Source organism: Vulpes vulpes, chromosome 10 (assembly GCF_048418805.1).
Source record: "Vulpes vulpes isolate BD-2025 chromosome 10, VulVul3, whole genome shotgun sequence".
In the NCBI taxonomy this organism is placed as follows: Eukaryota; Metazoa; Chordata; class Mammalia; order Carnivora; family Canidae; genus Vulpes; species Vulpes vulpes.
Genome location: NC_132789.1, coordinates 37,772,284 through 37,844,372, shown reverse-complemented (window position 1 = coordinate 37,844,372; position 72,089 = coordinate 37,772,284). Strand labels below are relative to the sequence as shown.

The following is a 72,089-nucleotide window of genomic DNA, read 5'->3' as shown; positions in this document are numbered from 1 at the left end:
GGTTCCTCTCAATAGATGCAGAAAAAGTACATGACCAAGTACAGCACCCTTTCTTGATGAAAACTCCACAGGGTAGGGATAGAGGGAAAGTGAAAAGAAAACACCGAAGGTTCAACCAGTAGTGGACTCAGGTAGGGGATCCCAGGCAGTGAGGTCACTTCTTTGACAACAGAGCCCAACAGAACTTGGAACCCCTGCAACCAGGCACCCACATTCTAGGGCTCACTTGGCTGGTGACATCCACTAGTGAAAGATGTTCTCTTGCTGCCTGCTGACTTCCCGGGGGCAGTGGCTTCCAGAAAGCCCAGGGATGCGGCTCTTTTACATGCTGTAGACTTTGGTTCCACTGTCACACTCCACGCCTCAGGGTGTTTGCCAGGAGGCGCCCTAAGGTAATACAGAGCAGCCCAGGCCAGGCTTTAGAAAAAAATGTAAGTCTATAGTCTCAATCATCTGGTAATGAACACTACTGTTACCGATTTTATCAGTTACTAACCTGTCCTAACTTACTAAAAGGCCTTAAAATGTAAGCTTTTCATTTGTACAAGATTCACATTAGTTTTACCTTTTCAAGATTTTGGCACACCTGATTTAATTAAGGTAGTCACCGTGAAAACATGTGAAGTTTTATCTGAAACCATCAGAACAATTAATCACTCTGTAAACTAATGGTGAAGATATCTGCTGGGGCACCCAACCACCTGTTTGCCCAGCAGTGTCTCAGTTTTAGAAAGCAAAGTCCCACATCCCAGCAAAGCCCACAGCCTGTGCAAGCAAAAACAAGTGGTCACCTACCAGCTGCCCTCAAAGTTCCTACTGAGCAACTCCGTTCACCTTAGGGAAACAAATGGGCCTAGACACCTGTAATCTCTAAACCAAAGCCATGAGTGACAAGGCCAGAGAGGCCAGAGGAAAGGTGTGACAACAGGGAGTAGTGGGGTGGTGATAAACTAGAAAGCACATGATCCTCCTCAAGGCCTTACAATCAGAAAGGATTTTAAACATGTTGCCTAATCAAAAACTCCCAGGGTCTCTGCCTGCTTGCTGCCCCTCCGGGCCTGTGCCTCATACTTTAGGAGACTGGCAGCAATGGACATTTCACACAACCCAGGAGAGACGGTCTCCTGGAGCCCAAACAAGAGAGATGTCCCCCATTCTTATTAGTCCACCAGGGGTAATCAGAACCAACTGCCCTTGTGGAAAGTCTGACAGTTCAAAACTAATATCTTGAGAGACAACATTAAACAATCAATGTGAGGGATCCCTGGGTGGCGCAGCGGTTTGGCGCCTGCCTTTGGCCCAGGGCGCAATCCTGGAGACCCGGGATCGAATCCCACGTCAGGCTCCCGGTGCATGGAGCCTGCTTCTCCCTCTGCCTGTATCTCTGCCTCTCTCTCTCTCTCTCTGTGTGTGACTATCATAAATAAATAAAAATTAAAAAAAAACACAATCAATGTGATTCATCATATCAGCAAGAGAAAAACCAAGAACCATATGATCCTCTCATTAGATGCAGAGAAAGCATTTGACAAAATACAGCATCCATTCCTGATCAAAACTCTTCAGAGTGTAGGGATAGAGGGAACATTCCTCGACATCTTAAAAGCCATCTCCGAAAAGCCCACAGCAAATATCATTCTCAATGGGGAAGCACTGGGAGCCTTTCCCCTAAGATCAGGAAGAAGACAGGGATTTCCACTCTCACCACTGCCATTCAACATAGTTCTGGAAGTCCTAGCCTCAGCAATCAGACAACAAAAAGACATTAGAGGCATTCAAATTGGCAAAGAAGAAGTCAAACTCTCCCTCTTCGCCGATGACATGATACTCTACATAGAAAACCCAAAAGCCTCCACCCCAAGATTGCTAGAACTCATACAGCAATTTGGTAGCATGGCAGGATAAAGAATCAATTCCCAGAAGTCAGTGGCATTTCTATACACTAACAATGAGACTGAAGAAAGAGAAATGAAGGAGTCAATCCCATTTCCAATTGCACCCAAAAGCATAACATACCTGGGAATAAACCTAACCAAAGAGGTAAAGGATCTATACCCTAAAAACCACAGAACACTTCTGAAATAAATTGAGGAAGACACCAAGAGATGTTAAAATATTCCATGCTCATGGATTGGCAGAATGAATATTGTGAAAATGTCAATGTTACCCAGGGCAATTTACACGTTTAATGCAATCCCTATCAAAATACCATGGACTTTCTTCAGAGTTGGAACTAATTATGTTAAGATTTGTGTGGAATCAGAAAAGACCCCGAATAGCCAGGGGAATTTAAAAAAAGAAAACCATAGCTGGGGGCATCAAAATGCCAGATTTCAGGTTGTACTACAAAGCTGTGGTCATCAAGACAGTGTGGTACTGGCACAAAAACAGACACATAGGTCAAAGGAACAGAATAGAGAATCCACGAGTGGACCCTCAACTTTATGTTCAACTAATATTCGATAAAGGAGGAAAGACTATCCACTGGAAGAAAGACAGTCTCTTTAAAAAAGCAAAGGTAGGGATCCCTGGGTGGCGCAGCGGTTTGGCGCCTGCCTTTGGCCCAGGGCGTGATCCTGGAGACCCGGGATCGAATCCCACGTCGGGCTCCTTGCATGGAGACTGCTTCTCCCTCTGCCTGTGTCTCTGCCTCTGCGTGTGTGTGTGTGTGTGTGTGTGTGTGTGTGTGACTATCATAAATAATAAAAATAAAAAAATAAATAAATAAAAAAGCAAAGGTACATATATGTATATTATGCTTCAACAAGGAGTTTTTAGAAGTTATCCAAAGACATAAAAGGGTATAGGACACTACAAAGTCTCCCCCTCACCCCTGACCCTATGTCCCACATCTCCAAAAGCAACCAATATATAAAGAACCCCTGAAATCTCCAATTGAATGAATCTATTTGGTTTTAAGCTCAGTAGCTAGGAATTCCTGCAATCCATTTCTTTTTTCTTACAATAGCTTTCCACCAAATGTATTTATAAATATAAGTGTGTCCTCCCCACTTTCACCTTTTTACACAAATGTCAGAATATTTTACATGTTTTTCTATGTCTTAGAATTTAAATAATTTTTGTGATTATTCCATATTAGTACCTAAAGAGCCTCTTTCCCTTTTACTAATGACCACAGTATGTTTCTTGTACTTTAATTAGTCCTCTATTTCATACTTCCAAATTGCTTCTGACTTATATTATTAAAAACAATGTACAAGTAATAACCTTGCACATATATCACACACCATTTCTGCAAGCGTATCTGAAAAATAAATTCCCAGCAGAACCCCCTGGTTACAGGTATGTACATCTGTAATTTTGTTAAATGCTATAATACTGCTCTACCTAGACCCTCTTCTATAAACGACTATACACTTGCTTCCTTCATTACCAAACTATAAGATCACTGCAAGTGAAATAATGAAAAATACTATTATGGAGTGGTTTCTTTCCATGAGTAAGTTCCATGAACTTTTCTTAAACATTTAGCAACCATTTTCATTTCCTTTTCTCCAAACTGTTTATATCTTTTGCCCAATTATACACTCAGCTGGTCTTTTTCTCATTGTTTATTAGAATTACTTACACATTAGGAAAATAAGCACTTAACCTGTAATATAAATTGCAATTTTTTCTCAGTTTGATCACTAATTTTAAAAAAATTGTTAACCAAAGCATAGTATACATATAAAAAGTATATATAAGTGTACCACTCAATGAGCACATTTGTATGCCCAGATCAACCCCTTAAATCAAGAAAGAGAACTTTGCTAGCATCCCCAAAAGGCCGATCAAGTTTCCTTCCCATCATTACATGCGCATCAGAGGACAACCACTATCCGACTTGTTACTCCATACAGCAGGGCACATATGAAACATACAAAGAGATATGGCACAGTATTCTTAGTCTGCCTTATTTCATTCAACATACTTGTGAAATCCATCCCTGCTTCTACGAGAAGCTACACATCATTCATTCCCTTTGCTACACAGCATTCCAATGTATGAAATAAACACAAAGCACTCTATTATTAATGAGAATTTGGGAGTTTCTCATTTGCAGTTCATCATACAGCTCTGCTACAAATATTTTAGTCTATTGGTGAAGAGTACATCTATACAGTGGCTATATATTCTGAGGCAGAACTGCTGGGTCTGAAAGTATGAAGATCATAAAGTTTACCTCCCAAAGCTCCTGCTAGAGAAGTTTCCAAGGTGGTTCTATCACTTTACGCTCCCACTCAAGTCCACGAGAATTCCATGGCCTTGTAGACTGAAGGAAGGAGGTGAAGGGCATAAGGAATACAGGAGGGGGGTCTCTTCATAGTCAAAATGCATGAGCGCTTCATATACGCCTATGCATATGTACACATAAGGTCAATCTGGGTTGACGCATACATTTTCCATCAATCCAGCACTATTTCTGGTGAACATAGGCACTTGTAAAAAACCTATAAATAAATTACAAAGAGCAGTGTAGAAAGGTAACTATGTAATCAATATTAATATCTAACGCTGTGGAAGGAGCCTCGGTGTCCATCGAAAGATGAATGGATAAAGAAGATGTGGTTTATGTATACAATGGAATATTACTCAGCAATTAGAAACGACAAATACCCACTATTTGCTTCAACGTGGATGGAACTGGAGGGTATTATGCTGAGTGAAATAAGTCAGTCGGAGAAGGACAAACAGTGTATGTTCTCATTCATTTGGGGAATATGAATAATAGTGAAAGGGAATATAAAGGAAGGGAGAAGAAATGTTGGGAAATATCAGGAAGGGAGACAGAACATAAAGACTCCTAACTCGGGGAAACGAACTAGGGGTGGTGGAGGGGGAGGAGGGCAGGTGTTGGAGGGGAATGGGTGACGGGCACTGAGGTGGACACTTGACGGGATGAGCACTGGGTGTTTTTCTGTATGTTGGTAAATTGAACACCAATAAAAATTAATTTAAAAAAATATCTAACACAATTTTTAAAAGAAAAAAAGAGGAGAAAAATAAAGACCTGAATAAAATATGCAGGAACTTTCTGCTATTACCAGTTACTAATACTGATGTTTGAACAGAGGTAGCTGTTGAGATTTTTTTTTTTCCTGAGTATTGTCTATTGCAGATTTAAGAACATGTGTAGTCACCTTTTTAGGACTGAGCTAAATTTGAAACATATATTGAAAAAGCTGAGAAGAGGGATCCCTGGGTGGCGCAGCGGTTTGGCGTCTGCCTTTGGCCCAGGGCGCGATCCTGGAGACCCGGGATCGAATCCCATGTCAGGCTCCCGGTGCATGGAGCCTGCTTCTCCCTCTGCCTGTGTCTCTGCCTCTCTCTCTCTCTCTGTATGACTATCATAAATAAATAATAATAATAAAAATTTTAAAAAAAAAAGAAAAAGCTGAGAAGAAACTCTTCTTAGGGAGAAAAAAATGATAGGGAAAAATAATTTATAGAGAAATATGGCTTTCAAGGAAATGTTTATATCAAATAGAAGTGAAATCAGGTCACTCTTCTCAGATCTGCCTGACTCTGGGGCGGGTGGGGGGGAGCAGCAGCTATTCCTGCATATTCAACATGCCATAAATACACAAGCCTTGCTTTTGGGCAAGTCACGGTGCCTGCATTAACTGTCTTACCTATTTATGGCTGTGATCCTATTATCAGACATTATTCTTTGTATTCTATACATTCACTGTGACCTATAGGACTAGCATACCAGGCACTCTATATTTATTTGAAAGCTTTGCTAGGAATGTATGGAATTACATCTGTCCCCCTGGAATGGAGCTTTGTCATCTTTGATCAAAAGTCAGACTCTTAAGTAAAAAACAAGGGAAATCATGAAATTTAAATAGTGAAATAATTTAATTTAAAAAGTTAAGCTACTTCTTTAAAATAACGTGTATCAGGTAATAATCTTGACAGAAGTGCTGAGGCATTAATGACAGGGACAGGGTGGGAGAGAATGTGATAAGACCAGAATTCATGACATAGTTTAAAGAGACATGTGGTCATTGATCATTGAGTGGCAGCTATGTAGACAGCACTACCAGTTAATTAATATACACATCTTTAAAAGCTACAAGGTGTGACTATTCATCCAGGGCAAGTAAGCTCAATTTTGGAATATATTATAGGGACAATGCATTTATGATGTTTACATATGAGGAAGATGCCAGTTGACACCATCAGAGTTTATAACTCAAGCCATCCCTGAGTCTGAACACCTTGTACTTAGGGCAAAAAGGTTGAGTTGACAAGATCAGTATGAGGAGTTACATATTTCAATCTCTAATGTGAAATCTGATTCAGCTCACTGGATAATACCAACACCAAATACAGGTTATTTCATATTTTGCTCAGCAGTTTATAAAACGGGTCCCAAATAATAACAAATACATCTTGAATAGTGGTTAATTAGTACATCTATCTAAACCTGCACTCTACCAGAATTCTCTGAAGTAGGCAAAAACTTATTTAAAAAAGGGGGAGGGAGAATGAATTAAACTCTGGATCTTAAATAAATTCTGCCAAATAGAGTATAGAAAGTATCAGACAATAGAAAGAGGACTCTGGTCCATGATTCCAAGTATGATGAAAAAGTCTGTTTGGGATACAAGTAGAGCAGACCTCAGAGGTTGAGTAACCACACGTTCTAGCTTGAGAGGTCATGGGCGGTGGGTTCTTTGCAGCTGTTCTTTGGGTAGAGGCTTCAGAGGGCTTCCCCCTGGTTTGTGCTCCGAAAGACCACCATGCCAGCAGAAAGAGGGGCTAATGTGGGCAAACAGGCTTACAAAATGAGGGTGGACTGCCCCTCCCCACTACTAAACATATGAAACTCATAAGCTATCCCAACACACCACTTGGTAGTGTGAGTTCCAGCTACTTACTAACTGTGTAACCTAGGTTAATAAGTTAACGTGACGTCCTTACCAACATCAATTCCTGCATCTGAAAAACAGGAATGATAATAATAACATTAACTTGTGGATACTGCCTGGATTGGTGGAGACACAGAATGTAAAGCAGTAAAATATATGAGACACACAGGAAGAGCTCAATAAATATTGTTTAAGATCATTATTAATGTCCATAACATCTATAATGAAGCTTTTATTGTCCTTTGTATGGCTTCACTGTGTCATATGACAGGCAAGTGGACACAGGATCTGGCAAAGTAAATGACAAACTATTTGAATATCTCTTCACCAGATTATGGAGAACTATACTAAATCCAAACAAAATTCTCTAGAGTTTACATCAACTTCCAAAAACTGTGCCTAAAAGAATGAGAAAACAGAAAGATCACCATGTTTTGATAAAAAGAAAAGCTTCTTAAAAATTAAAAAAAAAATTACTTAGTCTGATACAGGGGGTTTACCCTGGAGAACCACTGTCTTACTGTGAAAGCAACATCCTACAAGAAATATGAAACAATGTTAGAAAATATCTAATTTATCTTCCCAACCGGATTCAAAAGGTTCTGCAGCCTTCACAGTACAGCACTCACGATACACTAGGAAAGCTTAGAGATTTTTTTAAGGTTGCTTTAAAAGTGTAAATATATATGGTATATAAATACATGTAACCTATTTGTTGTATGTTTTGTCTTTACTCTTCTTTTTCAACTAACAAACTGGATACACTCTGTGCCCTACACACTATGACACAGCAGTCTGTCAAAATTTCATTGATTGTATAACCGCCTGTATGGTCTACTGTGCTTTTGGTTAGAATTGCATTAATTTTTGAGATCACTTTGAACAAAAGTTTTCCCTTCTTAATATTCACTCTTCTTGTCCAGGACAACAGCATCCAAATTTCGTATAATAAAGAGTCAATACGCATTTATGAAATGAATGAATAAATGCCACCCGATTATTTTTTACAATGATCTTAAGAAAGATCCTAACATTTCTTTTCAAGGTTATTTCGAAGCATTTTGTGTGTTTGTCAATTAAATCTTTTTCTTCCTGCCGAATTCTCTATTTAAGTGTCACTATTTACTAGTTTAAAGGATGCTGAGCAGAACTTTTTCCTTTGCCCAACGACTGGCAGCCTAGGAACAACTTTTTATGAAAACCCAAAGGAAGCTGGAAGTACTTTTCATTTTAATTTTTTTAATTTGTTTTAATTTATTTATTAATGAGAGATACAGAGAGAGAGAGAGGCAGAGACACAGGGAGAGGGAGAAGCAGGCTCCCTGTGGGGAGCGTGATGCAGGACTAGATCCCAGGACTCCAGGATCAGGCCATGGGCTGAAGGCTAACACTCAACCACTGAGCTATCCGGGTGTCCCTGCCATGTCTCTTTTATGTGATTCTGTTTAAACTCATTTTAACCATCACATTTTTCAAAGTCCCATTTTCTAAATTGTTAACCACTTTAAATTTTACCATTTTCCTTAATTTGTGAATGATAAACATTTTCAAAACAAATTCTAACATGCCCGTGTTTCATGCCTTAACTATCATTTCAATATAACAAGCATTTATTTTTTATAAGGAGCATTTAAAAGGAGGTTGGTTAGATATCATTTAAAAACTAATTTAAATCTAGTTATACCCCTTTAATCAAAAAATTCCAGAAATCTAGATTCCAAAATTTTAAAATGTAAAAATATAACCTTTTAGTTACACCTTGTTCCAATTTGGAATTCATAGAATGTTCCCACTTTGAAACTATCCCTGTACTATCATCTACTACTTAACTAGGAAAAGAAAAAAACAAATTTACAATCACTTCAAAGTGTTATGAAAATGTTTTCTGAAACAGAAAATAAAATACATGGATATTTTATTTATGAGCACAAAATAAGCCAACTTCCCAAAAGGTCTACTTCATCTTAAGGCTACTCTACTCAAGTTTTTGCTCCTCGCCAGCCACTTATACCATTTCATCAACTGAGCTACCCCAGACCTACAGCAGGAAACACAAGAAGGATATCCTCCCCAAAATTCCCATCACTTCCTTTTAGCCTCTACTTAGTCTGTTATGTCAGGGATTTTACCAAATACTGCACATCTACACCTATTTTTAAAACCATTCTCGGGAACCCTGGGTGGCTCAGAGGTTTGGCGCCTGCCTTTGGCCCAGGGCGCGATCCTGGAGACCCGGGATCGAATCCCACGTCGGGCTCCTGGTGCATGGAGCCTGCTTCTCCCTCTGCCTGTGTCTCTGCCTCTCTCTCTCTCTCTCTCTCTCTCTCTCTGTGTGTGTGTGTGTGACTATCGTAAATTAAAAAACAAAACAAAAAAAAAAAAAAAACAAAAAAACCATTCTCTGCCAGTTAAGTCTACCTCGTATGTACACACACCTACAGATTATGATGTTTCCCCTACACATCTATTCCAATTGCTGAATGGACTTCTCAATAAAATTGTGTGTTCTTCTCAGAATTCCATTTGTTTTTCAAAGTACTCAGAAGGCCCCTTTTGGGACTGTACCTATATACTTCTCTGTCCCTTCTGATTATACTAGCTTTTCAGCAACTTTAAAGCAATTTTAAATCTTATTTCTTATCCTTATCTTTAAAAACTGATTTGGAAATGAACTGTTGGGACATAATCCGTGTGTACCTTGGGGGCTCTCTAGAATTTTATATTAAAATATAGAAAATCGCAAATGATATACTAATGGAAAATTGATAATATGTAAATATTTAATATTATAGACTATTATGTCAAATGTTTAAAAAGGTTAGGACCATGTCAAACATTGGCAAACATTTCTCCAGGTGAGAATATGCCTCTGAGTTAAACTGACCCAGATTTTAACATCAGTGCCATTACTTTTAGTATGTGAACATGAATAAGTGCTTTAACTCTCTCTGTTTTGGGTTATTCATCAAAAAGGGCATAACACCTATTTTACAGGGCTGTATGCTATATCAATGCACTTTGAGTGATACCTGTCACAGAGGGTGATGTAAATCTAAGCTATTATTATCTGAGGACAAGTTTAGCAGAAAATCTATCATGAGAGTATGGTAGTATATGAATATCATTTTTACTCATTGACCCCTTCTTCATATGAATAATGTGAAATATTTGCTAGACAATTGGGAACGAGAGTTTTTGCAAATATGATCAATAAAGGAAAATTAAGAAGGATGTGTGACTAAAAAGCAAAGCAAGTGACAATATGAGACATAGCTCTACAGTAAATTCCCTTATTTAGCTGTTTAGATAAAACTGGCATTTTCCAGTTAAGTTGACACTATAACTTTATAACTATTTCCTTAGGGATATCTCATAAGCAGGTACCCCTGGATTCAATGTCTACCAATATTTTGTGCCACACACTGTGCTGGTCTACTTTTCATGTATTATCTTTCATAGGTCTGAAAAACTACCCTTTGGAATAGATATCATTTTAATATTTTTTTAGGATTTATTATTTTAGAAAGAGAGAGCATGTGAATGAGTTCAGGGGAGTGGAGGGCCTGAGAGAAAGGGAGAATTAGAATCTCAAGCAAATTCCATGGTGAGTGGGGAGCCAGAGGCAGGGCTTGCTCTCAGAACCTGAAGATCATGACCTGGGGTGGAATGATGAAACTGAACTTCCAAGCATCCTTACTTTTACTCTTTTATAACTAAAACCAATGCACAAAATGTAAAATGTCTTGAGAAAAATCATAGCTAATAAAATTCTAGGACTGCAAATTTTGCAAAAGCCCCTAAGAACCCTGAAATCTTTCATAGAAATATAAAAAGATTTTTTAAAAAGCTTAAATAGCTTAATATAGAATGAATTTTAATGATAATTAGATACTAACACAACTCTTAGATTTTGAAAATTTTCTTGTGCTTTTTAATTGTTTTCCTTCTGTTCAAAAACAGCACTTAAGTAGCACAATTTTCTTTAGCAAGAACACCATTATTATTCATGTACAATGTAATCAACATTATTTACTCATTTTTATTACATCCCAGGTCAAATTCAGTATTAATCTTGGCTACATTTCATTTCCATGCCACAAGATATCTTCACTGTAATAGATAGCTTGTTGATGAGATGCTCTAATTAACTTTTCATTCTGATTTCAAATCCGTGACAGAGAAAACAATGTCCGCATACCCCCATATCTACATATGTATTTTAATAGCCAGGATCTAAATCCTAGGTTTCTGGAGATATGATTAGAGATTTATAATTGAATTCAAAACTAAAGGATACAATCATAATAAAGGACAGGCAATCTAGATTGTCCTAGTCCTTCTCTGAAGCAATTTGCTCAAAACCACCATGGAAATATGCAAAAACTGTCAATATTAACTGTAAGTATATGTGAGATGACACAACCAAGTCACAGCAGGGGCCGGATCAGACAACCAGCACTCTGTTTCAGGTCCCTCACACAAGCAATATTGAAACATCAGGACTCCTCTCTCGTTCCCACCAGCACATTCTATCCTGACCCACAGACCATCAGCCCCAAATCTGAGGGGAATGAGAACAAAGGTGTATCATCCTATTTAAACATCAATACCATTTGAATTTGGGAACACCGTAGTAACCAGAGTAGTAAACTGACTACAAGAATAAGTCAATGAATAAATGAGATGCCTTAATCAGCACCCCCTATCATAACCCTTTGAAAGACTGTTTGCTCTTGTAAAACTTTTCTTTGCATCACTGTGTAGCTTGTCCCTTCCTTTATACACATTATGGACAACTGTACAGTAACCAATCTTTTCTAAAAGCAAAGCTCATATACTACTCGTGTCTTTTAAATGCCCAGCAAAAATATACCCCATTAACACTTAAAATTCCTCCGCTACCAGCATGAGAATTTCCATTCAAGTAGTGAGTACTGTATTTGATCAACGTAACCGCAATGCAGTAAGAGCAGCCCTCATTCCTGACTGAGGACATCCCAGTATAAAAGGTACATGAAACCTACCTCTTTCCCTGTGGAATATATACTGTGTGTGACCAGCACACCTCAGGAGCAAGCAGTCTTCAAAATAACACATAATCTTGAGAAATAAAAGGCATCATTTGAACCAGTACAAGAAGTACACTATGCTTTCACACCAGAGGGCAAGAACAATTTTTAAAAAGCCCCATAATGAGCAATGAGCTTCCCAGCACTAAACATAAAAAGGAAAACTCATAGAGGGTATGTGCTGGTACTTAAGACCAAAATGACAGGTCGTTTCAGAAAAGCACAACCCTTCCTGGAATTAAGACCATAGAGAAACTGGCCCCTGAAACTCACTGGAAGATCTGACCTATTTTCATGAGTGGTAATCTGAGCACTATCTTAATAATAAAGATATGCATTTTATAAAGTTACTTCTTTAAACATCTTTAAGTGTCATTCATTACCACAAAAACCAACAAGTCCATTCCACCTTAGAAAACAAAAGCAAGGCAGGGAGGGCAAGGGGCTCTCTTGCGACAGTGTTAACCGAAGGGTGAGTGGAAGCACATGAGGAAAGGAACTAAGGAATATGCACTCAGGACAGCACGGTCAACAACTGCACAGAGGTCCAGAGGCCAGGGCCTCCCTGCAGCTCCTGAACACTCTGCTGAAGGAGGAGCAGGGCCGCCACTGCTCCATGGAAGCTGCAGAGCCAGAGGCAGGCAGAAGCCTGAAAGAGGGATTTCCATCTTCTTGGGGATGAGCCCTGAGAATTAAATCTAACTAGGTCCAAATCCCTTGCCAAAAAAGTAAGTTGGAAACTTCAATCAATAAATGAGGATCTGAGAACCTGAACTTCTAGACCACTGACACCTCTGTCCACTTCCACAAGGAAAATTCATCAAGATACAGTTAGAAAGTACTCATTTCAGTAAGAAAACACTTGTCAGGAAGCAACCATAGAACATCTAAATTACCCATTTAATTGAGAAATATTTCCCAGACACTGACAAAAAAACTTTCATGGAAAATATATACTTATCTCTATAGGCACCTTAGTGATTTGTCAGTTCAAATCAGTAATGTAGAAAAAGAAATTTTCTAAAACTAATAAATAACCTTGGTTTTAGATAAATTGATGTGACTTCTATCTATCCGCATAGAAGTGATAACTTAGCAGGGCTATATGTCTGCTCAATCCTACTTGTTCACAATAAAACCGTGGCAAATGATGAGAAGATACTCATTCTGTTCTACCCTGGATACTGTCTGCAGATGGAGAAATGGGAAAAGACAGAAGAAAAAAGTCCTGAGCTCATGCAACACTGAGGCAATAAAATATGACAACCTCTCACTCCTTAAAATAAGCAAGCCGAGGTGTAAAGAAGATATGCTTTCCTCCATTTTGGCTCGAGAGTTATTTCTGGTATAAATATATTTTTACAATACAAAGGAGCCTATAAGCACTCTATTTTTCTTAAAATGGGCTATCATTACAAAAAAAGACAAGAAAAAATAAGTCAGCCTGCCCTTCCCCTCATAGGGAGAGTCGTCCCAGCCCCCGGGCACCTGAGAAAGAGGCAAAGACCACTGCACTGGGAGCTGCATCCACAGCTGTGGACCCAGGACCCAGGGTAGGTCCCACGGCCTCTGGCCTACCACCCCAGAGCTCATCCTCATGCAAACCCAGCTCTGTCTCTACCTCCCATTTCTGTCTCTCCCCCATCTCGGACTCTCCCTCCCTGTCTCATTCCCTGTCTCTGTCTCTCCCTTCCTGTTTCTCTGTCTCTCCCCCATCTCCATCTCTCCCTCCCAGTATTGGTCTCCCTCCCTGCCTCTTGGTCTCTCCTTCCCTGTCTTGGTCTCTCCCTCCCTGTCTCTGACTCTCCCTCCATTTCTCTTGTCTCTTCCCTTGTCTCTATCTCTCCCTCCCTGTCTGCATCTCCCTCTCTGTCTGTCTCTCCCTCCCAGTCTCTTCGTCTCCCTCCCTGTCTTGGTCTCTCCCTCCCTCTCTGTCCCTCCCACTCTGTCTAGATCTCACCCTCCTTGTCCCTGTGTCTCCATCTGTCTCCCTGGCTCTCCCTCCCTGTCTCTCCATCTCTGTCTCATGGTCTCTGTCTTTCCCTCCCTGTCTGACTCTCCTTCCTTGTCTGTCTCTCTCCCTCCCTCTCTCAATCTCCCTCCTTGTCTCCATCCTCCCTCCCTGTCTTGCTGTCTCTCCCTGTCTTGCCATTCTCTCCCTCTGTGTCTCTGTGTCTCCCCCATCTCTCTCTCCCTGTCTGTCTGTGTGTCCCTCCCTGTCTCTGACTGCCTCTGTCTCCCTCCCTGTCTTGGTCACTCCCTCCCAGTCTCTGTCTCTCCCTCCAGTCTCTCTGTGTCCCCTTCCCTATCTCTTGGTCTCTCCCTCCCTGTCTCCATCTCTCCCTTCCTGTCTCTCCATCTCTCCCTCCCTGTCTCTCCATCTCTACCTCCCTGTCTTGGTCTCCCTGACTCTGTCTCAGTCTCCTTCCCTGCCTCTATCTCTCCCTCACTATCTCTGTCTCTCCCTACATTTCTCGGTCTCCATCCCTGTCTCCCTCCCTGTCTCTGTCACTCCCTCCCTGTCTCTCTGTCTCTCCCTTGCAATCTCTCTGTTCCCCCCATCTCTATCTCTCCCTCGCTGTCTCCCTCCCTCTCCTTCCCTGTGTCTGTCCCTCCATTTCTCTGTCTCACCTTCCCTCTCGGTCTCTCCCTCCCTATCTCTCAGTCTCTCTGTCCCTCTCTCCGTCTCTCCCTCCCTAACTCTCAGTCTCTCCCTCCCTGTATTTGTGTGTCCCTCCCTGTCTGTTTCCTTCCCTGTATCTCTTTCTCTCCCACCCCCGTCTCTATCTCCCCTCCCTGTCTCGGTCTCTCCCTACCTGTCTTGGTCTGTCCACCCCTGATTCGGTTTATCTACCCTGTCTCTGTCTCTCCCTGCCTGTCTCTCTTTCCCTCACTTTCTCTGTCTCTCCCTCCCTGTCTCTCTAACTCTCCTTCCCTGTCTGTCCCTCCCTCCCTGTCTCGGTCTCCCTTCCTGTCTCCTGGTCTCCCTCCCTGTCTATGTCTCTCACTCCCTGTCTCTACCTCTCCCTCCCTGTCTGTCCCTAGCTGTCTCCGTCTCTCCCCGGTATCTATCTCTCCCTCCCTGTCTGTGGCTCCCGCCTGTGTCTGCCTATCCCTCCGTTTCTCTGTCTCTCCCTCCCTGACTGGGTCTGCCTTCCTGCCTCTTGGTCTCCCTTGGGGGGGACCTTGGCCATTTCCCAAGCAAAAGTCCACTTTCACTACCTTTGGTTCACATGGCGCTCAGCTTAGCACTCCCCTCTTCCTGGCCTGTGTGACCTCGGAGGGTCACCAAAGTGCCCGGGCCCTCTGGACAGATCCCCTGCCGCGAAGACACTGCCCTTGCGCTCTAGCCCTGGCTGCACGCGGGGCACCTAACAAGTAACCCACTGCCTGGCGAAGGCTGACACTAGGAGACCTTGGCAACGCGACATGCCCAGATCCTGAGAAGCGGGGTGCATGAGCTCTGGCTGAGACTGCAGGGACGCAGATGGATGGGGTACCCATCTCCAGGGAGCATGCAGTGGCAGCGTCCCTCAGGAGCCTCCAATCCCAGCCTGGGGGCCGCCGGCCGGCCGAGGGACACCGCACACCGGACCCATCTCTCAGGCCAAAACCTACCTCACCAGGACACCCGTGATGGCTGCGAGGGGCACGCGGCCCTGAGGAGGGCCAATCAGGGCCTCGGGGGGGGTGGTCCTGACTTGGAAGAGAGCACTGGGAAGGCCGAGGGCCGGGGGCGCAGGGGCGGCCACCCTCCCAGCAGTGCATGGGGCACCAAGCACCACCCGCCCGCCGCCCCCCCAAGGCCAAGCATGCACCAGCGGGCCTTGCAGCACCTCCCAGAGCCTCCCGGGACAGGGACCCGGGGCAGTGACCTGCTGGACACGCACATGTGCAGCCCCACCTCGCGGAGGCCGGCCCAGAAGCTTGGCAGCATTAACTCTTCCCCACAACCAGGGTGGCACTGGGCAGAAGGCGGCTCCCCTGGGCGAGGCCGTGTCCAGTGGCGCGGGTGCTTGAAGCCCCTCCGGGAAGGGCGCCAGTGGGCTCTGGCCTGAGCGCCCTGTAGGATGGGTCCCTGGGGGCGACGTGGGCCTGGTGGCCGGTGCTGAGGCAGGGCCTGCACCAGTATTAAGCTATCACTAATATTATGATTTAGAATTCACTAGATTATTTTTAGCAAACTTTATTTTACATCAGGATTTTGTTTTAAACAGAAATATGTCTCCTTCCATTTCTTCAACTTTTTCTTATATCCTTCTGTAAAGTTTCATATTTTTTGTGTACCTTACACATTCCTGCTTAGATTTATATGAATTTTGTAGTTTGTGTTATAGTTTATGTCATTATTATGAATGGATTTGATTTTTCCCATCCCATTTCCTAACTGGTTATTGATGTAGAAAAGGAAAATGATTTTTCTTGTGTTACTTTTTAATGGCAATTGCACACGTTAAAAAAAATTATCACTATGAGTACAACAAAATGTTCTCTCTGTACTCAGTAATATCTTCTGTTGGCATGCAAGATAACATCAAGCCACGTCTTTTTTAGAGATCTAGCATGGTTTATTTCTTCTTGTCACAAAGAGATGACAGGAAATTCTTAGTCATGCATCGTATTCTGGAAAGGCAGGTGGTAGAGGAAAGGACCCTCAGTGATCTCTAGGGTTTTACTAAAGTCCCAGGGAGCCATATTTTGCCTAAAAAACATGAAGAACATTGGGATTAGTGAGAATTGGTTGCTGAAGTGATGTTCTCTGACCATGTTCATGCAGTTCATTTGAAGATGAACTCTTTTCCTGCCTCAGGCACTAGAATCTTTAACTTTATTTCCCAAAGCCATGAGCCTTGGTATTCAGCTCCCAGGAGCTACAAATCACATCATCAAACATCTGGCCTTCCTCTGGGGCTCTGTAGAGTTCTGGGCTCAAAGTTTTGTCATTTCTATGACCTACAGCTGTAAAGCCCATTTCTCTTGAGAAAGTATTCCATGTTGGGCTACTTGTCCTTTTGAAATTACAGCAATAACTTCTAACCACTCTGAAACAGGAATGAAATTGTAAATCCTTTTCCTTGTAGGAGGGCAGATGAGGAGCAGTATAAAGAAAGCTCAGACTTTTAGAAATATTAATGTTCTGCCCTACCCTCACTTTCCAGAACAGAAGCAGAATCAGCTAAGATTCATTCTTGTTTAATGGTCCACAGGGGAAAAAATTACTGTGTACTAATCTTCTTAAAGACACACCTTGTTATGTAAGTTTTTTTGAAAAAATAAGCAAAGGAAAAAGTGAAGTAGAATACTAATTAAATTTCCTTAATTTCCCTCCCCAAGAATTCTTTAGTCTTATCTCTCACAGCTCTCCTATTTTTCAATTAATTCTATAAGAACTAGAGAATATTACCCTAATCGCACTGATAAATGAGTAAAAGCAGTAAATGTTAATAGTGCAAAGACATATATTTCATGACAAGTATAATAATGACTTCTCAAAAGAGACAGTATTTTCAGTTCACTTATTACTTAATAGACTAGAGTACAACTCTAAAGCAGTACCAGTGAAAGTAGCAATGAAAAACTACAAGTTTCATACATAGCACTTATCATACAAAAAATAAGGTTCTATTATTGCTCATTTAGATAAAAACTTGTCCATAAAAATCATGGTGTAATTACTTAAGAAATTTATTTCACAATGATTTCCCAAGAAGTTATAGCAACAAAACAACCAAGGAAAGAGTTTGCAGCTTATTAATTTCCTATATTGCTTCAGAAGCCTTAATGAATATTCTTGTGTCCACTAAGATCATATTCAAAATAAGTTTCAGAAAAATATATGTGTGTGTATATATATATATACACTTATATACATATGGGTGTGTGTGTATGTATATCCTTACCACCAGTAACGATAAAGGAAGTAATGTTAGTACATGCCTTTATCATTTTAGTATATGTTTGTCTAAGAATCAAAATTTTCTTTATCAAATTTTTATGAATGGATAAAGAAGATGTGGTTTATGTATACAATGGAATATTACTCAGCCATTAGAAATGACAAATACCCACCGTTTGCTTCGATGTGGATGGAACTGGAGGGTATTATGCTGAGTGAAATAAGTCAATCGGAGAAGGACAAACATTATACGGTCTCATTCATTTGGGGAATATAAAAAATAGTGAAAGGGAATAAAGGGGAAAGGAGAAAAAATGAGTGGGAAATATCAGAAGGGAGAACATGAGAAACTCCTAACTCTGGGAAAGGAGCTAGGGGTGGTGGAAGGGGAGTTGGGTGGGGAGTGGGGGTGACTGGGTGATGGGCACTGAGGGGGGCACTTGACGGGATGAGCACGTGGGGGTTATTCTATATGTTGGCAAACTGAACACCAATAAAAAATAAATTAAAAAAAAGAATGCAAAAATAAAAATAAAAAATTTCATGAATTTCCCTGAGAGGCAACCAGCAAGCAGATTAGACCAAATACATTTACAAATAAAAAAAGTTCAGACTAGATATACTTATCCCCGCTCCTCTGGTTGAACATAACTCGAAATCCTAAACACAGTATATAAAGAAAACAAAAAATCCCTGAAAGCTGGAGAAACTGAAAAAGTCAAAGTGGCAGTGGATCCCAGGGACCAAAGTAAGACATGGCAACTAATTCAGTGTTGGTTCTTTTATTTTCTTTTTAAAGATATTATTTATTTACTTATTTATTTGAGAGCTAGGGAGCAAGAGAGAGAACAAGTGGGGGCAGAAGGAAAGGGAGAAAAAGAATCCCTGCTGAGCAGGGAGCCCAGACTCGGGCTCCATCCCAGGACCCTGAGATCATGACCCAAGCCAGGGGCAGACACTTAACCAACTGGGCCACCCAGGTGCCCCAATTCAGTGAGCTTTCTCCTTGCTTCGTATATTCTGGACTTGAAGCAAAGAACTGGCAACTGAGAAACTCCAATGAGCACAGATATAAACACCCCAAAAGAAGACTGCTTTCTCTAGCCAAAGGACAAGGACAATGGCAGTCCACCAAGACAGAGTCAAACACCACCGAAAGACTTTTGTCCTGCCCCACTCTGCAAATATTAAGTGAGGAACCTAGATTTCCATCCTTATTGGATGCTAACAAATTATACCCAACCGCCTGCTAGAGAGGTCTCACAGAAAACTGAGTAGATGCCTCCCACCTTCACCCTTGCTGTCAGGGGAGACCACATGTGGAACCTGGACTTCTACCCCCAGTTGGTAGTAACAAGGTGCCCTCCTCCTTCCTTCTTTTGTGATGGCGGTGAGAGTCTCACAGTGTAGTGTCATAATGTCAGGGAGGCCTACTCAAAAGAAAGAATTTTCATCAGTAACCATGACAACCCCTTCAGCTCATAGAGTCAGTAGAAGCCACCTGGGGAGCAAGAAAGTGGCATTCCTATACTTCCCAGCCATGGATGTATTAGCGGAGGCCTAGTAGGGAGACAGAATTGCAATCCCCGCCTAGCAATAAGGAGGGCACTCCACTGTCACAATAGGGTGAGTGAGAACCCTAGTCTCATAAAATATCCATTAGTCATACCAAGAACCAGGAAGGTCTCAAACTGAATGATAAAAGACAACCAACAGATCCCAAAACAAAATGACAAAAAAAAAAAAAAAAAAAACCACAGGCATATTAGAATTCTAAGAATCTAAAGCAGATATCCTAAAAATGCTTGAATGACCAGTTGATAAAATGCTTGAAAAAACGGAGGGGGGGGGGACGTCCCAGCAGATATACAGCAACTATAAACATAAAATGAAATTTTGGAAGTGAAAACACAATCATTGAAATAAAAATTACCAGGGACAAAGAACAATATCAAATAATGGTAAAAGAGCGAATCCACCAAGAAGACATAACAACTCTTCATGTATATGTAACAAACATAGTGAAAACTACATTAAAAAAGAGAAGAAAGAAAACTATGTGAAACAAAATTTGATAGGAATAAAAGGAGAAATACACAAATTAACAACTATAGTTGGAGATTCCAAAACCCCTCTTTCCACAACTCTTAAAATAACTACATGGAAGTGTAAGAAGGATACAGAACAACTAAAAACATCATTAATCAATAGGATCTAATCAACATTTACAAAAGATTCTACTAATCAACATCAACATATGCATTCCTTTACAGGACCCACAGAACCTATACCAAGATAGAGTATACACTCATCAACTTGGAGAAATTTGACATCATGCATCATGCATCATGTGTGCACCAACCACCACCAGAAATCCGCAATGTAAAAAGAGAAGGAGGGGTTTCAGGGTGGCTTAGTTGGGGAAGCATCAGCCTTAAGGTCCTGTCATCATCTCAGGGTCCTGGGACCAAGCCCTACACTGGGCTTCCTACTCAGTGGGGAGTCTGCTTCTCCCTCTTTCTCTGATGCTCCCCCTGCTTGTGCTCTCTCACTCACAAGGACCTAGAAAAAGAAAAACAAAAAACAAAATAAAAAAACAAAGTAACCAAAAGAAAATAATAAAGACCACATGTCAATGAATTGAAGACAGAAAAACAACTCAAAAAAATAAGTTACAAATAGCTGTTTGTTTAAAATGATCAAAGTGACAAACCTTTATCAAGATCGAACAAAAAATGAAGATACCAATGGCCAACATCAGTAACGAAACAAGGGACACCGTTATAGACCCTGTAGACATTAGAAGGCTAATAACGTAATACTACAAATATTTTATACACATAAGTTTGACAACTTTGATAAAATGGACTAATTCCTTAAAAAGAATTAACTAACGGGATGTCTGGGTGGCTCAGTGGTTGAGTATCTGCCTTCGGCTCACAGTGTGGTTCTGCGGTCCAGGAATCAAGTCCTACGCCAGGCTCCAAACAGGGAACCTGCTTCTCCCTCTTCCTACATCTCTGCCTCTCTCTCTGTGTCTCTCATGAATAAATAAATAAAATCCTAAAAAAACAATAATAGTAAAATAAACTAATACAAAAGAAAATAGAAAACTTGAGTATTTTAGCTGTAAAGAAATTGAATTTCTAGTTAAAAACTCCTAAAATAGATATCTTCAGGCTGGCTGCACTAAGAATTCTACAAAATATTTTTAAAAGAATTGATTCTGGGCAGCCTGGGTGGCTCAGCGGTTCAGCGCCACCTTCAGCCCAGGGCCTGATCCTCGAGACCTGTTCCCAGGTCGGGCTCCCTGCATAGAGCCTGTTTCTCCCTCTGCCTGTGTCTCTGCCTCTCCCTGTCTCTCAGGAATAAATAAATTCTTTAAAAAAAGAATATCAAAAAAAAAAGAATATCAATTTCCAAATAATTCCTTCCCATAATACAGAAGGAAAAAATTCATTTTATGAAGTTAGTATTACCCTAATACCAAAACAAAAACAGTAAAATCCAAATAAATCTACAGATCAATATCCCTCATGATACAAATGCCAAAATCTCTAACAAATATATGCAAATAGAATGCAATTACATATAAAGAGAATTATAAACCATGACCAGTGAGGTTTATTCCAGGAATGCAAGGGTAGCTCAATATTTTAAAATCAATCAATATAATCCTATATTAGCCTACTGAAAATATTAATTTTTCATATCGATTGATACCGAAAAAATATTTGATAAATACCCATTCATCATAAAAACACTCAGAAAAATAAGAATAGAGGGGAGATTTTGTCACCTGTATAAAGAACGTCTACAAAAACTACATGTAATGCTATACTTAATGTTCAAACAACTAAATGCTGCTAAGAAAGGAGAATAAAGCAAAAATGTCCACACCCGGGGCTCCTGGGTGGCTCAGTAGATTGAGCGTCTAACTCTTGATTTCAGGTCAGGTCATGATCTCAAGGTTGTGAGATCTAGCCCCAAATCTGGTGCCTCTCAGCGGGGAGTCTACTTGAGATTCTCTCTCTCTCTCTCTGCCCCTCCCCTCACTGCTCATATGCATTCTCTCAAAAAAAAATGTCCACACCAATAAATTGTAATTAACAGAGTGCTAAAGGCTCAAGAAACATAACTGTACAATTATGCAAGAAAATAAAAAGCATTCACAATAGAAGAAAAGGTTTATAAATAAAACTGTGCTTTTTCATAGACGACATATTTTCTATATAGAAAATCTCAAAAAATAAAAAAAATTAAAAATCTCCTAGAAACAGTGAGTGAATTGAGCAAGGTTACAATATGTCATAGTCTATTCAGGCTGCTAACAGAACTGTTATAGGGTGAGCACCTTATAAACAAACAGAAATGTATTTTGCATGGTTCTAGAAACTAAGAAGTCCAAGATTAAGCACCAGCAACTTTTATCGTCTTTTGTAGATACACTTCCCAGTTCACAGGGAATCATCTCTTTGTTGTGTCCTTGCATGGCAGAAGGGGTAATGGAGCATTTTTGGGGTCTCTGTTATAAGGACACAACTGCTAAACAACCTCCAAAAGGCCACCTCCAAATACCACATCTTTGGGGGTTGGATCTCTATGGGGTGGTACAAACATTCAGTCTATATCACAGTAGAATATCAATATAAAAATATCTATTTGATTTCTGTAGACAAGCAATGAACACATAAACACCCAAATTAAAAAAAAAAAAACTTTTATGATCAATTAAAAAAATACTGAGAAGTAAATCTAACAAAACACATACAGGATATGTATGCTAAAAAACTACAAAATGTGATGGAATAAATCAAAGATACACATAAATGGGGAGACATATCTTGCTTCTGAATTGGAAGACGAGAAAAAATAAAGATCTCAATTATCTTCCAAGATGAACTATATGTTTAAACCAATTCATTTTAAAATCCTAGCAAGATGTTTTACAGACATAAGATTACATTAAAATTTATATGAAAAGGTAAAAAACAAAAACAAAAAAAAAGAAAAGGTAAAAAACCCTGGAATATTCAAAATTACCTTGAAAGGAAGAATAAAGTATCTTATTTTGCCTACCTGACTATTCTCTAGTTATAGAAACTAAGACCATTTGGTACTGTCAAAAGAAATGCATTGATCAGTGAAACAGAATATTCAGAAGCAGATGCACACACATATGCCCAATTTCAGTAGAGCTATCAAAGTAATTCAATAAAGATGGCCCCTTTAATAAATGCTGCTGGAGCAATTCTACATCCATTGTCACACATGATAAAAATGAACCTTGAGCTAAATCTCATACTTTATACAAAAATTAATTCAAAATTGATAAAAGATTTAAACTAAAAAACTGATAGAAAAAACATGGAAGACATGTTTTGAGATCTAGGGCTAAGGAAAGGTCTTATACTCAATACCAAAAACACCATTTGTAAAGGGCAAAGTTGATAAATTGGATCTCATCAGAATTAAAAACTTTAGACCCTGTGAAGAGTACCTGCAAAATAATGTCTGGAATAGATAAAGAAATTTCAAAATTGAAGAATTAAGAAAATACAATTAGAACATGGGGAAGGAGGGGGATCCCTGGGTGGCTCGGTGGTTTGGCGCCTGCCTTTGGCCAGGGGCGCGATCCTGGAGTCCCAGGATGGAGTCCCACGTCGGGCTCCCTGCGTGGAGCCTGCTTCTCCCTCTGCCTGTGTCTCTGCCTCTCTCTCTCTCTCTCTCTATCATGAATAAATAAATAAATAAATCTTTTAAAAAAAGAACATGGGGAAAGGAAATTATCCATTCCACTGAAAATAATATACAGATTTATTTTTTAAATTTTTATTTATTTATTCATGAGAGACACAGACACACAGAGAGAGGCAGAGGGAGAAGCAGGTTCCCTTTGGGGAATCCAGTGCAGGACTCCATCCCATGATCCTGGGGTCAAGACCTGAGCCAAAGGCTAAGACTCAACCACTGAGCCACCCAGGTGCCCCAGGATATACAGATTTACAGATGGTAAATACCTTCAATACAGTTAACCAGTAAGTAAATGCAAATTATTTTTTTTAAAGATTTTGTTTATTTATTCATAGAGACACAGGAAGAGAGAGAGAGAGAGAGAGGCAGAGACACAGACAGAGGGAGAAGCAGGCTCCAAGCTGGAAGCCTGACGTGGGACTCGATCCCGGGTCTCCAGGATCACACCCCAGGCTATAGGCGGCACTAAACCACTGCGCCATCAGGGCTGCCCGTAAATGCAAATTAAAACTACAATGAAAAAAAATAAAAATAAAATAAAATAAAACTACAATAAGACACCTATGACAATGTCTAAAATTAAAAATTTCATCATCAATACTACCAAAGATGCAGAGATGTAAATGGTACATTATGGAAAACCGGTTGGCACTTTGCTAAAAAAAAAATAAACATATGTCCCAGCAATTGCATTCTTGGTCATCCAGAGAGATTAAAAATTTCTATTCATACATAAACTTATAAATGAATATGTATTAGAAGCTTTATTCATAATAGCTAAAAAACAGAAACAACCCAGATATCATCCAAAAGGTGAATGGTTAAACATAATGTGCTAGATTGATACTATAAGATTGTACTCACAATGCAAAAACAAACAGAAAACCACACTAGTGAAACACAACAAAACAATCAGGATGAATTTCCAGAGAATTGTGCTGAATGGGAAAAAAATCATAAGATGCTACACGTTATATGCTTCTATTTACATGATAGTCTTGAAGTGACAAAATTAGAGATTTAGCGAACAGGTTAGTATATCAGCTGTTACGGAAAAGGAGAATGTGGGAGGGAAGCCAGGGTGGCTCTAAATGGGCAAAATGGACAAGCCACGTAATGATGGAAACGTTCTGTACTTTGTTCCAGTGTCAGTTTGTTGGGATACTGAACTGTGGTTTTGTATTTGCATATCCCTTAGGGGAAACATGATCAAGGGTACAGGGGATCTCCAGTATGCTTTATAAGATCATATGAGTCAACAATTATCTCAAAATAAAAAGTCTAATTTAAAAAAATCAAAGCTCAAAAATGTTAATCGCCCCTGATATTGGCAAGAAATATGCCCACACCCTTTATCTTGAGCCACTCTGCCTGAGTTAATCAGAGTAAAAAGATAGGATAGAGTCACAATAAATGCTTGAAATGAAAGAAGTAATCAGAAAGGAATGCCTAACTGTTCTAAAAGAGGCACATCAGGAGAAAAAGCCAAGTCAGAAACAAGGTCAAGAATAGGCGATCTCCGTCAAAAGGGCAAACCAAAATTTTAAGATTTCTGCCTGAACAGAAAAAAGCAGACATAGGGAAGAGGAAAATGAAAATGCCTGGGAGTTTCTTTTTTTTTTTTTTTTGGCCTGGGAGTTTCAAGCACTTGGCTACCTTACTCCTGATGGCACTTCTCCATCTTCAATGGTTGAAGGTTAGCTGCCACATGACAAAGCTACCCCACTCCTTCCAGGGACCAATCTGGACCAGAAATTAACTGACAAATATTTATGGAGGACTCATCAAGAAATGGTCAGTTCTTGGGAAAAGCACTGCATCAAATCTGACCAGAGGATTTTAAAACGTAATAAAGATACAATGGCAAAAGAAAGTATGTATTATAAATAGTACCATTATGAACATCAAGTTCAAGAATAAACAGGTCAGCGGTATAGCACGATGACTTGTTCCAACATTTATTCACTATGTACCTTTGCCCAAGTTTCTAAATGTCGTTGAAGTTCTCAGCTTCTCCACTGATAAAGTTAGAAGATTTTAAACTTAGCGTTTATAAAGAGCAAATGAGATGATGAAGAAGAAGAAAGAACAAAAAGATGAATCACATCTAAAGTTAAGTCTTGTTCCCTAGGCTAAAAAAGATATTCAGGTTACTAAAGCTTCTTTTGTATTCTACAATTTGAATTGCCTTACAAACTTAAAAAAGTAACAGCTTACATTTATCATATTTCTACTTTAAATATTATTTTGTGCTTTTTTAAAACAGTAAATATGCTTTTTAAAATGAGTATTCTAATAAATGCCTATGAAATTCATGAGTTTGCCCAGATGCAGATCTTGTGGACTCAGCTGAATTGACCCTAAACTCAATACTAGACTTCCTAGTGGAAATATCAAATATAGTTCCACGAAATCTGAGTAAGAAATTTAATGAGAAAACTGTCCTTATGAGGAATCGTCCTGATTGGAAAGCAGTTGACTGAGTCTTTGATTTTTTTAAGTCTAGCCTAATGCTATAAAGAACCTAAGAGGTATTCATGCTAATTTGTAAGCCCTTTCATCAGCATACTCACCCTATTATCACATATCAATTTTTGGTACTTAGATTCATTGCTATAAGAATTATGACTTTAACTGTCATATACGTAAGCCTATCTTTGCAGATATGTACTTTTTATAGCTCATTTTAGCAAAGATAAAGCTATTCTAGAAATCTACAATTATAAATAACTATGGGATATAGTTATCAGTAATTTATTTTTTTTAAAGATTTTTATTTATTTATTCATAGAGACACAGAGAGAGGCAGAGACACAGGCAGAGGGAGAAGCAGGCTCCATGCAGAGAGCCCGATGTGGGACTCGATCCAGGGTCTCCAGGATCACGCCCTGGGCTGCAGGCGGCGCTAAACCGCTGCACCACCGGGGCTGCCCAGTTATCAGTAATTTAATAGACACAGAAACTGTCTTATGACAGCAAAGACCACAAATAAAAGAATCCAATCTGTAATCTGAATATATTCAAGTATTTTTCATTAAAGCAATGTTATTTCAGGAAACAAAGTCATCTGGAGATATGCTGCAATACATAAATGTCTTTATTTTCCTTAGGAAGCTTTATAATCTGAAATCAGTAATTCAGTCAATCCTTTGTGATTTCAATTTTAAAAGACTTCAAAGTAAGTTAAATAGAACCAACAAGTGACATGGAAGTGTGTCTTTTGAGTACCAAACTTGAATCCACAATTATACTATGCATTCTTCATCCTACTGGATTTGTTGCTGATGTCAGGATTGCTATACACTTTTCTTCCCAAACAGCACTTCGCACAGTGTATTCTCTCCCTCCTTCCCTTAGACTTGCCAGTAACCCATCAATTTTCTTGCCCATTTGTACAAATCAAGCTTGGAGTTCACTGCTCCTTTCTGAGATACAGATTTGGGTTAGGGAGGCAAAGAATCTATCTTTTTGCTCTGATTTTTTTTTAAGATTTTACTTATTTATTCATGAGACACACAGGGAGAGGCAGAGACACAGGCAGAGGGAGATGCAGGCTCCATGCAGGGAACCAGACATGGCACTGGATCCCAGGATCGCGGGATCACACCCCGAGCCGAAGGCAGATGCTCAATCACTGAGCCATCCAGGGGCCTGATTTGCTCTGAACTTTTATTTGTATTTCACAGTAACAAGAAATGTGGCCAATGAGCATCAATTTTGGAAATACACTGAGATTCTCTCCATGACCTAATGTATGTGTGATGTCTGCAAATATCCTATAAAAGTTATTTTTAGTAAGGTACAACACTGTACAATGCATCTAATAAACTGAATTTCCTAACCTTTATGATAACATCCTTTATATATATCCCAATTAGATTTTGTTGTTGTTGTTGTTTATTACTTTGGACAGAAATTTTGAATCATTGTAGATTTGTCAAACTGCTCTTGTATTTTCATAGATTTTATTCATTTATATTTGTTTTTGAGTCTCTTCTATTTTGTCATCCAGAAGGCAACGGCACTATCATCTAACATACTGTACCTTTCTTTGACAACTGTGTTTTTCTTTTTAATGCAACGGTCTCTATCTATTACCTGTTATTTTCTAATCCTTGAGTTCCTTTTGCCTGGAATACCTTTGTTTATCCATTTGCTGTAATATTTTCCTCTTCCTAACAGACTGATTTCTTTCTCATCCTAAGCATCATGAACTAATCTGAGAACCCCCTTCAAACAGGAAAGTATCTCTGGTCATCAGATGTGAAGTACTGAGGTTTCAGAAAGCTTTGTTTTGCTCTTCTTTTAGTCTCTTTCCCTCAAACCAGAACAAGGAAATTCTCTCTTAGCCTCAACAACTGTTCTCCTATGTTTACCAAGGTCACAAACACTGAAGTCAGCAGAGGAGCAGAGGGCTGCAATGGGAACAATGCTTTAGCAGACTCTTGTCTGGGGGGAAGAAATCTGTTGTGAGTTCCACAGTGAACGATGCTCTGAAGCCAATTTCAGCTTCAATTTTTGTTTTAAATTTTTCTGCTCTGGGATCCCTGGGTGGCGCAGCGGTTTCGCGCCTGCCTTTGGCCCAGGGCGCGATCCTGGAGACCCGGGATCAAGTCCCACGTCGGGCTCCCGGTGCATGGAGCCGCTTCTCCCTCTGCCTGTGTCTCTGCCTCTCTCTCTCTCTCTCTCTGTGTGACTATCATAAATAAATAAAAATTTAAAAAAAAAGAAACACTTTTAAATTTTTCTGCTCTGATTTCTCCTTCACCCCTCTTGTTGAACACATTTTAGTAATGTATCAAATGGTATTATTTTCTGGGTGTACCCTTTCCTGATCACCAGGATCCTTGCAGCCAGCTTTCTCTGCACATACATTTTTCTGCCTTTTCAATGAAGTTCGTGGAAGCATGGGGAGCTTAAACTCCTACGTGTCTGTCACATGCCATTTTGAACCTCAAGCCAATACTATATTACATTTTCAGTTATGAGTTTCCACATAGACATTGGGAAATAAAAACTTTTGCTCAAATTTATCCAAGTCTAGCTACTTCCATAACCAGAAGATTTTAACGAAGAAAATACATGTCCCAATATCAATAAAATGATTTGATTCTCATAATTTTTAACATAATCAATTCCATGTCATCCATTTAAAGATCAAATGAAGAAATAAAAAGCCTGAATTGGAAGCAGAGAGGAAGCAAAATGTCTATTAAAATACAACATTGGAGAATGATATAACAAAGTTAAATGAAGTATATTTTTATTTCGCTGTAGGAGAAATAAGGTAAATGTGGCATGACATAGGTTCATAGAATCCTGGAGATAATCAAGCAGTGCAGTATCCTTCCTATCAGCACGTGGCCTAGAGTCAGACTGCAAGGGTTCTTAGCTCAGATGCACCATTAGCCAGCTTTGTGGCTTTAAGCAAGTACTTAAATTCTGACAGTCAGCTTCATCTGCCATATATAAAATACGGTACCAGTGTCTACCTCACTGTGCCTCTGCCTCTTTCTCTCTCCAGGTCTGTCATGAATGAATCAATAAAATTTTTAAAAAGACCATATTTAATTAAAAAAAAAACCAACTAGCTAAGAACACAGAGATCCAACACTCAACAGCGTCATCAAAAAGATGGCTTTCAATGATTTGTCCAACATGACAGCATACTTACAGTAACTTTCCTGGATATATTTACTAAGGGTTTGGTGGAGTAGACCTATATTGCACACCATATTCATATTTAGCCCACTAAAAAAATTGAATACTGTCATATTCACAAAACAAACATATAGATAAAAAAATGTCTAGCTTTGGTATGCCTGGGTGGCTCTGTTGGTCAAGTGTCTGTTCCCAGCTCAGGTCCTGATGCTGAGGTCCTGGGATTGAGCCCAGCATCAGGACCCCTGCTCAGTGGGGAGCCTGCGTCTTCCTTCTTCCAACTCATGTTCATGTTCTCTCTCTCCCTCACTTACTCTCTCAAATAAAGAAATTCTTTTAAAAATAAAAATAAGAAATGTCTAGCTTCTCCCACATATAACTCTCAGATCTATGTGCTTGTCTCCCAACCCCACTGCCACTACTTTAATCCATGCTCACACCACCTCTTGGCTGACTATAGCAGCCTTGTGTCAAAGTCTCCTGATTGTAACCTTGCAACTGCTCCATGACTCCCTCACAGTGCCCATGGCATGAGCTTTTTAATATTTTTATGTATATATTTACTAGAGTTCAATTTGCCAACATATACCATAACACTCAGTTCTCATCCCCTCAAGTGACACCGTCAGTGCCTGACACCCAGTCACCCCATTCCCCGCCCACCTCCCTTTCCACCACCCCTTGTTCATTTCCTAGAGTTAGGTGTCTCTCATGTCCTGTCTCCCTCACTGGTATTTCCCACTCATTTTCTCTCCTTTCCCCTTTATTTCCTTTATTCCCTTTCAGGACACTTTATATTCCCCAAATGAATGAGACCATCAACACGGGAGCCTGGGTGGCTCAGCTGGTTATTCACATGTCTTTAGCTCTGGTCATGATCCCAGGGTCCTGGAATGGAGCTGCTGAGGGGGGAGCCTGCTTCTTCCTCTCCCTCTGCCACATCCCTTCCCCCACCTTGGCTCCCACAGTCACTCACACACAAGCTTGCACTCTCACTGCCAATTAAATAAAACCTTAAAAAAATAAAAATAAAAAATTAAACATCAACACATCACATCAGTGTCCTGCTTAAGTCGTCGAACTTCCAAATTTTATATACAAGACTCTTCCTGTTTGGCCTTTCCTCCTTTCACCATATACAATTCACTGCAGACATTCCAAAGCTCCGGGGCTCCTTCAAACACACTGTTTATTTTACAACTCCATACCTTCCCCCATTTGTTTATCTTTTGCCTTCCTGCCAAGTAGCCTTACAAAATATGGCTTCAAAACATTACTTATCCCTCCATAGAGCTCTGTTCAACCATCACCAAGTCCAGTCACATTTGTAATTACCTCCCTCTAAATCTAAGCATAGGTGGATCACAGTGTACTTCATTCCAGTGTGCCTGCCAAATACCCTCCACCAGACTGAAAGATTTTAGAGAGCAGATACTACAGAGCTGGACTTCTACTGCCTAACCAGCATGAGTAGTTATTTGATCAAAACACACACACACACAATCACACACCTTTTAGGTAAAACAAGCAACAGAATTTACACAGGCCTCAACTTGAGTCTGACTGCTATATCAGCATCACTTTAAAATCATAAGCCTTCCTAAAGAAGTAACAGATATGCTGCCCACCTTGCGATCCTCAAGGCCATGATCTGAGGCTGTAGTGGGACAGGTGCTCTCTTGTTCAGACATGTAAGTAAGCCTACCCACACTGGCTTGTGGACACACCAACAGAGATGACTCACTCTCACAGGGGGGCTTCTGAGGAGTTGCTGAACCAAAAGACTCTAAAGCTCACCTGAAAGGGAGAACATCTCATGATTAGTCTTCCATTCCCTTATCTAACATTATCTCCACTAACAAAAAGCCTGCCCAATGCGCTTGTTCATCATAGTCTCTGCTCTACCTGCCATATACGATAACTGAACCATGGTTTTTCAGTCTTAGTTATCTAAAATTCTAAATCATATTCCTATTAAATGAAGTACCTGGAAAACTATTATAAAAGAAAAATGCTGTGGCCTTTTTAAAAGATTTTATTTATTGGGATTCCTGGGTGGCGCAGCGGTTTAGTGCCTGCCTTTGGCCCAGGGCATGATCCTGGAGACCCGGGATCGAATCCCACGTAGGGCTCCCGGTGCATGGAGCCTGCTTCTCCATCTGCCTGTGTCTCTGCCTCTCTCCCTCTCTCTCTCTCTCTCTCTCTCTATCATAAATAAATTAAAATTTAAAAAAAAATAAATAAAAGATTTTATTTATTTATTTATTTATTTACTCATTCATTCATTCATTCATTCATGAGAGACACAAGGAGGGAGAGGTAGAGACACAGGCAGAGGGAGAAACAGGCTCCATATAGGAAGCCCAATGTGGGACTCAATCCCGGCACTCCGGGATCATACCCCAAATAAAAGTCAGACACTCAACCACTCAGCCATCCAGGCATCCCAAGGCTGTGGGATTTTTAAATTTTTTTTTTATGATAGTCACAGAGAGAGAGAGAGGCAGAGACACAGGCAGAGGGAGAAGCAGGCTCCATGCACCGGGAGCCCGATGTGGGATTCGATCCCGGGTCTCCAGGATCGCGCCCTGGGCCAAAGGCAGGCGCCAAACCAAGGCTGTGGGATTTTTATTAATAAACCTCATACATAGTTGCCTAACCATGTTAGCTATTCATTTGATAAACACTTTTTGAATACCTCATATAAAACTTTGAGTAGAGCAGCCCCGGTGGCCCAGCGGTTCAGCACCGCCTGCAGCCTGGGGTGTGATCCTGGAGACCCAGGATCGAGTCCCACATCAGGCTTCCTGCATGGAGCCTGCTTCTCCCTGTGCCTGTGTCTCTGCCTCTCTCTTTGCTCTCTCTGAATGAATACATAAATAAATCTTTAAAAAAAATAAATAACTCTTTGAGTAGAGCATTCAAAAGTTCCTGGCCTCAAGGAGCACAGATGAAAAGAAAGAATCATGTACTTAAGTGCTAAGAAAAGCAATCAGTCCTACGTTGCTGAGTGGAATACGAAGTGGGACAACTTCTGACTGAACAATTAAGCAATGCATACCAAAGCCACGTTGACTATGACATTTTATGTCTAGGAATTAATCCCAAGGGGAAAAAATTCAACGCTAACCATAAAGATTTGCCAAAAGGATAGATATGAATATGTAAGAGAAATTAGCCTATAGAAATTATGGCACAGGGATCCCTGGGTGGCGCAGCGGTTTGGCGCCTGCCTTTGGCCCAGGGCGCGATCCTGGAGACCCGGGATCGAATCCCACATCGGGCTCCCGGTGCATGGAGCCTGCTTCTCCCTCTGCCTATGTCTCTGCCTCTCTCTCTCTCTCTCTTTGACTATCATAAATAAATAAAAATTTAAAAAAAGAAAAAGAAATTATGGCACAAACATGAAATAAAACACTATTCAGCTACCTTAAATCATGCTGTCGAGTACCACCCTTTCACTCTGAAAGATGTTTAGGACATTAAAAAAAATATTAGAAAGCAACAAATACAGTACGATGCTACATGGATCTCATATACACACCACTTTCTGTGAGCCAATCCCCAGCACAGCGTCAGCCCAGCCCAACCCAAGGAAAGGAAAGAGGCAGGACCACCTGAGGAGAATGGCACAGTCCCAAGGGACAGGAAGCACTGCTGCTGATGTCAGCTGCTGCACCTGCTGCATGTACACTCTGTCATTTAGTTACAATTCAGCTGGATTAGACAGAATTTTACCAAAGCCCCCTTTTATTGCACAAAGTTCAGAATACCAAGCTGGGCAACAAACACAAAGAGAATCTCATTCTGAATTTTCGATTTTTAAAAAGCCCCAAATCAAGACAGTGATATTGACAAAATCTAGTTAGTGAATTTCTAACCAATGGACACAGAATATTAACCAAATTGCTTCAGGCCTATTTTACCATCCACGTGAAGTGTGTCTGCATGGGTTCCCATATGTGCACACATGCTTATGCTCAAACACCCAGACACACAGTCTCTCTCTCTCTCTCTCTCTCTCTCTCTCTCTCTCTCTCTCTCTCTCACACACACACACACACACACACACACACACCATGATACAACATGAAAAACATTCTGGGTTATCGGGGTGATATACGGTATAAGTCTAGTTCTTTTTTTTAAGTTGTTTATTTATTTGAGAGAAAGAGAGTGAGCATTAACAAGATAGAGGAGAGAACATGAGTGGGGCAGAGGGGCAGAGGGAAAAGGAGAAGCCGGCTCCTCAAAGAGCAGGGAGCCAAATGCGGGACTCAATCTCAGGAACCCAGGATCATTACATGTGCTAAAGGCAGATGCTTGACCAAAGGAGACACCCAGGGGCCTAGTCTAGTTCTTTTTTTTTCTTTTTTTTTCCCTTTATTTTTTTATTATTTTTTAAATAATAAATTTATTTTTTATTGGTGTTCAATTTACCAACATACAGAAAAACACCCAGTGCTCATCCCGTCAAGTGCCCCCCTCAGTGCCAATCACCCAGTCACCCCCACCCCCCGTCCTCCTCCCCTTCCACCACCCCTAGTTAGTTTCCCAGAGTTAGGAGTCTTTATGTTCTGTCTCCCTTTCTGATATATCCCACACATTTCTTCTCCCTTCCCTTATATTCCCTTTCACTATTATTTATATTTCCCAAATGAATGAGAACATACAATGTTTGCCCTTCTCCGATTGACTTACTTCAATCAGCATAATACCCTCCAGGTCCATCCATGTTGAAGCAAATGGTGGGTATTTGTCATTTCTTTTTCTTTTTTTTTTAATTTTTTTTATTTATTTATGATAGTCACAGAGAGAGAGGGAGAGAGGCAGAGACACGGGCAGAGGGAAAGGCAGGCTCCATGCACCGGGAGCCTGACGTGGGACTCGATCCCGGGTCTCCAGGATCGCGCCCTGGGCCAAAGGCAGGCGCCAAACCGCTGCACCACCCAGGGATCCCGTATTTGTCATTTCTAATGGCTGAGTAATATTCCATTGTATACATACACCACATCTTCTTTATCCATCATCTTTCGATGGACACCGAGGATCCTGCCACAGTTTGGCTATTGTGGACATTGCTGCTAGAAACATCGGGGTGCAGGTGTCCCAGGTTTTCATTGCATCTGAATCTTTGGGGTAAATCCCCAACAGTGCAATTGCTGGTAGGGCAGGTCTATTTTTAACTCTTTGAGGAACCTCCACACAGTTTTCCAGAGTGGCTGCACCAGTTCACATTCCCACCAACAGTGTAAGAGGGTTCCCTTCTCTCCGCATCCTCTCCAACATTTGTGGTTTCCTGCCTGGTTAATTTTCCCCATTCTCACTGGTGTGAGGTGGTATCTCATTGTGGTTTTGATTTGTATTTCCCTGATGGCAAGTGACGCAGAGCATTTTCTCATGTGCATGTTGGCCATGTCTATGTATTCCTCTGTGAGATTTCTGTTCATGTCTTTTGCCCATTTCATGATTGGATTGTTTGTTTCTTTGGTGTTGAGTTTAAGAAGTTCTTTATAGATCTTGGAAACTAGCCCTTTATCTGATATGTCATTTGCAAATATCTTCTCCCATTCTGTAGGTTGTCTTTTACTTTTGTTGACTGTATCCTTTGCTGTGCAAAAGCTTCTTATCTTGATGAAGTCCCAATAGTTCATTTTTGCTTTTGTTTCTTTTGCATTCATGGATGAATCTTGCGAGAATTTACTGTGGCTGAGTTCAAAAAGGGTGTTGCCTATGTTCTCCTCTAGGATTTTGATGGACTCTTGTCTCACATTTAGATCTTTCATCCATTTTGAGTTTATCTTTGTGCATGGTGCAAAAAAGTGGTCTAGTTTCATTCTTCTGCATGTGGATGTCCAGTTTTCCCAGCACCATCTATTGAAGAGACTGTCTTTCTTCCAGGGTTTGTCTTTCCTCCTTTATCAAATATTAGTTGACCATAAATTTCAGGGTCCACTTCTGGGTTCTCTATTCTGTTCCATTGATCTATGTGTCTGTTTTGTGCCAGTACCACACTGTCTTGATGACCACAGCTTTGTAGTACAACCTGAAATCTGGCATTGTGATGCCCTCAGCTATGGTTTTCTTTTTTAAAATTCCCCTGGCTATTCGGGGTCTTTTCTGATTCCACACAAATCTTAAAATAATTTGTTCTAACTCTTTGAAGAAAGTACATGGTATTTTGATAGGGATAGCATTAAACGTGTAAATTGCCCTGGGTATCATTGACGTTTTCACAATATTCATTCTGCCAATCCATGAGCATGGAATATTTTTCCATCTCTTTGTGTCTTCCTCAATTTCTTTCAGAAGTGTTCTGTAGTTTTTAGGGTATAGATCCTTTACCTCTTTGGTTAGGTTTATTCCTAGGTATCTTATGCTTTTGGGTGCAATTATAAATGGGATGGACTCCTTAATTTCTCTTTCTTCAGTCTCATTGTTAGTGTATAGAAATGCCATTGATTTCTGGGCACTGATTTTGTATCCTTCCACGCTACCAAATTGCTGTATGAGTTCTATCCATCTTGGGGTGGAGGCTTTTGGATTTTCTATATAGAGTATCATGTCATCGGTGAAGAGGGAGAGTTTGACCGGTGTCTCTGCCTCTATCATAAATAGTAAATAAATCTTAAAAAAAAAGAAAAAAAAAGTAAAACGTATTTTGGCTGTATTATTTCAAGTAATGAGAACTGTACCATCCGAACACTTGGAAAGAGAGGTTCCTGGGTGGCTCAGTCAGTGAAGTGTCTAACTCCTGATTTCAGCTCAGATCATGAACTCAAGATTGTGAGATCAAGCTTTGCATCAGGCTCTGAGTGGGCAGAGACCCTGCTTAAGATTCTCTTCCTCTCCCACCGACCCCCCATTAAAAAAACCAACATCTAAATAAAGAGAAATTTTAGTTGAGATGTCAAACTTCAAAGGAATTCACAACTGCCAAGGCACCAGCCACACAGATACCAAGGTGGTTCTCAATTAGAAGGCCGATGTCACCTCTATGGATGTGCTGGAAACCAGCTGGAAGCCCAGCTAGTTAACATGAATGCTAGTAAGCAGCAAAACGTATCAGATAAAGTACACTTACCATAAAAATGTCACCACTGAAGAGATTAAAATTTTGACCAACAGGATACCGTGAATATAAACAACAACAACAACAAACAATTACTTAGGGGAGCCTGGGTGATTCCATTAGATTAGCATCTACCTTCGGCTCAGGTCATGATCTCAGGGTCCTGGCACCAAGCCCCCGAGTCAGGCTCCTTGATCAGTGGGGAGTCTGCTTCTCCCTCCGTGTGCCCCCCCTCCCCACTCCAACCCCATGTGTGCACTTCTCTCTCTCAAATCAATAGTTTAAACACACACACCCACACATTAAAGAATACCAGTTGTCAGAAACCAGAGAAAAAGAATAAAAATATCACACTCAAAATATAAATCACATTTTACCATAATGAAAAAGTACAAGGGCTTCAATTAAAATAAATGCAAAATCAAAGTCGATGTTGACAGCAATAAAAAGCGTGATTCGAGCTACAGAAAATCAGTGATGCAGAGGATGATGAACCCTTGAGCAGCTACCCCGCAGTAGAGTGAATGTATAAAAGATGAAAATTAGGGAAAAGAAAACAGTCCTAAGTGACCAGAGAAGGGAGTGTTAACTAATGGGAAACCATTAGTTCCTCAAAAGAATAGAGAATAGATGAAACCCAGCCAATTACCAAAAGTAAGAGAAAACAAAAAACTTCCTCAGCTGAAGAAATTAACTGTGTATAGAGTTTATCATAATCCTGGAAAACCAACTAAGAAACTGACACAGGCATTTCAAGGTGATAAGAGAAAAAGGAGAGAAAGCTGCGGTAGGAACCTAAATTAACAGAGCTGGAAATGAGGCTTAGATGACAACACATGTTGTGCAACAGGAGAACAGATACACAGCAGGGCCACAGTCACTCAAAGGTGTGTTCCAACAGTTCCTCCAACATGAGGAGCTACTGGTACAGGTAACCACAGGATGAATCTCAAAAACATGTTAAGTGGAGGAAGCTAGACACAGAAAAATGTATGAATCCATTCAAACGTAGTAAGAGCCAAAACTTAATTAGGATGATACAAATCAGAAAGTGAGTGGTAGAGAGGGGGTGGGGAAGCAGGAGAAATGACATGAAAACGGCAAAGTACTGTGAATGGGGGGGAACGTATGTGTTCTATAGATCGTAGGTGATGGTTTTAAATAGGTAAGGGTCAGGAATGCGCTGAATGAAACCACAAAGATCTGTGTATTTCACTGCATGTTAATTATACATCAGTAAAAATCTAACAATGCATACTGTGAAAGCCTAAAATTGGGTGAAGAGTGAGCCAGAAACCTGACAGTAAGCATTCTAGTAGTCTAAACCACATCCCAAAATGATTCACGGATTAATCTACAGGCCAGAGACTGATGGAGAGATCTCTACTAGTATTTGCTTTAGTGGCTAGAGCAGCAAAACACGTATGCTGAGCAACTCAGCAACATCTCATCATTGTCCTTTCATCCTCCCCAGTGATTTTAATTCAGAGAACACTTACCCTCTTCTAAATGGGCCATTTCCCATTACATCCTGTGGTTTTGCCCCACACAAGAGGTGGGGATGCAGGTACTTCACTAGCTTATGAATTCCAAGGTCGCTTCAGAAAGATTACACATGATGCCCTCATTCAAAATATCTGGACATATACCAAGTTCATGAGACACTTCAGTTTCTCCTCAAGGTCTCTTTCTGACACATAATAGATAATTTTCTTGGAAGTGCACACACGCGCATGCACGCGCGCGCACACACACACACACACACAAAATCAGGTGGGTCCAAGAGTAAGGCCAGCCAGCCAGCATTCTGTCTCTGACCAAGGGCAGTATGGAGGAAAACAATAAAAATGGAAGGTTTTAGATAAGAGTACTTACACATTTCATTCAATGCCTTCATATACATTTTTTAAAAATACCAAAACCACAGAAAATAAGATAAAACTGGAAAGTACCCAGGAGGAAAGAACACTGCAGAAACCACTGCAAGGAATGCAGAGATTAAATTCTGAAATGCAAACAGGAAGAAACCAATAAAGAGGCAGATCACTGTGGTGATGCTGAAGTTCTGTATCTCTAATTTTTGCATGGCAGTTACATGAATTCACACCTGTGATAACACAGTACCCAGGACAAGTTCCTGGTGATGACACCATGGTATCATGATGGGAGATGTAACTGCTAGGGGAAATGGTAATCCCTCTATAAGATCTTTATAACCTCCTGTGGATCTATAATTTTTCCAAAATAATAAGATCTTAATGGATTACAGAGACAATAAGTGCCAAAGTCAAGCAAAACAGATCTCATATATGTGTCACCCGAGTTCTGGGGGCTGGAGCAAATTGTCCTTAATAAATAAATTGCTTGAGTCGACATACGGAAGAGTAACCATGAAGAGTCAAGTCAACAAGAGATACAGCCTATTCAAACTAAAGTAGACTTGAAGGAGAGAGCATCTTTGGCAGAAGCTTACAAGAAAAAAATTCAAGTCAATTATGAGGCAGGAAGAACTGAGGTGCCTCAGATTTCCCTCCTACATTCCACAGAAACAGGAAAGCTCTCCCTACAAAATAAAAACATAAGGGATGAAAGCAGAAGCAGACAATTTGAAACACACCCTGCTATGCTTTCATTATCAAAGCCACAGGTTAACTGTGGAACATTAAAGAGCCTAGTGAGTACTTTTCCCTCTGCCCTCTGAGCAAAAGACCATAGAATACATTCTTTAGTCAGTTGGGGGGGGGGAGGGACACCTGATGACTAGATAAGAATATATTTAACAACAGAATAAGAGCTAAACAAGTGTAGGATATGGTGATCAATCAAAATGCAAATGAAATGCCAATGTAGAAATTATGAAACTAAAAAAGAAAAAGGTGGAAAGGGAAAGAACATGAGAATAACCTCCCTAATTGTGTCCTTGGTCAAAGATGCTATTATGGGTTGAGCTGTATTTCCAAGAAAACAAATGTTTAAGTATTAAGACCCAGTACTTCAGAACACGACTATATTTGGAAATGGGATCCCCACAGATGTAATTAGTTAAAATAGGATCATAGTGGAATAGGCTGGGCTCTTAATCCATTGTGAATGCAGAGACAGAGATTAGAGTTATTCATCTACAAACCAATGGATGCCTAGGACTACCAGAAGCTGGAAGATGTAAGGAAGGTTTCTCCTGTAAAAGCTTCCGTTGAAAGGCTTTATTGTAAGTAATCTCTATACCGCACAAGGGGTTAGACTTCACAGCCCTCAAATCAAGATTTAAGGGCTCTCCCAACGAAGCCAGCCAGACATCCCCTTCCCTAAAAGCATCAGGGAGAACATGGCCCCGAACTTCTAGCCTACAGAGTGTGAGGCAATAATCTTCTGTTGTGTTAAGCTTTCTGTTGTGTTAAGTTTGGGACACCTGCTTATGGAAGCCATGGGAAACTAACAAACTTGGGTCTCAAAGAATATCATTTAAAAACTGGCAAAGCAGAAGCATATTGGACAGTACAAAGATAAATGCTCAAATAACTTTACAGACAAATATGAAAGGGAAGACCAAGAAAAATCAGTAGATGACATCAGTCATGACAAGTCAAGGACAGATAATGTTCAAATTTCGTTGGGCTAGATAAATTTTAATGTCTTACTCACATAAACTGTTGAGACGAGGCTGTGCATCTGAAAAAGTGTTAAGATGAGGTATCTAAGTGTCACTGAAAGAGGAAAGAATTTTAGCCCTCTACTAATACTTCTAGCTTAGCCATACCATTTCAGACAAATATGCAAAACTGCAATGGCAACTAGGGAACAACTTACTAGGTAACTTTGAAATCAGATTGAATTTCAACTTGTTTCTAATTACTGAACATTTTTGATAATGTCACTGTTTAGGTAAGTTTTCCTATTTATAAAAATCTTCCAATAGGGAAACATATAAAAGATCTTTTATAAAGCCATAAGAGGGGCACATAGGGAACTCAGCTGGTGTCTTGATTTTGGTTCAGGTCATGATCTCAGGGTTGTGAGACTGAGCCCCACATCAAGCTCTACGCGGGGCACAGAGACTGCTTAGGATTCTCTCTCCCTCCCTGCCTGCTTTAAAAGAAAAAAAAAACATGAGAGACAAATTGGGAAATTTAATAATAAACTTTCCATATGGCAAAAAAATACAAGCAAAGTAAAACCAAAAAAATTTTTTTATAAAGACTAGGAACTATAACTCCTTCTTTACAAATGGTTATTCATTCTCCCTAATACATCAAGAGTTCCTCGAAATGGAGGCCAAAAAAAGACTAAAAATCCATGAAAAAAAAAGGAGCAACAAACATGGATAGTCATAGCAAATACAAAGGAAATGATGCTCACAATCACAGCCGAAAAATCTGAATTAAAGTTGTACTGAGATACTATTTCACTGCCTACCAAAATGTCAACCATCCAAAACCTTTTATAAACCGAGGGTATGGGAAAATAGACCCTCTCTAAAACTGTTGGTAGGAAAACTAAATCAGTACCTTTATGGAGTGGTTGTACTAATTTAATATGAACATGGATACAAATACTCTTTGATAAAAAAAATCTCATTTCTGAGAACATACCCTATAGACCTATTTCACATGACCAAAATGATGATAATACAAATGAAGCTGTAATAAGTAACCTTATATAGCCAAACATCCACAGTAAGGATATACATATTTGGTTATGCATGCATAAGGAAACTCTAGGATACCTGAGAAACTAGTAACAGCAGTTCCCTTGTGGGAAGGGATTCGGGAACAAGCAGACAAGGGACACAGTAATGAAGGAAAATACACACAGGTGCATGAGTGCATCTACACGAAAATACACATGTAGACATTTCATAAAGCAATGAATTTACACTGTTCAAAAGGTACACACACATATACCTATATTTACGTAGACAATTTTCTAATAATGCAAATTATGGCCTTTTAAAATATGACACTTTAAAAAGTCCTTATAACTTGATGGTTAAATTAGTTTACAGCTTCCGTTAAAATGTATGAAGCATTAGTATTTACCAATCTCCAGGCTTAAAACCTCAAATTAATATTACAAGGTTAAAAAAAAACAACATCTAAACCTTTAAGCTAAAGGTTTAGCTATGCTGATAAGAAATCAGCAAGACAGATATTCCCTCATTCACTGAGGTGAGAACACGAGTCTTTAAGACCTATTTAGAAAATAATGTGCTAATAGTTTCATCTCTAGATATTTAGCCTTAGGGAGTCAGACAAAACATTAAAAAATTTTATAGGCAAAGCTGTTCATCTCAAATGGCAAAACACACAATAAATAAAATAACATGGCAAAACGTAGTAAAATATAGTATCAACCCCTACCCACCAGGGGCATCAAATAATCCATGACTGATTTACGATGTAGGCTGTAACACTATTACTTTTCTCTTAAATACAAAGAATCATTATAATAAATGAAAACAAGAAACTATAAAAAGTTGCAGAGAAAAATGGCTTGAAACAAATTTTAAAAATATTTCCAATGGTTACCTTTGAGAAATGAACCCATAAGTGATATTTTTCTTCTCTACGCTTTTTCCAATTTTCTTATACAGAACACATATTTTTATTAAAGAAAAAAAAGGTAAGTACCTACCCTCATAAACTTGTTCCAGAAATTTTGCTAGGAGAAGAATGATTCAGTGGAGAAGAGGAAGGTCTGAAGCTATCTTGGTCATCCTCTGAGCCACGTCCACCATCTTCAGGAGAGGGATTTTTGCAAACCTATCAGAAAGGTGTTATTTTCCAATGAGAACAACAACACAATCACTTATAATTCTGTGATCATGAACAATTACTTCAACACTTACCAACATTCTTAGGTGCAACTATGCAATGTTTTCCAACAAAAGTCACATGTTTTTCACTGTTGCTTGCTTCACTAGCACATTCATTTTCCCTCTGATTTTCTTCATTATTTGGTATTTCTTCACACTTTTCTGACAACCAAACAGTTGCTAGGCTGGGATTCCTTACTAATGAATCACTATCAGATTTTGGAGTGGATACCGATGGGGCTGTTACATGGTTACCAATATCTGGAAATTTGCTATCAATAGGATAGGTCTTCACGTCAACTACCATATGTTCACTCTCTTTTGTATTTGTAAGAACTGAACGTGAAAAGTTTGTTCTAAATGATTCCTGATTCTCACTCTTTCCATTTTCACCATAAAAAGTAAATACTATATTTTCTTCTGGTTCCCTTAGGAACCAGGTTTTATTAGTAGCACCCAAGTCCACTGTATGGATGTCTTGTGTAGTCTATTCTTTCGGCAAAGATAAATCCCAAATATCAGATGTACTACTGGCTCTTGAAAAGTTTTCCAGTCCACATTCTTATCTAATGTTCTTGTAAGGTATTTCTCCATATCAAACATGCTGGAGCCACTACTTTTTTCTGTATCACTAGGGAAGAAATGAGACTCCATGGAATAGTCCTTCTGTTCATTATCCTCCTGAAAAGTCTTCTCTCTGGCTTTATGTGAAAGCGCCTTGATCATGGCAGCAAGTTGGGAAGGATCAGTACTCACTGATGCATCTGCAATGGCTGAAGCAATGGTGCTTATCCTACGTACAGAATCACCACCAGTAGGTAGCTTGTGTTTTGTCTCTTTGGGGTTTCCTACCCATGAGGAAATTGTCCTAGAAAGAAGAAAATTCACATCAGATAAATATACTCAGTTCCATGGACAAGTATATTAGTGTAATGTTTAGACATTACATAAAATTTCACAGCAGCTAAAAGTTAATGGCATACCGATCAAATACCCTCATTAAATAAACAACACTTGGTATCAACTTAAACAATAGAATACTGGGTTATTCAGAGTTGGATTATCAATTAAACAAAAATCTTCAGGAGTTAAAGAGATGATAAAGAGGAGTTAAAACTTAACCAGACAGTAATTGAAAGCAAAAAATTGGGGCCCCTGGGTAGCTTGGTTGGTTAAGTGCCCAACGGTGGCTCAGTTCATCGTCCCAGGGTCCTAGGACCTAGCCTTGCACTGAATTCCTTGCTCAGAGAGAAATCTGCTTCTCCCTCTCCCTCTCCCTCTGCCACTCCACTGGGTTGGGTCCTTTTTCTTTCTCTGTCTCTGTCAATAATTTAAAAAATGAAACAGAAACTTAAGATACTGAGATTGAGAAACCATTGAGACATTGTGATTCCAAGTATAATTCTTGGGAATTTCATTCAATTGTTAGAATGATTTATGAACCAGACATAAATGGGAACCATGGGTAAACAACGTAAATGGAACCAAAAGCAAAGAAACATAAACCTATCTAATACTTAAAAATCCAAGGTAAGACTTCTATCTCCAGTAGTAGTAGACAAAGCAATGCAAACTAACTCTAACTGAGAGCAATTAGAGCTGGATAGCATATCCAGAAGCATCTCTTAGAAGGCTTTGGAGAGCTAAAAAATGAACAAAAAGAAACCACAGGGTCAAAATCAAAGACAAGAAACGATACCAGTACTGAGGAGGCTCTTGCCTGGGGGTATCTGTTGTTTCAAGATGATGCTGTGGATAAGACTTGAAGAAGAAATTCAGGAAAGCTATTTCTATGGGAGTGAGGGTATAAAAACAGAGTTCCATGCCCAAAAATGATTAGCGATAAGGAATAGCCAGGACAAACACCCATGCTTTTGTAGTATGAGACCACAAAGGGCTACATACCATCAGAGAAAAGGAAAACCAAAACTAGGCTGCCCCTCAGAAGGACGGAGGGCCACTTCCAATCAGCTTCAATCCCAGAACTTGACTGAAGGGATCTGAGACTGCTAGTATTCCTCATTCATGTCAGAAGCAAACAGAAGTCCTGTTTGGAAGATTGTACCTCCCATGGCCTCAAATTATTTGAGTGACGTTTCATGTAAAAGTCCACCCCTCCGGGATCCCTGGGTGGCGTAGCGGTTTAGCGCCTGCCTTTGGCCCAGGGCGCGATCCTGGAGACCCGGGATCGAATCCCATGTCAGGCTCCCGGTGCATGGAGCCTGCTTCTCCCTCTGCCTATGTCTCTGCCTCTATCTCTCTCTCTCTCTGTGTGTGACTATCATAAATAAATTTAAAAAATAAAATAAAATAAAATAAAATAAAAGTCCACTCCTCCATTCATGAATGACACGTGACGTTCCAAGATAATGTGGCCCAAATCCCAGAGAAACAGACAAATAAAAGACAATAATGAGAATCAGAGGACTAGAAATTATTAAAAAGAATTAAATGTAAATCATATAATCCAAACTTACAGTAACAAATTAAGAATCCAGTGGATGGGTTTCATAACAAACTGGATCCAACTGAAAAAAGAATGACACTTAGATGTCTGGAAAAAAAAAATCCAGAATAAACTATGAAAGAGAAAGGAACAGAAAATAAACAACAGAAGAACCAGAAAAAAGCTACTCTGAGAAAACCTAACATACTTGTACATGAATTTTCAAAAGAAAAAGGACAGATAATGGAACAAATGGTTTCTTGGAAGATATACAGGCTAATTTTCTAAAACTTGTGAAAGTCAACAATTCAAGATGTTAGGAGGCCTACACACACTAAACAGGATAAAACAAGAGATATCTAAGCACATCACAGTAAAATAGATAAAAATCAAAGTAAAAAAATTTGAGAGCAGCCAGAGATAGTAAAATACATTATCTTTAGTAAAGTTAACAAGAAGATTGGTAACAGACTTTTAAAATGAAATGTGAAATGGTCTATTCAAATTGCTGAGTTATTTCTAACAGAGAAGTCTGCACTAAACAAACACATGCTTCAAAAATAAAGGTGTGGGGGATCCCTGTGTGGCTCAGCGGTTTAGCACCTGCCTTTGGCCCAGGACGTGATCCTGGAGTCCCGGGATCGAGTCCCATGTCGGGTTCCCAGCATGGAGCCTGCTTCTCCTTCCTCCTGTGTCTCTGCCTCTCTCTCTCTTTCTCTATGTCTATCATAAATAAGTAAATAAATAAATCTTAAAAAACATAAAGATTTTTTTTAAAAAATAATAAATAAATAAATAAATAAATAAATAAATAAATAAATAAATGTATGAGCGGCCCTGGTGGCTCAGCGGTTTACCGCCGCCTGCAGCCCAGTGTGGGATCTGGGAGACCAGGGATTGAGTCTCACGTCAGGCCCCCTGCATGGAGCCTGCTTCTCCCTCTGCCTCTGAAATCCATCTGGACCAGTGGATCATTTCAAGCTCTTGGCTCTTTGGAGATGTAGTGTTTAGAAGATCGTTCATTAGCAGAAATTGCCGTGTGGAATTCTTCAACTATTAGTGTATTATTATCTAAGTAGGTCTTTATTTTGGTTTTGAATTGATTGATATACTTGGCAGCTCCCACATTAGGGGCATAACTATCCATGATGTTTAGGTCCTCTTGTTGGGTAGGCCCTTTAAGTATGATATAGTGTCCCTCTTCATCGAGATAGCATTCTAATTTGTATGGACCTAAAAAGAGAGCTTCAAAATTTTTAAAGTACATACTACCAGACTCACAGTGAATATCAGACAAATTCATCATCATAGTGTGGGACATTAACATCTAAGTAACCGAAAGAACAAGTACAATAATTTTAACTGTAGTTTCCGCACTATGATTTAATAAGTTTTACCTGAATACAATATAGAGAAGAGAGGAACCAAGGATCACACCAAGGCATTCCTGTCACATGCATATAAAATATTTTGAAAAACAGAAAAGGGTATCCCTGGATGGCTCGGCGGTTTAGCGCCTGCGTTCGGCCCAGGGGATGATCCTGGAGTCCTGGTATCAAGTCTCACATCAGCCTCCCTGCATGCAGCCTGCTTCTTCTCTGCCTGTGTCTGTGTGTGTCTCCCATGAATAAATATTAAAACCACTCTGAAAAACTGTGTGGAGGTTCCTCAAAGAGTTAAAATAGATCTGCCCTATGACCCAGCAGTTGCACAGCTGGGGATTTACCCCAAAGATAAAGATGCAATGAAATGCCGGGACAGGGGATCCCTGGGTGGCGCAGTGGTTTGGCGCCTGCCTTTGGCCCAGGGCGCGATCCTGGAGACCCAGGATCGAATCCCACGTCGGGCTCCCGGTGCATGGAGCCTGCTTCTCCCTCTGCCTATGTCAGCCTCTCTCTCTCTCCCTGTGTGACTATCATAAATAAAAATAAAAATTAAAAAATTAAAAAATTAAAAAAAAAGAAATGCCGGGACACCTGCAACCTGATGTTGATAGCAGCAATGTCCACAACAGCCAAACTGTGGAAGGAGCCTTGGTGTCCATCGAACAATGAATGGATAAAGAAGATGTGGTATATGTATACAATGGAATATTACCCATTAGAAAAGACAAATACCCACCATTTGCTTCGACATGGATGGAACTGGAGGATATTTTGCTGAGTGAAATAAGTCAATCGGAGGACAAACATTATATGGTCTCATTCATTTGGGGAATATAAAAAATAGGGAAAGGGAATAAAGAAGAAAGGAGAAAAAATGAGTGGGAAATATCAGAAAGGGAGACAAAACATGAAAGACTCCTAACTCTGGGAAATGAACTAGGGGTAGTGGAAGGGGAGGTGGGTAGGGGGTGGGGGTGACTGGGTGACTGGCACTGAGGTGGGCACTTGACGGGATGAGCACTGGGTGTTATTCTGTATGTTGGCAAAATGAACAATAAAATAAAACCTCTCAAAAAAATAAAAATGGAACTAATTCTGAGCCATTTATCATACTTCAAAACATTTCAAAAGACTAAAACCAAGCTTTCTCTGACTGCTGGCCAGCAGGCCTAGAATCAGTATTTAAAAATTTGGAAACTCCCCAAATGTTTGGAAACTAGGCAATAAACCTGTAAAACACAATGGAGCAGAGATATTGGAAATACATTAAACAGAATAAAAACCGTATGAGATATCTATACATATAGGATGTACAAAATAGTATGGGACACAACAACATCCTTGCTTTAAGGGAAATGTATACCATCAGATGTTTATATAAGAGAAGCAGAAACACAGACAAGTTAAGCTAAAGGAATTATCTCCAGAAGTTAGAAAAACTATAAATTAAATCCACCTTAAATATATGGAAGGAGATAAAGACCACAAGGTATGAATAGAAAACAGAAAAAAAAAATAGTGAGTTAATTAAACTGAGAAATCACTGGTAAGAATCGACTTAAAAAAAAGAGAGGGGAAAAAATGCCAATACATAACAATGAAGATGTCCCTTAGGAACCTAAAATGAAATCAGGGACCCCTGGGTGGCTCAGTGATTGAGGGTCTGCCTTTGGCTCAGATCTTCAGCCTGGGGTCCTGGGATTGAGTCCAGCCATTGGGATCCCTGCAGTGGCCATGCTTCTCCCACTGCCAAAGTGTCCTTCATGAATAAATAAATAAACTCTTTAAGAAGAAATCTAAAATATTAAACGATCAAACAATCACAAGAGAACACTGTGAGAAACGAACTAGGGGTGGTGGAAGGGGGGAGGAGGGCGGGTGTTGGAGGGGAATGGGTGACGGGCACTGAGGTGGACACTTGACGGGATGAGCACTGGGTGTTTTTCTGTATGTTGGTAAATTGAACACCAATAAAAATTAATTTAAAAAAAATATTTATCAATTAAAATGGAGTGATATATTTCAAGTTTAGATAAAAGTTGTAATTCCTAGGAAACCACAATTTCCTAAAACTGACACAAGATTTAAACATCAGATTAGTCCCACAACTATTAAAGAATTTGAAGGATACTCGGGTGGCTCAGCTGGTAAAGCACCTGGCTTCAGCTCAGGTCATGATCTTGAGATCCTGGGATCCAGCCCTGAGTCAGGTTCCATGACAGAGAAGGGGCGCCACCCGGGGAAAGCGCAGGGGGCCACAGGGCACCACGGCCGCCCCCAACCACACCCCGAACACCACCCCAGGCCTGAGCCCCCAGGTCACTCACCAGCCTCCAAGACTCAGAGCGGGCTTCGCCGGCCGCCCCCACCGCCGCCCCCGCCGCCGCTCCCGCCCTCGTCCGGACCCCGGGGGGAGGAAGGGGGCCAGCTGGCACCTCGGGCGCCCCCACACCAACCCGCACCCCAGACCTCCACCTGCGCCTCACCCACCGACCTCACTGAAGCTGGGCGGACTCCACCCACCGCCGCCGCCGTCTCCACCGCTCCCGCCCTGGACCGGACCCCGGGTGGAGCCCAGGGGGCCACCGGGCACCTCGACCGCCCCTACCACACCCCCACCCCTACCCAGGCCAGCAGCCTCCCCTAACAGGGCAGCCTCAGCCTGCCGCGACCACCATCGCCGCCACTTCCACCCTCATCCAGACCCCGGGGGTCGCAGGGGGCCACCCAGCACCTCGGCACAGCCAGATAAACCCCCACCCCCAGACCTGCGCACCCGCCTCACCCAACAGCCTCCCCGCCTCCTGGGAGGACTCCAAACGCCGCCACAGCCGCCGCCGCCACTGCCATGTTCACTACCAGGCAGACAGGGTGACGACGACCCTCCCCCTCCACCAGAGGCCGCAGCGAGGCCCCTAAGGCCAGACCCTCCCCTGCGCCAGAGGACTCTGAACGCCTTCCCCGCCTGGGCGCCTGCGCGGTGCCGGCTGGAGCTCCGAGTGCGCAAGCGCCTGAGGCTCCTCGGCCGACCTCACGCATGCGCAGTGGGGGCTCCCAGGCGCAGTGCGGAGCCTTAACCCTTCCAGACCCCGAGGGGGACAGAGGGGGCTTGCTAGAGCGCGGCCCGCGGGGCCAAGATGCCCACGGCGGCCACGCACAGGCTGCCTCAGCCATGTCGTCGGGGGCTCCGAACGCCCGGAGCCCAGCCGCGCGGGTGGGCCACGGAGTTAAGTTTAAAACCTCCGGAGGCCGGAGGAGGGGCAAGATGGCGGAAGAGCAGGGTCTACAAATCACCTGTCCCCACCAAACTACCTAGAAAACGTTCAAATCATCCTGAAAATCTACGAATTCGGCCTGAGATTTAAAGAGAGACCAGCTGGAATGCTACAGTGAGAAGAGTTCGCGCTTCTATCAAGGTAGGAAGACGGGGGAAAAAGAAATAAAGACACAAAAGGCCTCCAAGGGGGAGGGGCCCCGCGAGGAGCCGGGCTGAAGCCAGGGCGAGTGTCCCCAGGACAGGAGAGCCCCGTCCCGGAGGAGCAGGAGCTGCACCGACCTTCCCCGCGGAAAGGGGCTCGCAGGGAATTGGAGCAGGACCCAGGAGGGCGGGGATGCCCTGGGGCTCCCGGGGACACTAACAGGCACCTGCGCCCCGGGGGAGTGCGCCGAGCTCCCTAAGGGCTGCAGCGCACGGCGGGACCCGGAGCAGCTCGGAGGGGCTCGGGCGGCGGCTCCGCGGAGGGGGCTGCGGGCGGGAGCGAATCCACCAGCGCAGGCCCCGGAGCACAGGGCGCCGGGACACAGCCCAGGATCCGGCCTCCCCCGGGACACGCAGAGGCCAGGAGGGCCCAGGACGGCAAGGACGCTCCTGCCCCAGCTGAGCAGATCAGCGGCCCCGCCCTGGAGCCTCCAGGCCCTGCAGACGGAGAGCCCCGGAGTTACTGCGGGGGCTGAATCCAGGGCTACAGAGCTGGCCCCGCCACTGTGGCTGTTCCTCCTGGGGCCTCACGGGGTGAACAACCCCCACTGAGCCCTGCACCAGGCAGGGGGCAGAGCAGCTCCCCCAAGTGCTAACACCTGAGAATCAGCACTGCAGGCCCCTCCCCCAGAAGACCAGCGAGAGGGACCAGTTCCAGGGGAAGTCAAGGGACTTAAAGTATACAGAATCAGAAGATAATCCCCCGTGTTTTTTGTTTTTTTGTTTTGTATTTTTTTCTTTCTTTTTCATTTCTGATTGCATCCCCCACCCCTTTTATCACCTTTCTTTTTCTTCTCTTTTTTCCTTTTTTTTTTTTTTGTTCTTTCTCTGCTTTCCTTTTCTCTTTTCTTTCCTTCTCTCTCTCTCTTTTTCTCCTTTTCCCAATACAACTTGTTTTGGGCCACTCTGCACTGAGCAAAATGACTAGAAGGAAAACCTCACCTCATAAGAAAGAATCAGAAACAGTCCTCTCTCCCACAGAGTTACAAAATCTGGATTACAATTCAATGTCAGAAAGCCAATTCAGAAGCACTATTATACAGCTACTGGTGGCTCTAGAAAAAAGCAAAAGGACTCAAGAGACTTCATGAATGCAGAATTTAGATCCAATCTGGCAGAAATTAAAAATCAATGGAATGAGATGCAATCCAAACTAGAAGTCCTAACGACGAGGGTTAATGAGGTGGAAGAACGAGTGAGTGACATAGAAGACAAGTTGATGGCAAAGAGGGAAACTGAAGAAAAAGGAGACAGACAATTAAGAGACCATGAAGACAGATTAAGGGAAATAAACGACAGCCTGAGGAAGGGACCTACGTTTAACTGGGGTTCCTGGGAGCGCCGAAAGGGCCAGAGGGCCAGAATATGTATTTGAACAAATCCTAGCTGAAAACTTTCCTATCTGGGAAGGGAAACAGGCATTCAGATCCAAGAAACAGAGAGACCCCCCCCTAAAATCAATAAAAACCATTCAACTCCTCGACGTTTAATAGTGAAGCTTGCAAATCCCAAAGATAAAGAGAAGATCCTTAAAGCAGCAAGAGACAAAAAGTCCCTGTCTTTTCTGGGGAGGAGTATTAGGGTAACGGCGGACCTCTCCACAGAGACCTGGCAGGCCAGAAAGGGCTGGCAGGATATATTCAGGGTCCTAAATGAGAAGAACATGCAACCAAGAATACTTTATCCAGCAAGGCTCTCATTCAAAATAGAAGGAGAGATAAAGAGCTTCCAAGACAGGCAGGAACTGAAAGAATATGTGACCTCCAAACCAGCTCTGCAAGAAATTTTAAGGGGGACTCTTAAAATTCCCCTTTAAGAAGAAGTTCAGTGGAACAATCCACAAAAACAAGGACTGAATAGATATCATAATCACACTAAACTCATATCTGTCAATAGTAACTGAACCTGAATGGGCTTAATGACCCCATCAAAAGGCGCAGGGTTTCAGACTGGATAAAAAAGCAGGACCCATCTATTTGCTGTCTACAAGAGACTCATTTTAGACAGAAGGACACCTACAGCCTGAAAATAAAAGGTTGGAGAACCATTTACCATTCAAATGGTCCTCAAAGAAAGCAGGGGTAGCCATCCTCATATCAGATACACTAAAATATACCCCGAAGACTGTAGTGAGAGATGAAGAGGGACACTATCTCATACTCAAAGGATCTATCCAACAAGAGGACTTAACAATCCTCAATATATATGCCCCGAATGTGGGAGCTGCCAAATATTTAAACCAATTAATAACCAAACTGAAGAAATACTTAGATTATAATACACTTATACTTGGTGACTTCAATGTAGCTCTTTCTATACTCGATAGGTCTTCTAAGCACAACATATCCAAAGAAACGCGAGCTTTAAATGATACACCGGACCAGATGGATTTCACAGATATCTACAGAACTTGACATCCAAACTCAACTGAATACACATTCTTCTCAAGTGCACATGGAACTTTCTCCAGAATAGACCACATACTGGGTCACAAATCGGGTCTGAACCGATACCAAAAGATCGGGATAGTCCCCTGTATATTCTCAGACCATAATGCCTTGAAATTAGAACTAAACCACAACAAGAAGTTTGGAAGGACCACAAACACGTGGAGGTTAAGGACCATCCTGCTAAAAGATGAAAAGGTCAACCAGGAAATTAAGGAAGAATTTAAAAGATTCATGGAAACTAATGAGAATGAAGATACAACCGTTCAAAATCTTTGGGATGAGGCAAAAGCAGTCCTGAGGGGGAAAAACATTGCAATACAAGCATCCATTCAAAAACTGGAAAGAACTCAAATACAAAACCTCACCTTACACATAAAGGAGCTAGAGAAAAAGCAGCAAATGGACCCCACGCCCAGCAGAAGAAGAGAGTTAATTAAAAATCGAGGAGAACTCAATGAAATCGAGACCAAAAGAACTGTGGAACAGATCAACAGAACCAGGAGTTGGTTCTTTGAAAGAATTCATAAGATAGATAAACCATTAGGCAACCTTATTAAAAAGAAGAGAGAGAAGACTCAATAAAATCATGAATGAGAAAGGAGAGATCACTACCAACACCAAGGAAATACAAACGATTTTAAAAACATATTATGAACAGCTCTACACCAATAAATTAGGCAATCTAGAAGAAATGGACGCATTCCTGGAAAGCCACAAACTGCCAAAACTGGAGCAGGAGCAGGAAGAAATAGAAAACCTGAACAGGCCAATAACCAGGGAGGAAACTGGAGCAGTCATCAAAAACCTCCCAAGACACAAGAGTCCAGGGCCAGATGGCTTCCCAGGGGAATTCTATCAAATGTTTAAAGAAGAAATCATACCTATTCTACTAAAGCTGTTTGAAAAGATAGAAAGAGATGGAGTACTTCCAAATTCGTTCTATGAGGCCAGCATCACCTTAATTCCGAAACCAGACAAAAACCCCACCATAAAGGAGAATTACAGACGAGTATCCCTGATGAACATGGATGCAAAAATTTTCAAGAAGATACTAGCCAATAGGATCCAACAACACATTAAGAAAATTATTCACCATGACCACGTAGGATTTATCCCCGGGACACAAGGCTGGTTCAACACTCGTAAAACAATCAGTGTGATTCATCATATCAGCAAGAGAAAAACCAAGAACCATATGATCCTCTCATTAGATGCAGAGAAAGCATTTGACAAAATACAGCATCCATTCCTGATCAAAAGACTTCAGAGTGTTGGGATAGAGGGAACTTTCCTCGACATCTTAAAAGCCATCTCCGAAAAGCCCACAGCAAATATCATTCTCAATGGGGAAGCACTGGGAGCCTTTCCCCTAAGATCAGGAACAAGACAGGGATGTCCACTCTCACCACTGCTGTTCAACATAGTTCTGGAAGTCCTCGCCTCAGCAATCAGACAACAAAAAGACATTAAAGGCATTCAAATTGGCAAAGAAGAAGTCAAACTCTCCCTCTTCGCCGATGACATGATACTCTACATAGAAAACCCAAAAGCCTCCACCCCAAGATTGCTAGAACTCATACAGCAATTTGGTAGTGTGGCAGGATACAAAATCAATGCCCAGAAATCAATGGCATTTCTATACACTAACAATGAGACTGAAGAGAGAGAAATTAAGGAGTCAATCCCATTTCCATTTGCACCCAAAAGCATAAGATACCTAGGAATAAACCTAACCAAAGAGGTAAAGGATCTATACCGTAAAAACTATAGAACACTTCTGAAAGAAATTGAGGAAGACACAAAGGGATGGAAAAATATTCCATGCTCATGGATTGGCAGAATGAATATTGTGAAAATGTCAATGTTACCCAGGGCAATTTACACGTTTAATGCAATCCCTATCAAAATACCATGGACTTTCTTCAGAGAGTTAGAACAAATTATTTTAAGATTTGTGTGGAATCAGAAAAGACCCCGAATAGCCAGGGGAATTTAAAAAAAGAAAACCGGGATCCCTGGGTGGCGCAGCGGTTTGGCGCCTGCCTTTGGCCCAGGGCACGATCCTGGAGACCCGGGATCGAATCCCACGTCGGGCTCCCAATGCATGGAGCCTGCTTCTCCCTCTGCCTGTGTCTCTGCCTCTCTCTCTCTCCCTCTGTGTGACTATCATAAATAATAAATAAATGAAAAAAAAAAATAAAAAAAAAATAATAAATAAAATAAAAAAAGAAAACCATAGCTGGGGGCATCACAATGCCAGATTTCAGGCTGTACTACAAAGCTGTGGTCATCAAGACAGTGTGGTACTGGCACAAAAACAGACACATAGATCAATGGAACAGAATAGAGAATCCAGAAGTGGACCCTGAACTTTATGGTCAACTATTATTCGATAAAGGAGGAAAGACTATCCACTGGAAGAAAGACAGTCTCTTCAATAAATGGTGCTGGGAAAATTGGACATCCACGTGCAGAAGAATGAAACTGATGAAACTAGACCACTCTCTTGCACCATACACAAAGATAAACTCAAAATGGATGAGAGATTTAAATGTGAGACAAGATTCCATCAAAATCCTAGAGGAGAACACAGGCAACACCCTTTTTGAACTTGGCCACAGTAACTTCTTAAAAGATACATCCACAAAGGCAAAAGAAACAAAAGCAAAATTGAACTATTCGGACTTCATCAAGATAAGAAGCTTTTGTACAGCAAAGGATACAGTCTACAAAACTAAAAGACAACCTACAGAATGGGAGAAGATATTTGCAAGTGAGGTATGAGATAAAGGGCTAGTTTCCAAGATCTATAAAGAACTTATTAAACTCAACACCAAAGAAACAATCCAATCCTGAAATGGGCAAAAGACATGAACAGAAATCTCACAGAGGAAGACATGGACATGGCCAACATGCACATGAGAAAATGCTCTGCATCACTTGCCATCAGGGAAATACAAATCAAAACCACAATGAGATACCACCTCACACCAGTGAGAATGGGGAAAATTAACCAGGCGGGGAACCCTCTTACACTGTTGGTGGGAATGTGAACTGGTGCAGCCTCTCTGGAAAACTGTGTGGAGGTTCCTCAAAGAGTTAAAAATAGACCTGCCCTACGACCCAGCAATTGCACTGTTGGGGATTTACCCCAAAGATTCAGATGCAATGAAACCCGGGACACCTGCACCCCGATGTTTCTAGCAGCAATGGCCACAATAGCCAAAGTGTGGAAGGAGCCTCGGTGTCCATCGAAAGACGAATGGATAAATAAGCTGTGGTTTATGTATACAATGGAATATTCCTCAGCCATTAGAAACGACAAATACCCACCATTTGCTTCAACGTGATGGAACTGGAGGGTATTATGCTGAGTGAAGTAAGTCAATCGGAGAAGGACAAACAGTGTATGTTCTCATTCATTTGGGGAATATAAATATTAGTGAAAGGAATATAAGAGAAGGGAGAAGAAATGTTGGGAAATATCAGGAAGGGAGACAGAACATGGAAGACTCCTAACTCTGGGAAATGAACTAGGGGTGGTGGAAGGGGAGGAGGGCGGGGGGTGGGGGTGAATGGGTGACGGGCACTGAGGGTGGCACTTGACGGGATGAGCACTGGGTGTTTTTCTGTATGTTTGTAAATTGAACACCAATAAAAATTAATTTATTAAAAAAAAAAAAAAGAAGCAGCAGCAGCAGCTCCGGAGGCCGCTGCAGAGTCTAGGCCACCGCCTTCCCTCCTTGTTCAGACACAGATGGGAGACTCCGCACCTCCACCGCCCCACCCTCCCCCCAGGCCTGCGCTCGCGCCTCACTCACTGGCATCCACGACACAGGACGGACTCCGACCGCCGGCACTGCCGCTCCCGCCCGTGACTGGACCCCGGGGGGGCGCAGGGGCCACCCGGCGCCTCGGCGGGCCCCACCCACACCTCCACCCCAGGCCTGTGCCCAAGCCTCACTCACCGGCCTCCACGACACTGGGCAGACTCCGCACGCTACCGCTCCCGCCGCCACTGGCGCCGGGTTCCGGACCAGGCAGACAGGGTAACAACGACCCTCTCGCCACGGCCAGAAGCATCCAAGCGAGGCCCCTGCGGCCCAACCATCCCCTGCGCCAAACAGGCTCTGACTGGCTTCCCCAGCGGTGGCGCCTGCAACGTGCCGCCTGGGTTTCCTAGTGCGCAAGCGCAGCGTAGAGGGGGCGGTTCCTTGGCTGGCCTCACGCATGCGCCATGGGGGCTCACAGCCTCAGCCAATAAAGAGACCAGTGGTTTCCAGGGGTTCAGGGAGGAAAGGATTGAATACATAAAAGCATTGGGGATCATTAGGAAAGTGAAGTTGCTCAGATACCGAAGTGGTGGTTACATAACACTTTGCATTTCTAAACACCCATAGAATATTGTAGTACATCAATGCATGTAAACCTAAAATATCATTTAGGAGGATGGGCAATCACAGGACTTCTAGACTATGGCAAAAGAATCTAGCCCTATTACAAATGTTTGAAATAAGCTAAAGGAAGGAGGTTGGGAGGTTAGAGGTGCCAACTTTGGAAACGAGTGGAGTCTATAAAACTAGAGTATGTAAGTACTATATCCTCGTTAGTGAGGCTGTTTTCTATGAGGGTAAGTGCTAATACTCCAGAACATAAATGACGATAGAAACCACAATCTATACACCTACTAAAATTGAGCAATTAAGTAAAGGGAGAGTGGATGGTGAGAATCCTTTTTCTCGCTGATAGTGAGAAGTTACAGACAAGCATGAGGAGAAGACTAGGATGATAGGTTTGGACTGGATTAGAGTTACGGACATCATTATGAAGTTATATTTACTTAATGGAAATGTGGATGGATTTGTGTGTGTGCATGGGTTAAGAAACACACATAAATGGGTTGCCCTGATCACTGAGAGGGCATAAAAAGCAATAGTACCTCAGGAGTAACAAGCACACCTAGGAATCAAATTTTGGTTTTTAATATCCTTCTGCAATAAAACTTGATATTCAAAACACACTCAAAGACAGGTTATGTGAAATGGACACCGGAGCTAACAGAAAGAATCATTTGGGTGACAAAATAAACTAGGCATTATAATAATCCAAAATCTATAATCCAAAATAGAAAAAAATTACCCATGAATCCACGAATAGGGGAAAACTAGGAACATGTTGGGACAGTGAAATTATTTGTACAAAACTGAAATGGTAACCCATAGAACTTTTATAGAACTTTAATGTATGAAAATCTATGAAAGATGATAGATGATAGATAGATGATAGATGATAGATAGATAGATAGTTGAGGAGACACATGCCCCAGGCAGAAGGAGTCCTCAAGGAGGATACAACTCCTTCCTTCTTAATTGTGACATTTTTGTGACATTATTATATCAATGTAGGTTCTTTAGTTGTAACAAAAGTACCATGCTCACCTAGGATGTCGATAAAAGGAGAAACCAAGTGGGGACTACATAGAAGTTCTCAGTAATATCTTTATGACTCTTATATGAATCAAAGCCATTCAAAACCTCAAAATTGGGATCCCTGGGTGGCGCAGCGGTTTGGCGCCTGCCTTTGGCCCAGGGCGCGATCCTGGAGACCCGGGATCGAATCCCACGTCGGGCTCCCGGTGCATGGAGCCTGCTTCTCCCTCTGCCTGTGTCTCTGCCTCTCTCTCTCTCTCTCTGTGACTATCATAAATAAATAATTAAAAAAATTAAAAAAAAAACCTCAAAATTTCTGTAGAAAATAGAAAATACATGCAATAGGCCCTATGAATACTATTTGATGATAAAAAAAAAAAAGATCAAACTACCAACACACATCACAGTTTAACCTCAGGAGGGTTATGCTAAATGAAAGAAGAAGATATAAAAACCACACTGTAGGGCAGCCCCGGTGGCGCAGCGGTTTAGCGCCGTCTGCAGCCCAGGGCCTGATCTGGAGACCCTGGATGGAGTCTCATGTCGGGCTCTCTGCATGGAGCCTGCTTCTCCCTCTGCCTGTGTCTCTGCCTCTCTCTCTCTGCATCTCTATGAATAAACAAACAAATAAAATCTTTTTTAAGAACCACACTGTATAATTCTATTTATATTAAATATTCAGAGAAGGCAAATTGATAGAGGCAAAAGTTAGATCAATGATCAATCTTATCTGGAACAAAAGAAATAAATCTTCCTAGGCAAGTACCCAGCATGCTCAATATTCCCTTTCAAAACTGAACCTTAGAGGGCAGGGCGCAGCTACCAATCTTCCTGTGACTGAGATTTTCACTCTATCTGGAAGACCTAGAGCCCAATTGTCAAGTCACCAACATCTCACTTTCCCAGTACTTCCAGTGGCTTCCCCATCTGCCCAAAGACTGGAGACTTTGGAGAAGCCTCTGTAGTGTCAGGTGGGCCAGCCAGCTCTGCAGATGGACACAGACTTGACCCTCCACCTGTCTCCTCTCCACTCTGCCACCAATACCTCCCATACTGATCAGCTTCCCTCCAAAAACTCCAAAAATTCAGGGGTCTTTGAGAGGCGATGATGATGTATTACAAACACAGACCAGGAAACCACAAAAGAACAAGGTGGGGACTGTAATGAAAAGAGAAATTGGTTATTGACTTTGAATTTTCTTTTATTTAGTCATTTAGATATCACAGTCTCCCGTGTGAGTCAGAAACACCAGTTTCTAGTCATCAAGTAAGCTAGCCCACCCCCGGGGATCAGTGACCACATTTGCACATGAGAAGGTTGCATGACATATGCTGGAGATATTGGGGGTCCCAGCTCTGCCACCAGCTAGAATTTGGGGATAGGCGAGTCATTAGCTTCTTTGAGTCTAGGCTCTTTGCGTGTAAAGAGGGATAACACCACTTACCTTGCCTTATGAGGTCATTGTGAGGATTAGAGATGATGTTGAAGGCCTGACAGTGCTCCATGCACAGCAGCACACACAGAAAGGAAGTATCTGCCATCCTGTCAGCTCCAATGGCAACATCTAATGATTCCAATGATACCCCGGGAAGAACAGACATGGAATGCGACACCTGTGATTGCTGCAGGGACTGGAGATCCTAGGGGACTGGACCAAGTGAGAACCACTCTACTCAGGACTCAGATGAGAAAACCAATAGCAACAATCTATAGTAATAATAATAATAGCAGCATATACCAGACACTGCAAAATTCCTGGGATCTATTAACTCACCTCAACTATCACAATACAGTCCTACTTTGGTGTTGTATGTTTACGTGCTTATAACCTAGAAACAGACTCTGAGATGGAGTTTAGGGTGCAAGATGTTTATTAGGGATCAGCACCTGTGAAGATGGGGTAGTATAACTGGGAAGAGAAAGAATTCTGGGTGCAACGCGACCCCAGAAAAGCCTTGCCAACCTGATGGAGTGACAGGGGTGAGGCCCATTAGGGCTGTCCCACATTGGCTGAGATGGGCAGCTTCACAGCCTGTGTGATTTAGGCTCTCCACGGGCATCCCAAGCAAATCTGTGCCCCTGCACCTGAGGATCTCTGCAGGTCAAGGTGGACTGAGTGCCTGTGTGCTGACTGCAATCACTGGGATTGGGGGAAGAGGCACCACGTCCTTTGCTGCGGTGAGATGAAGGCAGCACAGTACACGTGGGGATGGAAACACAGGGCAACTCTGAAAAGGGCTCAGGCGTAATCAGAGGCTGTGCTTACAACCCTTGAACTGCATTGCTTTTCCACCTGAAGTTTGCAGGGTACCTTGTGATTTGTAAAGTACCGTCATCTCCATATACCACTTGATGCTGTTGGGGCTGTTGACTCCACACTTCAAACAAGGAGATTGAGGATCAGAAACTACATCGTCTTGTCTGGTGTCACAGAGGAAGCCCAGGGGCAGGATTTGAGCCCAGCTGTCTCCCTGTACCTGACTCCAAACTCAGCTTTCTCTGCTAAGCCATGCAGCCTTTCACAGGTCACTATGAGGGCCCGGCCCCTGGCTCTGCGCCGCAGGCACTGTTGTGTCCGAAGCACTGTCAGACATTAAGGCCCCTTCCTCAGAGGTGGGTGGGAATGTCAGTTCCAACATGCCCAAGATGGGGGAGGCCATCCACTCCCCAGGAAGACACTCTGTGTCCAAGAAGGTCCTCCATGAACGGGGTACAGGAAACGGGGTTGACAGCCTGACCTCGACAGTGACTTGGTGCCTGAACCTTGCCGGACAGCATTTAGAGACCCAGACATTCCTCAGCTCCAAGACACAGAACAATGCAAATAAGGGGCAATCTCACTGACATGAGAAGAATAGCTGTGCTATCCTGCTGGCTCTGAAATTAAATATGGTCATGAGAGGGAGCTTACCATGCGATCCTGTTCCTGACTCACCTTCCTGCCCATCACCCCGGCAGGCCTTCTCCCTGAAGGATGAGGCTGCCGAGGCCTTTCTCAGTGCGCTTCTCAGGGCCACCCAGCGCAGAAGCCTCTGGCCCATGGCCCACTGTTCCTGGGCTTTTGGGGTTCTGCTGAAATGAGACCAACCACGATAGGGGCGCCTGCACCCATGGTACCCCTGGCACCTGCACCCATGGCACCCATGGCCCTCAGGCTAGCCGCTGTGATCACTCCTCTTTGGGCTCAAGCCCTCCTCACCTGACAAAAGGGCGGCAGTACCAGTGCCTATTTTCCACAGCTGGATCGCCTCCGGGGACTGCTCATTTCCCAAGAATTAAAGCTGGAATCATGAACAAGGCCTTTAGCTTTTCATAATCCGGACACAACCGATAATGTCAGATTTGTCTCCAATCGCACAGCGAACCTCCAGCTTGACCGAAAGTCTGGCCTCTCCCAACACTGAATGGACGTCAATGGGCTGCCAGCTGCGAAACCTGACTTTGCAGTGTGTCACCAAGAACCTGGTGGCAAAAGGTACGTGGAACAATCCTCAGCATCACTTGCCATCAAGGAATCGCAAATCCAGCAACAGCGTGAGAGCGCCTCTAACGTGAGGCCGCGAACTCTAACTGAGTCACCAGCAAGACCCGTTCTCAGGCCCGTGACCCTGTCAGTGTCCTGCTCTATGTGCTGTCCCCATCCCCTTCCTCTCCTCAGCTAACGGTCCTACTGGGTCCTGTAGCACATGATGCAACAGTGGATTGTTCTCCTCTTCTTGCCCTGGGGTTCTCCTGAGCCTGGAGGCAGGCTTGAGTCCACCTGTGCCCTCCCCCACCGACCTCCCACACAACTTGCGGGGAACCACACCTTCCTACCCCTTGCCACACATCCGAACACCAATCCTTCCACACACCTTCCCACACCTACACGCTGACCCTCCACCCTCCACAGACCCTCATACTTCCCTACCCACATCCTCCCACAGATCCCCCACACCCTCACACACCCTCCACAGGTCCTCCCGTAGACCCAACCTTAGACTCTCATACTCCCTTCACACAGCTCCCCCACACCCTCACAGACCCACCACAGATCATCACAATTTCTCATAAAGGATTTGTAGAATGACTGCTGATCTGACCCAGGCACCTGCCTTTCCTTACTTCTAAGCCCTCCTATCTCTGCTTTGACCAGCGGTTTCAAAAGTGACACCATGACCCATGTGTAGGGCAGAGGGTGAGGCCAATGTTTGTTGATGGCAAAAATGCTGCTATACGGAGCTTAACATCCACGGTTTCTGACCCTAGTGTCCGGCCTGCTCCTGCAACACACATGTGCACACCACACATGCTCATACACAGGAGTTCACATGCCCCTACACATGTGTACACATTCTCACATTCACACACACACTGTCTCCCATAAACCTGTGCACACACAGTTTTTATTGATTTATTTTATAATTAGTTAACATTGGGTATATCATTAGTTTCAGATGTAGAGTTCAGTTATTCATTGGTTGCATGTAACACCAGTGCTCTGTACATTGCGTGCCCTCCTCCATGCCCGTCACCCAGTTACCCTATCCCCCCACCAGCCTTCCCTCCAGCTACTCTCAGTTTGTTCTTGTTGTTAAGTGTCTTATGGTTTTTCCTCTCTGATTTCATTATGTTTTATTTTTCCCTCTCTTCTCCTGTGATCATCTCCTTTGCTTCTTAAATTCCATATATGAGTGAAACCATATGATAATTGTCTTTCTCTGATTGGCTCTTAGTCTCTCTTATCCTTGGTCACCTTTAGTTGAATTACGAACACTTCAATCTTTGCAATTCCAAGAGTTGTCATTTCCAAATCTCCTCCTTCATTTTTTGACAAATAAGAACACATCTATTTTAAGTGTACAACACGATTTGACATACACATGCATGTGAAATGGTTACATCAATCAAGTAAAACTAGCACATCTGTCACCTCACATGGTTATTTGTGTTTGTGACAAGAATACTTAAAATTTACTCTTTTAGCCAATTTCAAGTATGTGATATATTATTATTAACGGTAGTCATCATGCTGATATGAAATCCTCAGAACTTATTCACCTTTTAAATATACCTTTCATATCTTCTGACCTAATCCCCCCAGTTAACCCATCCTGCAGCTCCTGGTTCAGATTCCACATATCAGTGATGCCACATGGTATTTATCTTTCTCTGTTCACAATTTCTCACTTTCATCCCTCCACTTGCCCTCTGCCATCATCCATGTTGTCACAAATGGCAGGATCAATGTTCTGTTTTATTTTTAATTTTTAAAATATTTTCCAAAAAAAAAATAAAATAAAAAAATAAAATAAAATAAAATAAAATATTTTCCATTTTATTGTTGAAGCATGGTTGGCATACAGTGTTATATTGGCTTCAGATGTACACCATACTGATCTGACAATTCCACACACTGTTCAGTGCTCACCGGGATAAGTATAATCACCATTTGTCACTGTACAATGTTATTACAATATTATTGACTATATTCCCTATGCTGTGCTTTTTCTCTGTGATTTATTTTATAACTGGAAGTTTATGCCTCTACATCTTTTTTACCAACTTCAACCATTCCCCCATCCCCTTCCCTTCTAGCAACCACCCGTTTATTCTCTGCATTTATGAGTTTGTCTCTGATTTTGTTTGTTCATTTCCTTTGGTTTTTTTTAGATTCCACATATAAGTGAAATCGAATGTTATTTGTCTTTTCTGTCTGACTATCTCACTTAGCATAAAACTCTTTAGGGCCATCAATGTTGTCTTTTAAATTCTGTTCAATTTGGGAGGCCTTTCTCCAGGTTGAAACTCTCAAAAGCAAAGACAACTGGCCCAGTAGTTAACATGGAGAAAATGTATCAGTGCCTCCTGAAAAGTAAGCTTGGTAATTTCCTGTCTACCTAGTTCCCGAGGGGGCAGGGGTCAAGCCTTTCCTATAAAATAGGGAAGATCAAAAAGACATAAATGGGATCAGTCCTCCCACTTCAGACAGGAACCAGGGACTGAGCCCTCTGTGTCTATCTCAGAGTCCCCCAAGCACCCCGTGCTTCCTCATCATCCATTCCTCCAGCATAGAGTACAGACATTCCTGCAGACTGTGGCTCCAGCATAAAGTCCAGAGATCTTTTAGGTCTGAGACGGCAGTGCTAGGAGGACCCTTGGCCTTGAGTTGATCCAGGGAAGGCAGAAAAGAGGTAGGAGAAGAGTGCATGTGATTATCCAAAAGTGGGTGTGGTTTCTGTACTTTTTTCACCATTCTCCCTGCCTCCACTGCAGTTGGGGGCATTCCCTGCCTCTCCTTCTAGGAGCAAGGAATGTGTCCTGGGATGCCCAGAAAGGTGACCTACATTCATGGCAAAGCCCTGCCACCTACCCTCCATGGTATGTTTCTGTATCTGTGAAATGTGGGTTGGAGGGGGCTGATTTAGAGTCCTTTGGTGCTGATATGGGCATGGCCAGCCTTGGTGTAAGAAGTTACCTGGGCTGGTTGGGGTTTAAGGAAAAGACACATAAGGAAAATGCCTCCAGTGCCAAGCCCAAGGTAGAGAGAACACCTGTGAGGCTGATGGCTAAGCCACCAGAGCACAGAAAACACCAACCCATAGCAGACTCTGCATCCAGACAGCACCGCTGAGCAATATAAATAACTTCAGGAGTCTTGACCTCTCCGTCATATGACCTTCGGCAAGGCCCTGTCCCAGTCCCAACCTCAGCCTTGTCATCTTACAGATAATCAGGTTGACCAGGGTGATACCAAGTCCCTTCTGTTCCACGGTCATATGGTGTTGATGATGGCATGGCTCCCATCTGCAGTCGTCACTCCCACTGTCCCCACCCCCACTGTCCCTGTCCCCTGCATTGGAAGTTTCACTTCTGCTACTTCCATGTCCTTTAGGACTTTCTCCTGACCCTCTCTCCTGGAAAAACCACACCTGTCCTGTCCTCCTTAAGGTGCTTGCCCCTCTCTGTGGGCATTTTACTTTACAGGGTCTGAGGGTCTCACTCTACCTCTGCTCTGAGCTGCTTCGCTTTGAGATCGTAATATGTCAGTTGTGTCTGCAGCTAGAAAGCAGCTGCCTGTCTTCTCCGTGCCCAGCAGAGTGTATTAGATATAATTAGGGAGCTGTGAAAAATTATTACAAATTGCAAATACTTTGGTATTTGGCAAACAAAGAATTCTAGCATAGTGCTAGACTGTTTTAGTAAGTGCTCAAATTATGATTTTTTGAGATTGTCAGAATCGGGCAGGGGAGTCAGGAGAATTACAAAAATACCAGAGATCCAAACTAAAAGATGTCACTGGCTCTCACCTCCTGTTGTTCCTCAAAATACAGTTTCAAACTAATTTCCAACATATCCATACACCATATAGCAAGAGCCTGGAAAAAATTCAAAAGCAATGTAGCAAGACACTAGGCTTCCTAAACTTCTATCTCCTGCACTTACCTGCATTTCTGGAACAGATTAGAGGGATGGGGTGTCGTCACTCCTTCAGCATCAGTGGTCATCTTTCTGTATATCAGAGTCTACCAGACATACCCGATACACTGAGCACAAAAAGAATCCTGTTCACAAGACCATCCTGGTGCTCCAGAGATGTGAAGAAAAGCTCAGAGCCCCACTAATCCACTCAGACTGGGAGTTGCGGCAGTTTGAAGAGGCTGCAGAGCCTCTCCCACAGCTTCCTTGCATCTCCCTATTCAAAATCCATCCCCTCCTTCTTTGGACTTTTGATGTGCCTATGCCAGTCACTGGCATCAGGATAAGAGAAGGTGAGGGGTAGAGAAGTGAGAGAGAAAGGACAGAGTTGGGGGGAGGAGAGGCTGTCATTCATTCAGAGAGGAGAAGGATGAGGGCCAGCAGAGAGGCTGCATGTGCAGAGTCTTCTGGGTTCCCCACCTAGGAACCAAGCAGAGACTGAATCTCTGTGGCATCAAAAGCAAAGTTCTAGGGAAACTTGCCTTTGAGACAGGCCTCTTGTGAAGGAGCAGCCCGACACTGCGTAGAACAGGAGCCTTTTTTTAAAGCTGAAGAAGTAGGTAAAGATGAATGGAAAACCACACACACAAAAAGAGTCTGTAAATTCCTGATGGGCGAGGCATAGTTCTGCTCTAAGTCCTGGACGCACTACCTCCTTGAATAACCCTGAACATTGATGAGCCTGTTGTGGGTGTCAGAGTCCATGCCTGGAGGAGTGGAGAACATAGGCAACAGACAGATTCATTCATGGCCACTGATGATCTATTTAAAGACACTTGGGAGCCACCTGGGAAGCCCTTGTCACACAAGAAGTGATAGGACATGTTTCTAGTAACAGAGATCCATGAATGTCCTGTTGATGAGTGCACAGATTGGTAGAACCACCTAGGAAAACTAATTATTTTTATCTTCTAAACAAGAACATATACGTACCTTAGAGAAGGATATGCATGGAATTGGGGGAAATATCTGAGACAGGTCGACTATTTTCTTCTGATTATCTTTCTCCTCCTCACCTCTCCTTTCTTAAGATCATATCTTGAGCATAATTGCTCTCTTAGGAATACCACCAACATATAATCTCCAAAAACAGGTAATGAAAAGTTTGTGGAAATATCATCATAATAACCCCCATAAGAAAACTTCCCGAATGTCTGTCAATAGAAATAAACACTTAAAGTATAATATAGTCACAGAAACACAATGAGAATCAGTAACTACAACAACACATAACAATGTTGAAAAACATCACAAGCAATGTCAAATGAAACAATTCAGAACTAAGAGGATACATGTTGTGTGATTCATTTATAGTAAGTTCAAAAACAGGTAAAACTGATGGCTTCTTTTAGAAGTCAAGGTACGGTTTGTCCTCGGGGGCAGATTGTAATGATGTGCCAGAGAGGAGCTTTTAAGATCCTGTTTATGTTCTTTATTTTATTTTATTTATTTACTCATGGGAGACACACAGAGAGAGGCAGAGACACAGGCAGAGGGAGAAGCAGGCTCCCTGCAGGGAGCCCAATGCGGGACTCGATCCCAGGACCCTGGGGTCACGCCCTGAGCTGAAGGCAGACACTAAACCACTGAGCCACCCAGGAGCCCCATGTTCTGTTTTCTTGACCTGAGTACTGGTCAAACAGATGTATCCAAACTTTCATGGATGTTTATCAAGGCAGGCAGGGCCAACCTCTCACCCCCACTCCCTAAGCAAGGGAGAGAAATTAATGCACCAAGAATTTAAACAACTTCCTCAAGTCCACACAAGGTTCAGTGACTGGGCTGGATTGAAGAACCTGATCTGCTGACTCCTGGTTCAGAGTCCTGGACTCCCCATCCTCACTCTTCTCAAGAAAGTCTAGAGCTTTGCTGACCAGCATGACAGCCACTAGCCACACATTGCTATTTAAAATAAAATTGATTAATATTAATGTCTGCTTCCCTTTCTGGCTGCCACAACCTGCAGCTTCTCACCCAGGTGCATAAGGAATCAACCTCGTTGTTCTGTTCCTTCCTGCTTAAGAACGAAGCAAACCTTCTCTAATATTTTGTAATGTTTTAATACTTTCAATATTGATGAGAAGAAAAAGCATGCAAAAAAGAAGCAAAGGAGGAACTAAAAGTTGTTCCTAGTGTCCTTGGCCTGTGATTCCTCTCCCATGGCAATTCCTGGTCATTCCTGTGGAGAGCTCTCTCTCACCCAGACCCCACTACACAGACCCTTTCTCCCCATCCCCCATGTGGGCCCAGAGGACCCACAAGGCCAGAGGCAAAATGGGAAGTGGAAGCACAGGTGGGAAGGTGAGTTCCCAGGCCTGGGCAAGGCCTGCCCCAGTGAAGTGTAGGCACACCAGGGGACAGTCCCACAATATCCGAGGACAGTCAGGTCATCCAGGAAGAGCTAGAAAGGTTCTTGGCAGCACTGCTTTCATGGAGGTGACTGAACCATGTTGGAGAATCCAGAGTCAGGGAATCCAGCCTGGGCACTGTAACCCATTTCCTCCACAGCAGGCACTCCTGGCCTCCTTGAGAAACTGTCACCCAAGTGTATGTGGCTGTTCAAAAGAATCATGAGGTCTTCAATTTGACAGTATCTAATTTTAACTCTTTGTCTCTCCATCAATTGAATATATTTTTTAATTTTTTAATTTTATTTTTTCCAAATAAACATTTTATTTCACTTTGAAGAAAGGCTTAATTTAATTTGAATACTTCTTTTGAATATCTATTTTATAAAAAGGAATATCTGGATATGTCTTTTTCAGTTCACTAAGCATTAAAAATGCACATTGAAAATTAAATCCAAAAGAACTTCAGGCCATAGGACTGTAGAGCAATGACTGCTTTTGGTCTAGAAGATACTGGAAAGCAATTACAGTTGCCTATCATCCAGTTACTGCATTAATTCACTGGTTATTCTTTCTACTCTACAGCAAATATTCATCCTCTAAGATTAAATTTTTTCCTGAGTACAGAGAACACAACAGAAAATAAGGCAGACATGATCTTTGCCCTTATGCTGAATATATTTAGTTTTTTTTTTTTTTTTTGACTGGAGGGTATTATGCTGAGTGAAATAAGTCAATTGAATATTTTTAAATCTGGAAACCTGCTGAGAGCCCAGTACTTCGGAAATTGCTAAGCATAAGTACAATAAAGAAAACAAAGTGGAAACAGCAAGAGGCAGGCATCTAGGAGAGCTGGATGCTAATTCCAAGATACTCGTCAGCATTCACCAACCCCAGGCAAATCCCCTTCTTTCCATGGGCGCCACACCCTCACCCCTACAGCCAGGGAGTAGCCTGCATGTCTGCGGCTGCAGCATGCAGGGTTCCTATAATCTGGCCAAACCTCAAAGCTCAAGTATCAAACAGCTATTGTGGGGTGACTTTCATTTCTAAAGCCGGCGACTACTTTTGGCACCCAAACATTGTTTTCTCTTCCTAGATCATTGCTTTCAATGCTCCAGTCCCAAGGGAGGATTGGGAGAGGTGACACTATTTCTTCCTCAGATTATTATGACCTCAGATGAAAATAACAGTCTGCAGGCCCCCCTGATGCCCTGCAAGACGTGGTCATGACTACCCATGATCATGGAATGAGCGCCAAAAGCAAATGATCCCTACTGGGCCTCTTCTCCTCCGGCCTTTTGGAGGAGATGCAGGTCCAAAATGGATAAAATGAAAGATGTTCTCCCTACGGCAAGGAGGTGGCTGTGCTCCTTCTTGCAGCCCTCTGTGGGACACATCATGTGCACAGTTCAGCGAGTTCCAGAAACACCAGCTAATGAGGTCCCCAAGCCGCCTAGCCAGGCTCAGCCTGGCCATTGCTCTCTGACTCACCACCCGCAGGCTGATGGGGATGAGAACAAGAGGTGTTAGCCCTCCATCTACAGGGTGAAATGGGAACAGGTGGGTTTAGGCTCGTGTCTACTCTAGATTCTGAGTGTGTCCAAGATAAGCAGGGGCTTTGGCCTGGTGACCATGAGCACTGAAGGATTGCCCTCAACCCTGCCAATCCTCCCAGGCCAGCCTCCAACTGAGGCAATTACGAAACACTGAGGAAAAAAATCTATGAGTGTCAAGGGCAGGTGAGGACGCTACACAGAGTCACATGGAGCTTGCTCTGTCTCTGGATGGGAGGGGGTGGGGAATGGAATCAAACAGAGACAAAGAGCAGTATAGTGTGGTGGGATTTAGGGCCCATCAGTCCTGGGTTCAAATCTTCTCTCAGTCACCTCCGAGCTGCGTAATCCAAGGTGGGTCGCCCAAGGTCACTATATCTTGGGTTCCTCCATTAGTACATGAAGTGAAGGGCTCCTATTTAAAGAGTCGTTGTGGTACAAAGTATGGGAATATATGCAAAGCACTTAGGATAGCATCTGGCACAGACTGGGTACTCAAAAAGAGTTATGATTAGTATCATCCTCCCAAGGGGCAGAGGGGATATCAATTCAGATATGTGTGTCTCTGAAATGAAACCAAACCGTCTGAATTAAGTGGGGAAGACCCACAGAGACCCCTGTTCTCAGGTTGTGGGGAAAGGAGTGCATTTCTACATGGGAGATTAAAGCCATCTTTGTGCCAGACTCCTGGATGACTTCCCGAGGAAGCAACTAGAAGCAGGCTTTGGAACTGGGGGAAATCTCTGAGATGTGAGGATTTTGTTTCTTGCTATTATTACATTACATTCCTTTCTCAAGAAGAGCTTCTCCTGAGAGCCCCTCAGAGGTCACTTCAGCCTGGATTTTGGGATCCCCTGGGCTGAACCATCAAAACTCGCTTTGCCAGTCAGCTTGATCTTCACATAGGCACCAGGCCTTGGGAACTGAAGTGATGCACAACTTCATCTCACATGGGAGGATTGTGGGTGATGCTTTCCTAGGGGCTTCAGGCTCCAAGGGGTTAGAACTTCACCCGAGTGCTCTGGGAAGCAGTGTAGAGCATTGCAGCAGTGTCTTTAAAAAAAAAAATCAGGGGATCCCTGGGTGGCGCAGCGGTTTGGCACCTGCCTTTGGCCCAGGGCGCGATCCTGGAGACCCGGGATCGAATCCCACATCGGGCTCCCGGTGCATGGAGCCTGCTTCTCCCTCTGCCTGTGTCTCTGCCTCTCTCTCTCTCTCTCTCTCTCTCTCTGTGACTATCATAAATAGTAAATAAAAATTTTAAAAAATTTTAAAAAATTTTAAAAATAAAAAAAAAAATCACTCTTGTGGCCCTCCCAGAATCAGCTCAGCCTCCTGAGGACAACTCCACATGACAAAAGGTATGCGGAGGGCAGGTCAGCAGGACTTTTTCAGAGCTGTGATCCTGGGGCCTGAGTAAAGCTGCTTCTACAGGGGCAGAGAGACAGAGAGGCAGGTGCCAGGCCTCCCTGTTTGTCTGCACTGTGCCTGAGACCCCCTGCCTGCAGAGTCTTGATTGGACCCTTAGCCTTTTACAGCAGGGGCTGCAGTGCAAGAGGTGGACTCCCTGGGCCTGGTTCAGAGTCCTCTCACAGCCACACATGGGTGCACAGAGACACAGCATCACCAGAAAGGTACCCCCGTTGCATTAGGCAGAGGTCCGCTCAGTCTGGGCTGGGAGCTCAGACCCGTGGTCAGCCAAAAGCCTCCTTTGCATGAAGGCCCCATGGACTCCACACGTCTGAGGCCCACCAGGCCTCAGACCCTGGTGGCCAACCCTGAGCCTTTGAACTTGTGTCACAGAGGGGAGCTCTCTTCTTGCCAGAGCACTCCTACCCAGCTACAAGCACAAAGTAACACCATGAGGTCCCACAGAGACCAGACATGCAGAGATACAAAGACTCAGAAGCAGGGACCTACAAGGACAACCTCTCAGCTTCACAGCCACACATGGGTGCACAGAGACACAGCATCACCAGAAAGGTACCCCCGTTGCTCTCTACTCCCTTTCTGTCTATATTGGCTGAGCTAGACATACAAGATACCACAGGCTGGGAGGCAGGATTTACTCTCTCATCCTAGAGGCTGGAAATCCAAGGTTAAGGTGTCAGCAAGTTTGGTTTATTGTGAGGGCTTTCTTCATTTTGCATATGATGCCCTCTATCTGTGTCCTAACCTGGGAGCGAGTGAGCAAGCAAGCGAGAGAGAGATCTGCTGTGTCTTCCTCTTTTTATAAGGGCACTGTCCTATCAGATTAGGGCTCAAAACTTCAGACCTCATTCAACTTAATTCTCTTTCTCATAGACCCTAACTCCAGAAGCTCACGTTGGGCTTAGGGATCCAATATATGAATTTGGTCACATGAAAGTGCAAAGAGCAGGAGCCTTAGACAGATTGGACGCCAGTGTTCCTACTTTCTGGCCCTGCGATCGTGGCCAATGCACCGGACCTCAGTTTTCCACCATAAGTTGGGTAGTACAATTTTGGTGAAGAGTAGAAGGTGGCTGGTTTATGGTACCTGCTGGATCTGCTAGATAGTAGGCACTCAACAATGTTTGTTTTTGTTCCTTATTGTGTGTGACCCCTCCCTGGGCTTCAGGGGGAAGTGATGGAGGCATGGGTGGTTATAACAATGAGCAGGAGACATTTCCTCTGGGTTTTCTATGGTCCTAAAAAGGGAATTCCCCATGAAAATCACAAAGGATAGGACAGTTCATCATGTCCTCCCCTCTCTTATATGGAGACATGAACATGTGGCCCCAACAATATTGAACACAATTGGGGTTTAGCACTCTGCCGCTCCTGTCCATGGTTTCTAGGTGATAGAAATGTGGATGTCTCTCACTTATCCAAGTATCAGCCTCTCCTTTCTCACCTTGATGTCCTCTCTCATCAGCAGACAAACCCACATTCCAGAGCTCAGGGTAGTAAGTCACCATTCTCCTGGCTCCCCATCTCCTCTTTACCTGCTAGCAGAGAGCCCCTTATCAAGGGGCACCCACTGCTTCTCCTGGCCTGAGAGGACAGGTGATCCCCCACAGAGCCCCCCACGTGCAGGAAGCTAAGCTGCCTTTGGCCTTGCTCTATGCAGCTCTGAGCAGCAGACACTGGCCTGTGGTCCTCATTGCAGCCCAGACACCTGCTTCACTCATGGCCTTAGCAGGGAAGCATAAGTGTCTCCTTTTCCCAGGAGCCTCACCATGCCAGGCTGAACTAGAACACTGCCCTCCTCACCTCCTCTGGATGGGTTTGCTCAGTGGGATGCTTAAAGGGTCCCAGGAACCACCTCTCTGCTTCCAGTAAGCACCCTGCTGCCTCTGCCACCACTACTCTTCCTCGCTTTACTTCAGGGTCCTTTTCTCAAACCTTTGCCATCAGGGGACTAATCATTCA

At 42.4% G+C, this 72,089-nt stretch overlaps 1 long non-coding RNA gene across 1 annotated transcript; it reads right to left on the bottom strand.

Annotated features, from left to right (window-relative positions):
- Nucleotides 1–27,259: 27,259 nt before the first annotated feature.
- Nucleotides 27,260–56,090, bottom strand: LOC112912499 (uncharacterized). The gene is made up of 4 exons (XR_011994748.1): nt 55,873–56,090; nt 42,179–43,013; nt 41,965–42,092; nt 27,260–31,058 (listed from the first exon to the last, which is right to left on the bottom strand). It is a non-coding gene; the product is annotated as an uncharacterized lncRNA (long non-coding RNA).
- Between the last annotated feature and the right edge of the window lie 15,999 nt (nt 56,091–72,089).